General features: G+C 45.1%; 3 protein-coding genes, 1 long non-coding RNA gene and 4 other non-coding genes across 14 annotated transcripts; 4 read left to right on the top strand and 4 right to left on the bottom strand.

The window, feature by feature from the left end:
- Positions 1-18,940: 18,940 nt before the first annotated feature.
- LOC120027373 (CTP synthase 1) lies at positions 18,941-36,140 on the top strand. Of its 2 annotated transcripts, XM_038972288.1 has the most exons (17): positions 18,941-19,133; positions 21,464-21,652; positions 25,495-25,665; positions 26,001-26,101; positions 26,270-26,470; positions 26,610-26,690; positions 26,938-27,089; positions 30,984-31,116; positions 31,580-31,668; positions 31,970-32,064; positions 33,356-33,462; positions 33,551-33,647; positions 33,733-33,788; positions 33,886-33,982; positions 34,127-34,271; positions 34,532-34,627; positions 34,866-36,140. In XM_038972288.1, the coding sequence occupies exons 2-16, from the start codon at positions 21,487-21,489 to the stop codon at positions 34,605-34,607; spliced, it is 1,767 nt and encodes a 588-aa protein (XP_038828216.1). In that variant the 5' UTR covers positions 18,941-19,133; positions 21,464-21,486; the 3' UTR covers positions 34,608-34,627; positions 34,866-36,140. The 2 variants fall into 2 exon arrangements, with proteins under 2 accessions (XP_038828216.1, XP_038828217.1); XM_038972289.1 differs by lacking the exons at positions 18,941-19,133; positions 21,464-21,652; positions 25,495-25,665 and adding an exon at positions 25,774-25,800.
- A 1,576-nt stretch (positions 36,141-37,716) lies between these two features.
- LOC120027011 lies at positions 37,717-40,437 on the bottom strand. Of its 3 annotated transcripts, none has more exons than XR_005473263.1 (9): positions 40,385-40,437; positions 39,723-39,779; positions 39,406-39,453; positions 39,133-39,203; positions 38,878-38,935; positions 38,627-38,680; positions 38,380-38,440; positions 38,136-38,216; positions 37,717-37,927 (listed from the first exon to the last, which is right to left on the bottom strand). It is a non-coding gene; the product is annotated as an uncharacterized LOC120027011 (long non-coding RNA). The 3 variants fall into 3 exon arrangements; XR_005473264.1 differs by having other exon boundaries at positions 40,335-40,407; XR_005473265.1 differs by lacking the exon at positions 39,723-39,779 and having other exon boundaries at positions 40,385-40,414.
- On the bottom strand, positions 38,000-38,072 carry LOC120027556. The gene has a single exon (XR_005473317.1). It is a non-coding gene; the product is annotated as a small nucleolar RNA SNORD99 (small nucleolar RNA).
- LOC120027560 lies at positions 39,284-39,361 on the bottom strand. The gene has a single exon (XR_005473321.1). It is a non-coding gene; the product is annotated as a small nucleolar RNA SNORD103/SNORD85 (small nucleolar RNA).
- On the bottom strand, positions 39,545-39,680 carry LOC120027561. The gene has a single exon (XR_005473322.1). It is a non-coding gene; the product is annotated as a small nucleolar RNA SNORA16B/SNORA16A family (small nucleolar RNA).
- Positions 40,438-41,668: 1,231 nt separating the features above from the next.
- LOC120027423 (ras-related protein Rab-39B-like) lies at positions 41,669-43,648 on the top strand. Its single transcript, XM_038972355.1, has 2 exons — positions 41,669-41,953; positions 43,024-43,648. The coding sequence occupies exons 1-2, from the start codon at positions 41,739-41,741 to the stop codon at positions 43,457-43,459; spliced, it is 651 nt and encodes a 216-aa protein (XP_038828283.1). The 5' UTR covers positions 41,669-41,738; the 3' UTR covers positions 43,460-43,648.
- An 11,241-nt stretch (positions 43,649-54,889) lies between these two features.
- On the top strand, positions 54,890-55,025 carry LOC120027553. Its single transcript, XR_005473314.1, has one exon. It is a non-coding gene; the product is annotated as a U11 spliceosomal RNA (small nuclear RNA).
- Positions 55,026-55,179: 154 nt separating this feature from the next.
- LOC120027231 (glucocorticoid modulatory element-binding protein 1-like) lies at positions 55,180-62,516 on the top strand. Of its 4 annotated transcripts, none has more exons than XM_038972130.1 (10): positions 55,180-55,351; positions 56,427-56,583; positions 56,800-56,855; positions 56,947-57,065; positions 57,395-57,498; positions 57,783-57,931; positions 58,287-58,427; positions 58,823-58,960; positions 59,386-59,523; positions 59,872-62,516. In XM_038972130.1, exons 2-10 carry the CDS (start codon positions 56,453-56,455, stop codon positions 60,837-60,839), a joined length of 1,944 nt encoding a protein of 647 aa, XP_038828058.1. In that variant the 5' UTR covers positions 55,180-55,351; positions 56,427-56,452; the 3' UTR covers positions 60,840-62,516. The 4 variants fall into 4 exon arrangements, with proteins under 4 accessions (XP_038828058.1, XP_038828059.1, XP_038828060.1 ...); XM_038972131.1 differs by lacking the exon at positions 55,180-55,351 and adding an exon at positions 55,362-55,620 and having other exon boundaries at positions 56,430-56,583; XM_038972132.1 differs by lacking the exon at positions 55,180-55,351 and adding an exon at positions 55,362-55,620 and having other exon boundaries at positions 59,401-59,523.
- The last annotated feature ends 8,291 nt before the right edge of the window (positions 62,517-70,807 follow it).

Here is a 70,807-nt window from a genome sequence, read left to right as displayed (position 1 = left end):
GGGAAGAGAGGGGGAGAGGGGTGAGAGAGGGAAGAGGGGTGAGAGAGAAGAGAGGGGAGAGGGGTGAGAGAGGGAAGAGAGGTGAGAGAGAAGAGAGGGGTGAGAGAGGGAAGAGAGGGAAGAGAGGTGAGAGAGAAGAGAGGGGTGAGAGAGGGAAGAGAGGTGAGGGGGTAAGAGAGGGGGAGAGGGGTGAGGGGGAAGAGAAGTGAGAGGGAGGAGAGAGGGGTGAGAGGGGAAGAGAGGGGGAGAGGGGTGAAAGAGAGAAGAGAGGTGAGATGGGGAGAGAGGGGGAAGAGAGGGGTAGAGGGGTGAGGGGGAAGAGAGGTGAGAGGGGGAAGAGAGGGGGAAGAGAGGGGTAGAGGGGTGAGGGGGAAGAGAGGTGAGAGGGGGAAGAGAGGGGTAGAGGGGTGAGGGGGAAGAGAGGTGAGAGGGGGAAGAGGGGGGGAAGAGAGGGGTAAAGGGGTGAGGGGGAAGAGAGGTGAGAGGGTGAAGAGAGGCGGAGAGGGGATGGCGTGAGGGGGAGAGGTGAGTGGGGGAGAGGGGTGAGAGGGGGAGAGGAAAGAGAGGGGGAAAAGAGGGGTGAGAGGCGTGAGAGGGGGAAGAGACGTGGAGATGGGAGAGAGAGGGGGAAAGAGGGGTGAGAGGCGTGAGAGGGGGAAGAGACGTGGAGATGGGAGAGAGAGGGGTGAGAGGGGGACGAGAGGCGTGAGATGAAAACAGAGTGAAGCAAGAAGACAGAGTGTAAATGATCTGAATGACAACAGGAAACAGAAGAAAGAAAAGGAGCAAATAAGAAGCTGCTTGTTGAAATACTCTGTGGGTAGTCTTCAGTCAATACCTACCACTCAGCCTCTCTCTCTCTGTCTTTCCCCCTCTGTCTCGCTCTCTCTTTATGTTTCTCTCTCCTTCACCCACCCACACACACACACACACACACACACACACACACACACACACACACACACACACACACACAGACACAGACACAGACACAGACACAGACACAGACACAGACACAGACACAGACACAGACACACACACACACACACACACAGACACAGACACAGACACACACACACAGACACACGCACGCACGCACGCACGCACGCACGCACGCACACACATACACACACACACACACACACACACAGAGATCATCGCCCTGTGCCTGCACATCCTCACAGTAACGCAACCCTCACAGAAGCACGTGTGGCACACTCTCAATGATTCATTAACCATCTGCTGGCTAGGAGGAACAAGGGAGGGGAGGGGAGGAGAGAGAGACAGGGAGAGAGAAGAGAGTAAAGAGAACAAAGTCTTCCTTTTGTTTGGCCTGTCTTTGACTCAAAACAAAGGGTATGTTTAGCTGCCTGCAGGAGGACAGCACAGGGTGGCTGGGAGGGGAGGGATGGAGGGACGGAGAAGGGGGAGAGAGGTAAAAAACAGCCTGCAGTCACTGAGGGCCCCAGCCACTGAAGACAGGGGGAGACACAGCCTGCAGTCACTGAGGGACCCAGCCACTGAAGACAGGGGGAGACACAGCCTGCAGTCACTGAGGGACCCAGCCACTGAAGACAGGGGGAGAGACAGCCTGCAGTCACTGAGGGCCCCAGCCACTGAAGACAGGGGGAGAGACAGCCTGCAGTCACTGAGGGCCCCAGCCACTGAAGACAGGGGGAGACACAGCCTGCAGTCACTGAGGGACCCAGCCACTGAAGACAGGGGGAGAGACAGCCTGCAGTCACTGAGGGACCCAGCCACTGAAGAGGGGGAGAGACAGCCTGCAGTCACTGAGGGACCTAGCCCCTGAAGAGGGGGAGAGACAGCCTGCAGTCACTGAGGGACCCAGCCACTGAAGAGGGGGAGAGACAGCCTGCAGTCACTGAGGGACCCAGCCACTGAAGACAGGGGGAGAGACAGCCTGCAGTCACTGAGGGACCCAGCCACTGAAGAGGGGGAGAGACAGCCTGCAGTCACTGAGGGACCTAGCCCCTGAAGAGGGGGAGAGACAGCCTGCTGCAGTCACTGAGGGACCCAGCCACTGAAGAGGGGGAGAGACAGCCTGCAGTCACTGAGGGACCCAGCCACTAAAGATGGGGAGAGACAGCCTGCTGCAGTCACTGAGGGACCTAGCCACTGAAGAGAGAGGGAGAGACAGCAAGGTAAAAGGAGGTGTATACCACTAGCAGTGCAGCCCGACAGTAAGCCCTCGTTGGCCTGGCCAATCGGTCCTTGCTATCTGGGATCCTTGGGACGCCCAACTCTGATGTCACCCCATTTGAGATGACATTTAAAATGGTTAAGGTAAGGGTTAAGGTTAGGGTAAGGGTAGGGGTTACAGTTAGGGATTAGGGTAGAGATGTCCCAAGGATTCTGGATAGCACTAACCCTGGCCACTGCCCACTGACCATCACAATCTCCGAAACCGCTGTTTCAATTAACCTACCGGGTTAGTCAGCACAACCAGCACACACACACAAACACACACAAACACACACACACACACACACACACACACACACACACACACACACACACACACACACACACACACACACACACACACACACACACACACACACACACACACACACACACACACACACAATCAGGCTGGCTGGTGGTCAAACCCAGCTTCAGGTATTCATATTGAGTCCTGACTGCCTAAACTGATCTCCAGCATAGTTCACAGGCAGGTTGTATTCTGGTCAATTTGGTTGGCTAAAACTGAGAGTGGGGTTTTACCCCTTAAACAATTATTCTCTGTATGTGTACTGGTGTTATTTTACCCTTGAATATTATCTAAGGATTTATCTTTATCCTGAGGAGTCCACTGCGAGTTCATGGCAATGTGTTACAATGTGTCATTGTGAACCCCCGAATAAAGCTTTGAGCTGAGTGTGTGGGGCAGCGTGAGGCAGTGTGGCAGTGTGTTTAGTGGCGGGGGGTAGAGGCCGGTGCATAGCTGCAAGCTGTCAAACTCCTCCTGGCTTAAAGAGGCAGCCTGCTGACTCCATCCAACAGCACAGAGTGGCACACACACACACACACACACACACACACACACACACACACACACACACACACACACACACACACACACACACACACACACACACACACACACACACACACACACACACACACACACACACACACACACACACACACACACACACACACACACACACACACACACACACACACACGGCTGAAGGAGCCCATTGTTGCAGCAGGCAGCCAGTCTGGATGGAAGGAAAAGCACATACACACACACAGACACACACACACCCATCCTCCAATGGAGTCCATTGTTGAGGGAAGAGAGACAAAGGCAACAAAAGAAGACTGAGACAAAGAGAGGAGCGCAGAGGGCCGCTGAGGAAGCAGGAGAGAAAGAGAATGGAGAGAATTAGAAAGCGAGAAAGGAGAAATAGAACAGAGGGGGTGTTGTGATGGACAGGTGGAAGGATGCAGGGAGGTAGAGGATGAAGCAGTCTGTGTACTGGTATATTGAATGAATGTCTGGCTGTGTCTTTCTTTGCTTTATAAGTGGAGAGGGCTTTCATAAACTACATGACCAAAAGTATGTGGACACCAGATCATCAAACGTCCCCATTTTGCTGCTATAACAGCCTACACTCTTCTGGGAATGGATTCCATTAGATGTTGGAACATTGCTGCGGGAACTTGCTTCCATTCAGCCACAAAAGCATTAGTGAGGCCAGGCACTGATGTTGGGCGATTAGGCCTGGCTCGCAGTCAGCGTTCCAATTCATCCCAAAGGTGTTCGATGGGGTCGAAGTCAGGGCTCTGTGCAGGCCAGTCATTTCTTCCACACCGATCTTGACAAACCATTTCTGTATGAACTTTGCTTTGTGCACAGGGGCATTGTCTAGCTGAAACAGGAAAGGGCTTTCCCAAACCTGTTTCCACAATGTTGGAAGCACAGAATCGTCAAGATTGTGCGCTGTAGAATTAAGATTTCCCTTCACTGGAACAAAGGGGCCTAGCCCGAACCATGAAAAATAGCCCCAGACTTATTCCTCCTCCACCAAACTTTACAGTTGGCACTATGTATTCGGGCAGGTAGCGTTCTCCTGGCATCCGCCAAACCCAGATTCATCCATTGGACTGTCAGATGGTGAAGCGTGATTCATTACTCCAGAGAATGCATTTCCACTGCTCAACAGCTTTACACCACTCCTGCCAACACTTGGTATTGCGCGTGGTGATCTTAGGCTTGAGTGAGGCTGCTCGGCCATGGAAACCCACTTCATGAAGCTCCTGGCGAACATTTCTTCCTGATGTTGCTTCCAGAGGCAGTTTGGAACTTGGTAGTGAGTGTTTCAACCGAGGACAGATGATTTTTACACACTTCAGCACTCGGCTGTCACATTCTGTGAGCTTGTGTGGCCTACCACTTCGCGGCTGAGCCGTTGTTGCTCTGAGACGTTTCCATTTCACAATAACAGCCCTTATAGTTGACCGGGGCAGCTCTAGCAGGGCAGAAATTTGACGAACTGACTTGTTAGAAAGGTGGCATTCTACGACGGTTTCACGTTGAATGTCACTGAGCTCTTCAGTAAGGCCATTCTACTGCCAATGTTTGTCTATTGAGATTGCATGGCTGTGTGCTCGATTTTATACACTTGTGAGCAACGGGTGTGCCTGAAATAGCTGAATACACTAATTTGTATATATAGTGTATGTTGTCATTTAGGATTTATAAAAGGAACCACTAATCCTTACTAATGTGATGTACAGTGGAAGTCGGAAGTTTACATACACTTATGTTGGAGTCATTAAAACTCGTTTTTCAACCACTTCACAAATTTCTTCTTAACAAACTATAGTTTTGGCAAGTCGGTTAGGACATGTACTTTGTGGATGACACAAGTAATTATTCCAACAATTGTTTACAGAAAGATTATTTCACTTATAATTAACTGTATCACAATTCCAGTGGGTCAGAAGTGTACATACACTAAGTTGACTGTGCCTTTAAACAGCTTGGAAAAATTCCAGAAAATGATATCATGGCTTTAGAAGCTTCTGATTGGCTAACTTACATCATTTGAGTCATTTGGAGGTGTACCTGTGGATGTATTTCAAGGCCTACCTTCAAACTCAGTGCCTCTTTGCTTGACATAATGGGAAAATCAAAAGAAATCAACCAAGACAACATAATTTATTTTTTAGACCTCCACAACGTTCATCTGTAAAAACAATAGTACGCAAGTATAAACACCATGGGACCACGCAGCCGTCATACCGCTCAGGAAGGAGACACATTCTGTCTCCTAGAGATGAATGTACTCTGGTGCGAAAAGTGCAAATCAATCCCAGAACAACAGCACAGGACCTTGTGAAGATGCTAGAGGAAACAGGTACAAAAATATCTATATCCAAAGTAAAACAAGTCCTATATTGACATAACCTGAAAGGCCGCTCAGCAAGAAAGAAGCCACTGCTCCAAAACCGCCATAAAAAAGACAGACTACGGTTTGCAAATGCACATGGGGGCAAAGATTGTACTTTTTGGAGAAATGTCCTCTGGTCTGATGAAACAAAAATAGAATTGTTTGGCCATAATGCCCATCGTTATGTTTGGAGGAAAAAGGGGGATGCTTGCAAGCCGAAGAACACCATCCCAACCGTGAAGCACGGGGTTGGCAGCATCATGTTGTGGGAGTGCTTTGCTGGAGGAGGGACTGGTGCACTTCACAAAATAGATGGCATGATGAGGCAGGAAAATGATGTGGATATATTGAAGCAACATCTCAAGACATCAGTCAAGAAGTTAAAGCTTGGTCGCAAATGGGTCTTCCAAATGGACAATGACCCCAAGCATACTTCCAAAGTTGTGGCAAAATGGCTTAGGGACAACAAAGTCAAGGTATTGGAGTGGCCATCACAAAGCCCTGACCTCAATCCTATAGAACATTTGTGGGCAGAACTGAAAAAGCGTGTGCGAGCAAGGAGGCCTTCAAACCTGACTCAGTTACACCAGCTCTGTCAGGAGGAATGGGCCAAAATTCACCCAACTTATTGTGGGAAGCTTGTGGAAGGCTACACGAAACGTTTGACCCAAGTTAACCAATTTAAAGGCAATGCTAACAAATACTAATTGAGTGTATGTAAACTTCTGACCCTCTGATAATGTGATGAAAGAAATAAAAGCTGAAATAAATCATTCTCTCACCTATTATTCTGACATTTCACAGTCTTAAAATAAAGTGGTGATCCTAACTGACCTAAGACACATTTTTACTAGGATTAAACATCAGGAATTGTGAAAAACTGAGTTTAAATGTATTTGGCTAAGGTGTGTGTAAACTTCCGACTTCAACTGTATGTCTGTAGTGATACATTGACTGTCTGTCTATGAAATGACCACTTGCAGCTTATTGATAACGGATACTCCTGTCCTGAGTCATGACTTGGGTTCAGGGTCAACAAAAGGTTATACGCACTTCGTAGACACACACACGCATACCCCCCCCCCCCCCCCCCCCCCCCCCCAGTATTGGGGATGGCTAATACCTCAGCATGCACTGTTAGAGAACTAGGCTGCCCTATAGGCGCTGGTCAAAAGTACTTCAGTATAGAATAGGGTGCAGTCTGAGACGCAGCCTGACTGTAGTGATATGAAAGCAGCAGTGCAGGGCTGGCGGTAGCACAGGACTAGAGCTATTTAAAGAGCTGCACGTCTGTCTGTCTCACTCCAGGCCCAGGCACTTTATACAGCACACACTCAGGCATGCATGCATGCACGTACCCTTACACACAAAACGCAAATACACACACAAAAACCTACACACACCCACCCCCCCATTGCTGTGGTAATCACAGAAGAAGAGGTCGGTGAGTACAATAGCCCAAGACCCAGATGATTCTACTTCCAGATGTTACATAAGTGGATCTAGCTCAGAAGACCTGTCTCTCATCCTGCCTAGCCTAGCTGCAATGTGTGTGTGTGTGTGTGTGTGTGTGTGTGTTAGAGAAAGATAGAGATTGAGAATAGAAAGTGAAGGACAGAGAGTGAGAGAGTGAGAAAGAGTGAGTGAGAGAGCGCAAGAGACAGACAGAGCTTTAATTCCATAAGGGTTTCAGTCTCACAAATCACCTGTAAGCTATGATGAGGTGGAACTGTTGGACATTCTCTCACAAAATGTCCCCCCTTTCTCTCTAACTACAGGAATTCTTCTCAGCACATCTGGTTGGGGTGGGGAGGGGGGGAGGGGGAGAGGGGGAGAGAGGGGGATGGGCACTATTGACTGATGGAGGGATGACAGTCTGACGTGTGTCCTTGTATCGAGGTTAATACAAATTGTAGTTCTGACTGAAGCATGCAGAATGGAGATGTCTGTCTGTCTGTCTGTCTGTCTGTCTGTCTGTCTGTCTGTCTGTCTGTCTGTCTGTCTGTCTGTCTGTCTGTCTGTCTGTCTGTCTGTCTGTCTGTCTGTCTGTCTGTCTGTCTGTCTGTCTGTCTGTCTGTCTGTCTGTCTGTCTGTCTGTCTGTCTGCTTCTCTCTGTTTGAAGGGAACACACCGCACAACGGACATGGATTCAAATACAGTATTACAAATCTTTCAAAGAAACGTACGCTGTGCTTGATTGAGCTTGTCTGAACCAAAGGAGCCAATGGAATAGTACCAAAAGTGCAAACCCAGCTCATCGGGCTCACCAGGGCAGGTTCAAGCAAACACGTCTTCCTTTCCCTGACACCCAAGATTATGTAATTATGTAGCTTAGAGGGTTTCTCCCTTTGGGGATTCAAAACTCTTTCAATATCCTTTGAAAAGGACTTCACTTGCAGAATGAGAAGCAGGCTGTGTGCATGTCTCTCCATCTTTCAGTTTCTCTCTGTTACATCTGAGCTGGGGTTTGACTGTTTGACAGGTTTGATCTTTGAAAAGGGTCATGGCCTAGCCTTACTGTGTTTTAATGCTGCCTTCCTGCCTGCAGCCTCACACTGCTACGGCTTCAGACCATCACCAGTGAGACTCCTGCTGTATTTCTACAGCAGGCAGCTTTCCTGTTGGGGCCATTGAGCAGCCTAAAGCTGGAGATCTGCTGGTAGGAAAATAGCCTTGCAGAAAGCAGCGAGTGTGAGGTACTGTTCAATGTGTGCCTTCCTGTCCTGTCTCTCTTTCTCTTGTGCAACAAGGCTAGCAGTAATTTCCTCCCTCCAATACCACAGAGCCTGGGGCTGAGACAGAGAATTTTGCTAAACATTTTGCTCTATTTTTTTCTTCTTCAATATTTGCTTGCCCTACTGAACACAACCATGCTCTATTTGGTAGCAAGACTGAGGTAGAGCACCTTCAGCCTGACCCAGGGCTGAGGCTCATCAGTAATGACCTCCCTCCCTTCCTCAGCCTGGCCAAGGCCTGGCCCTGGAGCCTGGGGGAAGGGAGCTGGGAGCTGACTGAGGCAATCTGTTGCTTGTTTGTGCCTGTGACATCTGCTCCCATGGGGACCAGGATTAGTGTTCTCTCCCCGAGAGAGAGAGAGACAGAGAGAGAGACAGAGAGAGAGAGAGAGAGAGAGAGAGAGAGAGAGAGAGACAGAGAGAGAGAGAGAGAGAGAGAGACAGAGAGACAGAGAGAGAGACAGAGACAGAGAGAGAGAAAGAGACAGAGAGAGAGAGAGCGACAGAGAGAGAAAGAGAGAGACAGAAAGAGACACAGAGAGAGAGAGACACAGAGAGAGAGAGAGAGAGAGAGAGAGAGAGAGAGAGAGAGAGAGAGAGAGAGAGAGAGAGAGAGAGAGAGAGAGAGAGAGAGAGAGAGCATAAACAGGAATACGGACACACAGGCACTCACATACTCACACTGGCATATGGATGCGTATGTGTTCATTTGGGAGGTTGATATTTTTATGGCCTCTGTAAAGGTCTTGTGGAGACCTGATCATTTATAACAAGGCACAACACCACACAGGGACAGTGCAGTGTGCCATGTATAGCAGCTCTGAGAGAGAGGAGTAGAGAGAAGTAGAGAGAGAGAAGGAGAAAGGGAAAGAATGAGAAGAGGAGAAGAGTGAGTTCCACAGGCAGGGGAAGATGCCATTTCCTGAGTGAAAAAAAGATAGCGTGCATATTGGTTTTTCAGTATTCATCACACGTCGACACAGCAGTTCTATGGCCTTAATCACGACTTACACACAGTCAGCTAACACACTCACGACTACCCATCCATAGAGAGAGAGGCGGAGAAAGGGGGGTAGAGAGAGACAGACAGAGGGAGAAAGAGAGGAGGAAAGATGGGGGGGGTTTGAGAGAGTAAGAGGAGGGAGGGAAAGAGGGAGAGAGAAAGAGATGGCTGGAGAGAGGAAAAGAGAAACAACATTGAGTCACTGAGGATTAAAACCAATTGTCTTATTCTCACCTAAGCAATGAAGACAAAATTAGAGGAAAAGAGAGAGGGAGAGAGAAAATTATAGAAATGAAAAAACAAGACAATGAGAGGGGTAGCCTATCCATTTTTAATATTTAATCGTTTTTTTGAAGTGTCATGTTATCATAGGAAGACTGCTGGTCATGAGGTGACCGAACCGTTGCATTACTTTCCATTGATGTGACACACATCAGCTCTCCAAACACACTGGCCAGTTCTGGAGCTCTCCAGTGTCCTGTGGCCTGCATGCTGAGTCCCAGCCTGCTGGGTGCATGCTATGCTGCTCAGAACAGCTCTGACAACAAAGAGATACAGGATTGTGTTATGGTGGTGAGAGGGAGTTGAGTAAGGAGCATGAGTAACTAATGTCTCTCTCATGCGCGCACATACACACACACCCACACATACACACACACATACACATACACACACACCCACACATACACACACCCACACATACACACACACATACACATACACACACACCCACACATACACATACACACACCCACACATACACATACACATAAAGGACGTCACGCTGCTTGCTTAGCAAATACAACTTCCTTCTGGTTCAGCTCACACCGAGGCTCAAACCCAGGACCCCTGCTAGCACACGTGACAGCCATCTTACCAGTTGCACCATGAGAAAAGCTAGCTAGTCGCTGGCGCTAGTGGGGACACTTCAGGCTGAGGAGTAAGTTGCACACATCCCCCATATGCAATACACACACACTTATCTCTCTCTCTCACTCGTTCTTGGAACGGAAACAAACAGACTTAGGACATAGATATCGTTGTTCTCCCTTCTTCATCTCCTCCTCCCCTCCTCTCATTCTGTTTTCTCTTGCAGTGAGCTCTGAGAAAAACAGAACATTCTCAACATTCCAAACGTTCTGATTGTACAGTGTGGATGTAGCTGGCTGCCCTTGAGTTGAGGTCACTGCCTTGGCCCTGGGACTCATTCACAACTATCACCACCTTCATCTTCATCGCAAGTATCATGATCATTTCCTGGACAGGACACCCTGAACTCAAAACACATGACTCAACTGAACACACCCTACTAACCGTAACGGGTCTGGAACTATAAACAATAACAGGTTGTTGTGTGTCTCAATGTCCTTAATAACCTTCACTGACCAGTTCTTTTATTTGGAATATGTATACGTATTTGGAATATGTATATGTATTTGGAATATGTATATGTATTTGGAATATGTATATGTATTTGGAATTCGGAAAAAAGAGACTGCTAGGTGACAAAAAAAGTGAGTCACTGAATCTTTATTCCATGTACACAAAGGTCTACAGGTTGACTTTTTTGTTGTTGTCACAAACGAGATACAAGTTAGGCAACATGGCATACCCGTGAAGTGCATAGCCTACATACTTACTAGGTACTACACCCCTGTCCCACACCGTCAACCGATTACTGTAGAAAGGCATGTGGGTTGTGAACTGCAACTAGCTTAGACCGTATGCAAGTACAAAGCATTAAATGAAATGTTTTGTGTTGTTACACATGTACTAAGGCGTAAAGTGTTAAAGAATTTGTCAGATAGCTAATGTTTCATGGGGCTTCTAAGGATTCATGTCACTTGTCCTTCAGTACAGTCGTGACTCATATTGTTACCATTGTGCCTACGCAAACATCCCTCCCTGTCTCTCCTGCCCACTCTCCCTAACACACACACACACACACACAGTGAAGCTAGAACACTCCCACCGCTGTGCGCCACCAATCCCCACTGCTGCCCTAGAACACTCCCACCGCTGTGTGCCACCAATCCCCACTGCTGCCCTAGAACACTCCCACCGCCGTGTGCCACCAATCCCCACTGCTGCCCTAGAACACTCCCACCGCCGTGTGGCACCAATCCCCACTGCTGCCCTAGAACACTCCCACCGCCGTGTGCCACCAATCCCCACTGCTGCCCTAGAACACTCCCACCGCCGTGTGCCACCAATCCCCACTGCTGCCCTAGAACACTCCCACCTCCGTGTGCCACCAATCCCCACTGCTGCCCTAGAACACTCCCACCGCCGTGTGCCACCAATCCCCACTGCTGCCCTAGAACACTCCCACCGCCGTGTGCCACCAATCCCCACTGCTGCCATCGTATTAAACATATTTCCTGCTTAATTCACTGTTACATAAGAGACAATTATACAACAAATTCACTGGGCTCCTCAGACTGCGCCTGCCTGGCGTCACAAGGGCACTTCAAACAGATAGAAGGGAAAGGAAGGGGGCAGGGGTGAGAGAGTGAGAGGAGGAGGAAGAGAGAGAGAGACAGGGAGGGCAGGAGAGAGAGAGAAAAAGAGAGAGAGAGAGCGAGAGCAAGAGAGAGAGCGAGAGCAAGAGAGAGCGAGAGCAAGAGAGAGAGAACGAGAGAGAGAGCAAGAGAGAGAGAACAAGAGAGAGAGCAAGAGAGAGAGCAAGAGAGAGAGAGAGAGCAAGAGAGAGAGCAAGAGAGAGAGAGAGTGTGGGGTATAGCTACATTGAGAAAAAAGATGGAGGGGGAAAGGTGGTGATTAAATCCAGTAAAGAAGACGGATAGAGCTTTTCCCTCACAGAGCAATGGGAATGAGGGAGGACAGAGAGAAGGGGGGAGAAGAAGGAGAGATTGGGTGCTCGACTAGTCACCATTAACCGTTAGAGTCTGTGGAAGACCTTCTCTATTTACCTCACTGTTCCATTCCCTCTCCTGCCCCTCCAGATAATAGTGTGGACATAGTGTGTTAAAACATGGCCAGCGATGCTGTGCCTAAAAGCCATTTGCTTCCTCTTTGCAATTCTGTACACTGATGACTGTGTGTCCGGCCTTTTCACACCATCCTAACATTCCAGTAAACATGTGACTGATCCTCCTCTCCATAGTACCCTCTTACACCAGACCACGTGACTTCAAGCCTCAACTAGCCATCGACAAAGTTGATAAGGAAGTGGATGTAAGCAAGTTGGGACAATGCCAAAGGTATTATAATGAATCATCACTATCACCCCCCCCCCCCCCACCCCCCCACACACACCATCTCCCAGGTGGACAGACATATTAATTTGCATCTCTCTACCACTAAAGACAGCGAATCAAACACCTGTTGAAGACAGCAGTGACTTCAATCATCTGGCCTGGCCATCATGTCTAGGAAGGTCACTAATACAGCTGTTGGAATTGACCCACACATACATCTGCCTCTCAGAGAAATAATAGTCCTGTGTGGGTCAATTGGTGAAAGCGTGGCACATGGTTTCCATGTGTTTGATTCCATTCCAGCCATTATTATGAGCCAGTATGTCCAAGAGTGAATGATATAAAGGACACCTTGGGATAATACAATACGTGAAACCTGCAGCTTGTGAATGAACCATGATGCTGTACTGCCAAGGTCGTAGAGGCACACATAGGTTAGGAAGACCCCACACAATGTAATGTCCCAGAAGATTTCATGGGATTTGTTTATCAGCATAAATATGTTTTGTCCCTCTCTCTTTTTCCTTCCCCCTCACCAGCTACATCATGTTGTTCTGTTGGGCCAGGAAGACACCCAACCAGCTACATCATGTTGTTCTGTTGGGCCAGGAAGACACCCAACCAGCTACATCATGTTGTTCTGTTGGGCCAGGAAGACACCCAACCAGCTACATCATGTTGTTCTGTTGGGCCAGGAAGACACCCAACCAGCTGCATCATGTTGTTCTGTTGGGCCAGGAAGACACCCAACCAGCTACATCATGTTGTTCTGTTGGGCCAGGAAGACACCCAACCAGCTACATCATGTTGTTCTGTTGGGCCAGGAAGACACCCAACCAGCTGCATCATGTTGTTCTGTTGGGCCAGGAAGACACCCAACCAGCTACATCATGTTGTTCTGTTGGGACAGGAAGACACCCAACCAGCTGCATCATGTTGTTCTGTTGGGCCAGGAAGACACCCAACCAGCTGCATCATGTTGTTCTGTTGGGCCAGGAAGACACCCAACCAGCTACATCATGTTGTTCTGTTGGGCCAGGAAGACACCCAACCAGCTGCATCACGTTGTTCTGTTGGGCCAGGAAGACACCCAACCAGCTGCATCATGTTGTTCTGTTGGGCCAGGAAGACACCCAACCAGCTGCATCATGTTGTTCTGTTGGGCCAGGAAGACACCCAACCAGCTGCATCATGTTGTTCTGTTGGGCCAGGAAGACACCCAACCAGCTGCATCATGTTGTTCTGTTGGGCCAGGAAGACACCCAACCAGCTACATCATGTTGTTCTGTTGGGCCAGGAAGACACCCAACCAGCTACATCATGTTGTTCTGTTGGGCCAGGAAGACACCCAACCAGCTACATCATGTTGTTCTGTTGGGCCAGGAAGACACCCAACCAGCTACATCATGTTGTTCTGTTGGGCCAGGAAGACACCCAACCAGCTACATCATGTTGTTCTGTTGGGCCAGGAAGACACCCAACCAGCTGCATCATGTTGTTCTGTTGGGCCAGGAAGACACCCAACCAGCTGCATCATGTTGTTCTGTTGGGCCAGGAAGACACCCAACCAGCTACATCATGTTGTTCTGTTGGGCCAGGAAGACACCCAACCAGCTGCATCATGTTGTTCTGTTGGACCAGGAAAATTAAACCGTCATATGCTGGCCTTTCTCTCTCCCTCTCTTCAGCCTGTGATATAGATATGAATGAGATCTGTGGGGGGGGGGGGCTTTATATGCTATCACTGTGTCCTTGTCCCCCGCCTCTCTATCCTTGGCAGCAGCAGTAGTTTGATTCATGGTTCGTGGTATCTGTTCTCCAGGAACCACCAAGCCCAGCTGTTCCAACAGTCACTGTGGAGCAGGGGGCTAAATGTAATTAGCCGATGGATGGGAAAGTGGGAAACGGGGGTTTGGCTGTGTGTTTGTTTGTGTGTCTGTCGTGTGTGTGTATGTGTGTGTTTGTGTGTGTGATGCTCCAATATGACAGTGTGATATCTCACCATGTACAAACCCCCTGGTTGAATGTCATCCTCTCAGAATAATGAAATTAAAGTGGGTGGAGGACAGCCCCACACACACACACACGCACGCACGCACGTCACACACACACATGTGTGTGGATACATGTGGCCGTCCTCTGACTTGGGACCCTAGGGAGATAGCTTTGGATTAGAAAGTGAAAGAGAGACGGAAAGAGAGAGAGCACCCAGTCCTCACTACCCATCCAGCATCACAGACATACTCATCCCATCAGCCTGGTCAGTGGTAGGCTCAGAGAATAGCATGTCAAGGTAATCCATACCACCATTAAAGGACCTCCGTTAGGTCTGACCCAAAGTTATTACTCTCTGTTCCCATCCCCTATGTTATTACCTACACCTCCCAGCCTCCAGTCTCACAGATCAGGAAGGTTTTCATGTAAAAGATTGAGAAAGGGCTGAAACCCTGTTCTTTTCTTGAATCACACAAGGCCTAGTGCACCATGTGCTTCATCAGCTGCTCTGATACCTTTCCATTTCTAACCAGAGGAAATGGCTTGTGGAGGAGGCTGGCAGCCAATCAGGCAGTCCTACTGTGGGAGTTTAATGAGATCATCGCCATGGTCAGATATGAATTAAAATGGACTCATTAAGCGTTACGTCCCTAAGACAGCGGCCTGATGATAATATTCACTAGCGTGGTATGACTGTTTCCGGACTAAATCAATCAGTTAGCCCTAGGAAGTGCTGTGGTTGTCATCCCCTCTGGTCCAGCTGTCAGTCAGTGACTCCAATCTCCAATACTCAATTACCAGGGTCTTGTTTATTCCACAAAAACGTTCTGAAACGGGAAGGTATTACCTGAACACATCTTTTCATTGTCTGTTGCTAAATTGTTTCCTACTGTGTGCACTATGGAATATTGAACATAACCCTGCTCACCTGTATAACAGCCTACTACCGTTCTCACATCACACAAAACGGGATACAGAACATAAACAATGTCTGACGCACACGCACACATACACGCACACACACACACACACACACACACACGGGGCCAGTGTGTTGGAGTGGAGAACATCATGTGAGTGTTGTGCTCCTATGAATTACCATACGTCAGAAGGAGCTGATGCAACACACACACCCCCCTCTGTCCTGCCCACTAACATTCACACACACACACACACACCCCTCTGTCCTGCACACTAACATTCACACACACACACACACACACACACACACACACACACACACACACACACACACACACACACACACACACACACACACACACACACACACACACACACACACACACATACACCCATCTGTTCTGCACACTAACATTCACACACACCCCTCTGTCCTGCCCACTAACATTCACACACACACACACACACACCCCTCTGTCCTGCACACTAACATTCACACACACACACACACACACACACACACACACACACACACACACACACACACACACACCCTTCTGTCCAGCACACTAACATTCACACACACACCCCTCTGTCCTGCACACTAACATTCTCTCTCTCTCTCTCACACACACACACACACACACACACACACACACACACACACACACACACACACACACACACACACACACACACACACACACACACACACACACACACACACACACACACACACACACACACACACACACACACACACACACCCCTCTGTCCTGCCTACATAAGAGGGTGGCTTTACTACACTGAACTGAAACTCACCCTAAAACATGTGCTTTTTGTGTGTGTGTGTGTGTGTGTGTGTGTGTGTGTGTGTGTGTGTGTGTGTGTGTGTGTGTGTGTGTGTGTGTGTGTGTGTGTGTGTGTGTGTGTGTGTGTGTGTGTGTGTGTGTGTGTGTGTGTGTGTGTGTGTGTGTGTTTACGTAAGCGGGTGTGACAGCCCCACAGAGAAAAACTGGTTTCTACATCCGACCTCCCTCTAACTTTGTGTTGCAAAACAAACACACACACTGTGTTTACTGCACATGCCAATGATAGTGGCCAACTCGTGAACAAGGAAGTAAGCGTTACTGTACTGTTTGTGCTGTACCCTGATAAACTGCCTGCATGCTTGGAAGCACAGGGCACATGTCAACATCAACATGACAGCTAACATACCCCCCCAGACAGAACAGATGAGTTTGAAGGTGGATGTGATATTGTGTTTTTATGTAAACAGAATTATTAAGGCCTAGGTGCCAGGGGAAAAGGCCTAGGTGCCAGGGGGAAAAGGCCTAGGTGCCAGGGGGAAAAGGCCTAGGTGCCAGGGGGAAAAGGCCTAGGTGCCAGGGGAAAAGGCCTAGGTGCCAGAGGGAAAAGGCCTAGGTGCCAGGGAAAAAGGCCTAGGTGCCAGGGGGGAAAGGCCTAGGTGCCAGGGGAAAGGCCTAGGTGCCAGGGAAAAAGGCCTAGGTGCCAGGGGAAAAGGCCTAGGTGCCAGGGGAAAAGGCCTAGGTGCCAGGAGAAAGGCCTAGGTGCCAGGGGGAAAGGCCTAGGTGCCAGGGGGAAAAGGCCTAGGTGCCAGGGGGAAAAGGCCTAGGTGCCAGGGAAAAAGGCCTAGGTGCCAGGGGAAAAGGCCTAGATGCCAGGGGGAAAAGGCCTAGGTGCCAGGGGAAAAGTGAAGAGGCATTGCACCGCTATTGTACCCCCTCCACTGCAAAATATATAATATGCTTTTCCAAATATGTATATGGATTAAATACAAAGTTTATTGTTTCCTAATTTATTTATTTCATTTTGCTGACATGTACAGCCTGTCAAAGCAGCTAGCACGAATTTTAGATGGAGCAATACTGCCACCTACTGGTTGCCCAACTCATCATCAGCTGAAGACACAACCATTATGTGGACTGGTCGGCATATGCTAGTTTGTCTTGGAAATCCTTTGTCTATTTCACTAACTATCATGCAATTATTTTAGAAATTATAGACATAACAAAAAAATGGCAATAGCAATTGACATATTGATAGAGCTTTCGCTCTGAAAAAGACAAATGGATACAATATTTACATTGTCCACCGTTGACGGGAGTGGAGGGAAGTGTCGGTGGAGGAAATGCGATGACTCTAAAGCGTATGAATGGTGGTGGTAAGATCAGAGATTTGTCTCCTGAGTATACACCTTTGTTCGAGGTGTACATACGTACATCTCCTGATTACAAACCAACTAATATGACTTATAGGTCTTCATGCTCTCTTGAGAAATAGTCAGACGGCAGTGGTGAGCGCTCTGAGGTTGAGCCAGTCCAGGATGAAGTGGGCCTACCTGTGGTGACAGGTGTAGTGGAGACATCCAATATGTGCCCTGAGAACCCTACCAGAGATGATTTAGGACTGGTAGGAGTGAGATTTTTGGAAATAGTGGATTACAGATTTTTGGCCTACCCATACTTTGTGTCGGGCTTGGTAAAGAACATTTTGTTACCGCCTCCCAGACGAAGCTGGCTCTTCAAGTCAAGTGGCTTGGGGCTCAATCTGTGGTATGCTTTGCTCTCCTGAGCAGGGTGCTGGTAAAAGGGGTGATCAGTGGGGTAGCATTGAGTGTAGACTTGTATCAAATGAAAAGGAATATTCCTAGTGTTTGTGACGCCCGCCGTTTGCTGAGACGTAGAACCGGTGGCAATGGCAAGACTGAGAATACCCTGTCTGTCTTGTTGATCTTTGACACAGAGTTTCTTCCTGATAAGGTCAGGTTAGGTTATATTTGCTACTATTCTGTGACAGCCTATGTTCCGAACCCATTTCGGTGCTTTAGGTGCCAAGGATTCCGACACAGCAGTGTGTAAAAGGGAGATCCCACAATGTGAGAAGTGTCCAGGAGGGCATAGTCAGAGGGAGTGCACAGCCGGTATAGAGAAAGCACTGTGTGCCAACTGTGAGGGGCCCATGCATCTCGAGATCCAAAGTGCCCTGTGAGAGAGATCGGTTGAGCCAGTGTTTGTGGGGCAGAAAGTTTCCTATGCTGAGGCAGTGAAGAGAGTAGAGGATAGCCCAAGGGTGAGTCGACTGGGAGGCTCCCATTGACTAGGCCTGAAGAGAGAAGGCCAGAGAAGATGAATTAGTAAGGTTGGATTTCTTCCATTTATAGCCATGGTGATCAACTGCACTGTATTGATAGAGCGGAAATCACAGAAGATAGACGTGGTAGTTGCAGCAGCAGAGAAATATTTGGTTGGGAGAGATTTTAGTGCAGAAGATCTACAGAAAGTTTTGAGAGAAGGGGTTCCATTCCCCCCAGGCAGACAGCCTGGTTTAGGATTATTTAGGGCCAAAGTAATGGGGTAGGGGTGGTGGGTTTGGGGGATAGAGCTTAGGTGCAGGGTTCGATGGTGGTGGAATTTAAGATGTTCCCATTCCTCTTTTCCCTTTTTGGGGGGTGACCAAAATGGGCAATCCGCACTCCGACCTGCGAAAGGCAGCAATACGCAACACAGTGTCTAGTCTGCCACGTGCAGAAGAAGAATATTTACGTTTCCAGCGTGGTGCATGCGCAGATCCTACGCAATCTTGGTGTCCTCGACCACCCCTTACGGGTTTGTCTTTTCTGTACGGCTCTGGTAGTAGTATTAGATTGGCCAATCAACACGTGTTGGAGTGGATGGATGGTAGCTAGCTACATTCTAAATCAATTACTTTTTTTATTAGAGATTTGAAGGAAAACATCAATGTTCTATACATTGACAATTTAAAATCAAGTTCGAAGACTTGCCGTTTGACCGCAGTGCACCATTTATTTTTGGTGAGTTGAAAAACATGCTTTGTGAACATAACTGCAGCCCTGATGTAGCCTACTGTTACCTTGCTAGCTCAGTTGACGTGTGATGCAGTCCTCGGTTTAGGTGTCCTTGGAGTAAGCATTGTATATATTTCTCGCACTGTAATCGGACGTAGGTTTGGGCGCGTGGTACATCGATTCGTGCACTGGACTATGATTCAGTTTAGATCGCTGGCCAGCTAGTGTGGCTCACAGCCATTGCTAATGGGATAGGATAGCTAGATAACTAGCTATTAAAGCTAACTGCCCAGTAACTAGCTATCGTGACTTTATATGTTGCAAGACTTCTAGGTAACTCGTGTTACAACTGGTGTGATGTTTTTCAACGACCAAAACAGTTATAACGTTACGTTGTTGCATTTACTGAAAGTAGCTAGATTAATCAAATAATAATAAGTGAGCGAAAAAGTAACGTGATTCCTCAGATGCGCGCGCCTTCTCTACCCGGTACCGGAGTTTCTCATACTATGTGGTCTTTGCATGTTCTGTACCTCCGCGCGCATGGTCAGTGATAACGTGGACAGGAATCAGGAATTCTCCAGTTGCTAGCGCACCTCCAACTTCTAGGCTACCTGGCGCCTCAAGTATATACTATAATCAATCAACTACAGTTGATCAACAATCAGTATTATTGCCTCCTACCTAGGGCTGTTTGAGGTGACCTTATTACCGCCTCACCCACAGTCATGACCGCAGTAAAATTATATTGTGACCATTGAGTCCAGTTAATCTCCTTTTATGTACTCTGGACATACGTTAGTAGTACCCTCGCTAACGATCATCAGGTCGCTAATGGCCTGGCACTCCACTCAGGGCTCTGTTGTCCCTCTAACCAATCTGACACCAATGCAAATGGGATCGAAAATCACACTTTTATACGTTTAAAACTCACCTCACTGTGATTGATCAATTTGAAGACAGAAGTTTAACAACCAGTTGAAATTGAGTGTAAAACATGGTCTTTGTGGATGTTGTTTCAAACATAATGAAATGGACATCCTTTCCCAGGTGATGATTCATTCAAAACACACATGTGTATATTAGCTTATGCATAGGCCTATATATGAGCTGAATCCTGAAAGAAAACCTGAAGTAAAATAACGATTTAATAAAGCTGATTTAATCTCTTTGATACATAATTGGTAACCTACATTAAACAAATTCGGCGTTGGCCTACAATTATAGTGCATTTGGTTTTGAATAGCCTGGTAATTGGGCATGTTTTATATTTTCATAATTAATAGGCTGACATTACCTTTAGCTACAGAATATCTCACCACCATGTGTTTCCATCTCCTCCCCTCTCTCCTTCATTCCTTTCTTAAGAGCGCAGAAAGGGGGGGGGGTGTCAACAGTTTAATGAAATAGCTGTGTGCTCCTCAAACAGTGGGATGGAGTGAAATAACGGGTAGCCTACCCAGCATGATTGAGAAACAAGCAGGAGGGAAAGCGGTCTCATTCACTATTCCAGTGCATACGGATGACATGTCTTTTCCCCCCTGCTCCAGTTCCTTCACATGTAATAATAGACCATTCTAAATCAAAACTAATTTTACATATTAGTAGAGACTAGATTCAATTGAGAATAGTCTGATGGGTGAAAATATGATCACTTGAAGAGAGAACAGCGTGTGCAGCCTGAGGAACAAAGCGCAAGCTTTTTTAGCGACTTTCTCAAGTCATCAATAGTCTCTAGTCGCATCATGCAGCCCATATATCTTTTGATTTCTAAGGCATTCGTTTGTATCATTCACAACTAAAGTAGCGAAATAACTCTAAATCTTATAGGACCTGTTTCAAATGATCACTTTTACACTCAACATAGACACTTCATATGCATACTTGCTCTGGAATGTGAAAAATGTCCTTTCTATTTCATTCAGCAAAGTTCAATTATATTCTTCTTACTATAAAATCATATAAAATAATGGCTCAGGACTTATAAACATATATTGTCTGCTAACTGAACAAGCCTACAGTCTATGGCACATAGCCAGATAACATACAGTAAACCAACTCATATTCTGTTCTTCTGAAATACATTTTCTTCATATCATAATGTTTCTTTAGACCTGAATAAAATAAATCATGGATTTATTGTGATGGTGTATATTCAATTGATTTATTAGACTTTTTTTTAAATGTAGATGTTCCAAAGATGCTCATCAGTGGTTTGTATTCATGGAGGCCTGGAGATTCTAAACATGTTTATGTTAATTAATGGTCAGTTACTGTGAAACCGGCAGTCTTTTGCGTGACAATAACCAGCTGATAAAATTTCATGACCGCCACAGCCCTACTCCTACCCAGTGCCACAATGAAGTACATCCTGGTCACTGGTGGCGTCATCTCTGGCATCGGGAAGGGGATCATCGCCTCCAGCGTGGGAACCATCCTCAAGTCATGTGGTCTGCGCGTCACTGCCATCAAGATCGACCCCTACATCAACATAGACGCTGGGACCTTCTCTCCGTACGAGCACGGTGAGTCCAGGAAATGTTCTGTATCATAGAAATAGAGTGAATTCTATGACAATGTCATTCTATTTCTGTGTTCTGTATCCCATCAGTTTATGACATCTGTGTTGTGTAACTTTGTTCACAAAATAGTTTGATCTAATACATGATCTACACCAGTGCTTCTCAACAGTCCAGGATCATGAAACATAAGAAAATGCTAACTAACTGAAATAGGTTGAAAACTACACTGTAAATGTATTATGTGCCATGAGACCTCCCAAGTGCTATTCTTAGTTTGTTATGGAATGACTCTGCTCAAGCACAGTAGTCAGAATCCTATAACGTTATTGCCATGCAATAAATGTTACTAGGAATTCATCTTGGTGTTGTGTGTGTGCAGAAGTGTACAGCAACAGCAATAATCTAAACTCAGCAAAAAAAGAAACATCCTCTCACTGTCAACTACGTTTATTTTCAGCAAACTTAACATGTGTAAATATTTGTATGAACATAACAAGATTCAACAACTGAGACAAACTGAACACGTTCCACAGACATGTGACTAACAGAAATTGAATAATGTGTCCCTGAACAAAGGAGGGGTCAAAATCAAAAGTAACAGTCAGTATCTGGTGTGGCCACCAGTTGCATTAAGTACTGCAGTGCATCTCCTCCTCATGGACTGAACCAGATTTGCCAGTTCTTGCTGTGAGATGTTACCCCACTCTTCCACCAAGGCACCTGCAAGTTCCCAGACATTTCTGGGGGGAATGTCCCTAGCCCTCACCCTCCTATCCAACAGGTCCCAGACGTGCTCAATGGGATTGAGATCCGGGCTCTTCGCTGGCCATGGCAGAAGACTGACATTCCTGTGTTGCAGGAAATCACGCACAGAACGAGCAGTATGGCTGGTGGCATTGTCATGCTGGAGGGTCATGTCAGGATGAGCCTGCAGGAAGGGTACCACATGATGGAGGAGGATGTCTTCCCTGTAACACACAGCGTTGAGATTGCCTGCAATGACAACAAGCTCAGTCCGATGATGCTGTGACACACCGCCCCAGCCCATGATGGACCCTCCACCTCCAAATCGATCCCGCTCCAGAGTACAGGCCTCGGTGTAACGCTCATTCCTTCGACGATAAATGCGACTCCGACCATCACCCCCGATGAGACAAAACTGCGACTTGTCAGTGAAGAGCACTTTTTGCCAGTCCTGTCTGGTCCAGCGACGGTGGGTTTGTGCCCATAGGTGACGTTGTTGCCGGTGATGTCTGGTGAGGGTCTGCCTTATAACAGGCCTACAAGCCCTCAGTCCAGCCTCTCTCAGCCTATTGCGGACAGTCTGAGTGCTGATGGAGGGATTGTGCGTTCCTGGTGTAACTCGGGCAGTTGTTGTTGCCATCCTGTACCTGTCCCGCAGGTGTGATGTTCGGATGTACCGATCCTGTGCAGGTGTTGTTACACGTGGTCTGCCACTGCGAGGGTGATCAGCTGTCCGTCCTGTCTCCCTGTAGCGCTGTCATAGGCGTCTCACAGTACGGACATTGCCATTTATTGTCCTGGCCACATCTGCAGTCCTCATGCCTCCTTGCAGCATTCCTAAGGCATGTTCACGCAGATGAGCAGGGACCCTGGGCATCTTTCTTTTTGTGTTTTTCCAGAGTCAGTAGAAAGGCCTCTTTAGTGTCCTAAGTTTTCATAACTGTGACCTTAATTGCCTACCGTCTGTAAGCTGTTAGTGTCTTAACGACCGTTCCTAAGGTGCATGTTCATTAATTGTTTATGGTTCATTGAACAAGCATGGGAAACAGTGTTTAAACGCTTTACAATGAAGATCTGTGAAGTTATTTGGATTTTTACGAATTATCTTTGAAAGACAGGGTCCTGAAAAAGGGACGTTTCTTTTTTTGCTGAGTTTAGATCAACATCCACACAGATGGAGGCATGAAAATCAAATACAATTTGCAGAATCAGCTGTTTGTGTGTTGGGTTTTAACCATGCCACTCTACTTCTTTCAGGTGAGGGGTTTTTAACCCCGTTCCTCTGGTCTCTACAGGTGAGGGGTTTTTAACCCCGTTCCTCTGGTCTCTCTACAGGTGAGGGGTTGTAACCCTGTTCCTCTGGTCTCTCTACAGGTGCGGGGTTGTAACCCTGTTCCTCTGGTCTCTCTACAGGTGAGGGGTTTTAACCCCGTTCCTCTGGTCTCTCTACAGGTGAGGGGTTGTAACCCTGTTCCTCTGGTCTCTCTACAGGTGAGGGGTTTTAACCCCGTTCCTCTGGTCTCTCTACAGGTGCGGGGTTGTAACCCTGTTCCTCTGGTCTCTCTACAGGTGAGGGGTTTTAACCCCGTTCCTCTGGTCTCTCTACAGGTGAGGGGTTGTAACCCTGTTCCTCTGGTCTCTCTACAGGTGCGGGGTTGTAACCCTGTTCCTCTGGTCTCTACAGGTGAGGGGTTTTAACCCCGTTCCTCTGGTCTCTCTACAGGTGAGGGGTTTTAACCCTGTTCCTCTGGTCTCTACAGGTGAGGGGTTTTAACCCCGTTCCTCTGGTCTCTCTACAGGTGAGGGGTTGTAACCCTGTTCCTCTGGTCTCTCTACAGGTGAGGGGTTTTAACCCCGTTCCTCTGGTCTCTCTACAGGTGAGGGGTTGTAACCCTGTTCCTCTGGTCTCTACAGGTGAGGGGTTGTAACCCTGTTCCTCTGGTCTCTCTACAGGTGAGGGGTTTTAACCCCGTTCCTCTGGTCTCTCTACAGGTGAGGGGTTTTAACCCCGTTCCTCTGGTCTCTCTACAGGTGAGGGGTTTTAACCCTGTTCCTCTAGTCTCTCTACAGGTGAGGGGTTTTAACCCCGTTCCTCTGGTCTCTACAGGTGAGGTGTTGCAACCCCGTTCCTCTAGTCTCTCTACAGGTGAGGGGTTGTAATCCCGTTCCTCTGGTCTCTCTACAGGTGAGGGGTTTTAACCCCGTTCCTCTAGTCTCTCTACAGGTGAGGGATTGTAACCCCGTTCCTCTAGTCTCTCTACAGGTGAGGGATTGCAACCCCGTTCCTCTAGTCTCTCTACAGGTGAGGGGTTGTTACCCCGTTCCTCTGGTCTCTCTACAGGTGAGGGGTTTTAACCCTGTTCCTCTAGTCTCTCTACAGGTGAGGGGTTTTAACCCTGTTCCTCTAGTCTCTCTACAGGTAAAGGGTTGCAACCCTGTTCCTCTAGTCTCTCTACAGGTGAGGGGTTGTAACCCTGTTCCTCTGGTCTCTACAGGTGAGGGGTTTTAACCCTGTTCCTCTAGTCTCTCTACAGGTGAGGGGTTGTAACCCTGTTCCTCTGGTCTCTACAGGTGAGGGGTTTTAACCCTGTTCCTCTGGTCTCTACAGGTGAGGGGTTTAAACCCTGTTCCTCTGGTCTCTACAGGTGAGGGGTTTTAACCCTGTTCCTCTAGTCTCTACAGGTGAGGGGTTTTAACCCTGTTCCTCTAGTCTCTCTACAGGTGAGGGGTTTTAACCCTGTTCCTCTGGTCTCTACAGGTGAGGAGTTGTAACCCTGTTCCTCTGGTCTCTACAGGTGAGGGGTTTTAACCCTGTTCCTCTAGTCTCTCTACAGGTGAGGGGTTTTAACCCTGTTCCTCTGGTCTCTACAGGTGAGGGGTTTTAACCCTGTTCCTCTGGTCTCTACAAGTGAGGAGTTTTAACCCTGTTCCTCTAGTCTCTCTACAGGTGAGGGGTTTTAACCCTGTTCCTCTAGTCTCTCTACAGGTGAGGGGTTTTAACCCTGTTCCTCTGGTCTCTACAGGTGAGGGGTTTTAACCCTGTTCCTCTGGTCTCTCTACAGGTGAGGGGTTTTAACCCTGTTCCTCTGGTCTCTCTACAGGTGAGGTGTTCGTGCTGGACGATGGGGGTGAGGTGGATCTGGACCTGGGGAACTACGAGAGGTTCCTGGACATCAGACTGACCAAAGACAACAACCTGACCACCGGCAAGATCTACCAGTCTGTCATCAACAAGGAGAGGAGAGGAGACTACCTGGGAAAGACTGTACAGGGTAAGACTACCTATAAGACGGTGTGGAATAAGCCTGGGATGACTGGGGGAGAAACAGTATAACCAGGTGTTAGAGGAAGATCTACCAGTCTGTCATAAACAAGGAGAGGAGACTACCTGGGAAAGACTGTACAGGGTAAAACCAAGTCATAATGGGAGAGAGACTGGTTGAATAGTTGAGGTGAATTTGATTTAGATTTTCTGGCATGGCAGTACTGACCTCCGTCCCATATCCTACGAAAAACCAAAGAGGAAGGACATGATATATCAAGTTCTCTTGTGTAATTTTCTATGCGTCTCCAGACTAACTGTGCCTTTTTGGTGTGTCCTTTGCAGTGGTGCCCCACATCACTGATGCCATTCAGGAGTGGGTGATGCGTCAGGCCAGAGTACCTGTTGACGATGACGGTGTGGAGCCTCAGATCTGTGTCATCGAGGTAAAATATTATGATTATGGTAAACGGTTAGATCAATGACTTCCTGATACCCTTTCTTGGTTTGATATTAGTGTGGCATATGTACTTGAGGAGTCATTTCAGGCTGGGTTGTTACTAGTTGTATTCCTGTGTAATTGTGTATCCCGGTATGTCTGTTTCTGTGTGCAGCTAGGTGGCACCGTGGGAGACATCGAGAGCATGCCTTTCATCGAAGCCTTCAGGCAGTTCCAGTTTAAGGTGAAGAGGGAGAACTTCTGTAACATCCACGTCAGCCTGGTCCCACAGCCCAGTGCCACAGGAGAGCAGAAGACCAAGCCCACTCAGAACAGTGTGAGAGAGCTCAGGGGACTGGGCCTGTCTCCTGATCTGGTGAGTTTAAATTTGACCAAGTTTCTACCATCTCTTAAATGTGGCAAGGTATGACAGTCATAACCACTTTTCTGTCCATTTTATAGATTTAGTGTTTAAGGATTGCCTGTTAGCTAATTGTGTTGTCAATTCCCTCCAGATCATGTGTCGCTGCTCCACTCCCCTGGAGAACTCTGTCAAAGAGAAGATCTCCATGTTCTGTCACGTAGAACCTGAACAGGTAAGACCTGATCCTACAGCCACACACTAGGATGAAACGCGACACTGGCACAATAAGTCTTCCCAGCGATGCCTCACATCCTATCTCCTCGCCTCCTTCCCAACCGTATTGGGGGAAAATATCCAAGGTTCCTCCCCATTGACTTTTCCATCTGTGTTTTTGAGAAGGATGCGAGGAGAGATGAATGGAGGAAGATCCAGTGAAACATCTAGTTGTGCCTAAGCTCTTTTCTCCTCTCCTCCCCCAGGTGATCTGCGTGGCAGACGTGTCGTCCATCTACAGAGTGCCTTTGCTCCTGGAGGACCAGGGGGTGGTAGGCTACTTCTGTCAGAGACTAGACCTTCCTATAGAGACACGCCCCAGGAAGATGCTTACCAAGTGGAAGGAGATGTCTGACAGGTGGGTGGGTGTGTCTCACAGGTGTGCGGGCAGGCAATCTCTGGGACTGGTAGCACTCAATTATTTAGACCCATTGAGCTCAATGGTTCTAATGATGAACTTGGCCTTAAGATGCTTTTGGGAAACCGGGCCCAGGGCTGTTCAATGTTGGTCCTTCGAATAAGGGACTAATTCAGAGCTGGGACACCAGGTGAGGGTAATTAACTACCAGGTAGAAACAAAAAACAGATGTTTCGACCCTCCAGGACCGGAATTGAACAGCCCTGATTTAGACCCACCACATTTGAGTTTGAACCAGATGGCGCCGACAGAGATGGTCACCTCGCTTCGAGTCCTTAAAAAACTGCAGTATTTCGTTTTTTTTAATGTATTATTTCTTAAATTGTTACCCCAGGAAATCTTAAGTATTATTACATACAGCCCGGAAGAACTATTGGATATAAGAGCGATTTCAACTTACTAACATTACAACCAGAAATACGACTTTCCCGAAGCGGATCCTCTGTTTGGACCACCACCCAGGTCAATGGACCTAATCCCAGAAGCCAACTCAAAACAACGGTGCCGCAGAAGGGCAGACGGGTCAGCCTCCTGGTCAGGCTCCGTAGACGTGCACATCACCCACCGCCCCCGGGTATACTACTCGCCAATGTCCAGTCTCTCAACAAGGTAGATAGAATTCGAGCAAGAGTTGCCTTCCAGAGAGACATCAGAGATTGTAACATTCTCAGTTTCACGGAAACATGGCTTTCTCAGGATATGTTGTCGGAATCGGTTCAGCCACCGGGCTTCTCCATGCATCTCGCCGACAGAGATAAACTCCTCTCTGGGAAGAGGAAGGGCGGGGCTGTATGCTTCATGATTAACGACTCATGGTGTAATCATAACAACATACAGGAACTCAAGTCCTTCTGCTCACCCAACCTAGAATTCCTTACAATCAAATGCCGGCCATATTAGAATTCTCCCAAGAGAATTCTCATCAGTTATCGCCACAGCTGTGTACATTCCCCCTCAAGCAGACACCAAGACGGCCCTAAAGGAACTTCGCTAGACTCTATGTAAACTGGAAACCATATATCCTGAGGCTGCATTTATTGTAGCTGTGGATTTTAACAAAGCAAATTTGAGAACAAGGCTACCTAAATTATATCAGCATATTGATTGCACTACGCACGGGTGTAATACACTCAACCACTGCTACTCTAACTTCCGCAATGCATACAAATACCTCCCCCGCCCTCCCTTCGGAAAATCCGACCACGACGCCATCTTGCTCCTACCGTCTTATAGGCAGAAACTCAAACAGGATGTACCAGTGACTAGCACCATTCAACGCTGGTCTAACCACTCGGAATATGTTCCAGTCAGCCTCAGATAACCACATCGATCTATACGCTGACTCGGTGAGTGAGTTTATAAAGAAGTGCATTGGAGATGTTGGACCCACTGACTATTAAAACCTACCCTAACCAGAAACCGTGGATGGATTGTGGCATTCGCGCAAAACTGAAAGCGCGAACCACCGCATTTAACCACTGAAAGAGGTCTGGGAATATGACTGAATATAAACAGTGTAGTTATTCCCTCCGCAAGGCAATCAAACAAGCGAAATGTCGGTACAGAGACAAAGTGTAGTCACAATTCAATGGCACAGACATGAGACATATGTGGCGGGGTCTACAGGAAATCGGACTACAAAAAGAAAACCAGCCACGTCACGGACACCGGCGTCACGCTACCAGACAAACTAAACACCTTCTTTGCCCGCTTTGAGGCTAATACAGTGCCACCGTCGCGCCCCACTAACAAGGACTGCGTACGCCCCCTCTCCCCCTCCGTGGCCAACGTGAGTAAAACATTTAAACGTGTTGAACCTCGCAAGGCTGCTGGCCCAGACGGCATACCTAGGCGCGTCCTCAGAGCATGCGCTGGTTTGTTTACGGACATATTCAATCACTCCCTATCCCAGTCTGCTGTCCCCACATGCTTCAAGATGGCCACCATTGTTCCTGTACCCAAGAAGGCAAAGATAACTGAACTAAATGACTACTGTCCGGTATCACTCACTTCTGTCATCATGAAGTAGTTTGAGAGACTAGTCAAGGATCATATCACCTCCACCTTACCTGCCACCCTAGACCCACTTCAGTTTGCATACCGCCCCAACAGGTCCACAGACGACGCAATCGCCATCACACTGGCACACTGCCCTATCCCATCTGGACAAGAGGAATACCTAATGTAAGAATGCTGTTCGTTGACTACAGCTCAGCATTCAACACCATAGTACCCTCCAAGCTCATCAAGCTGGAAGCCCTGGGTCTCAACCCTGCCCTGTGCAATTGGGCCCTGGACTTTCTGACGGGCCGCCCCCAGGTGGTGAAGGTAGGAAACAACATCTCCACTTCGCTGACCCTCAACACTGGGGCCCCACAAGGGTGTGTGCTCAGCCCCCTCCTGTTCACCCACTACTGCGTGGCCATGCACGCCCCCAACTCAATCATCAAGTTTGCAGATAACACAACAGTAGATTACCAACAACGACGAGACAGCCTACAAGGGAGGAGGTGAGGGCACTCGGAGTGTGGTGTCAGGAAAACAACCTCTCACTTAACGTCAACAAAAAAAAGAGATCGTGGACTTCAGGAAACAGCAGAGGGAGCACCCCCCCTATCCACATTGAAGGGACAGCAGTGGAAAAGGTGGAACGTGTTAAGTTCCTCAGTGCACACATCACAGACAAACTGAGATGGTCCACCCACACAGACTGTGGTGAAGGCGCAACAGCGCCCCTTCAACCTCAGGAGGTGAAGAAATTTGGCTTGTCACCTAAAACTCTGAAAAACTTTACACATGCACAATCGAGAGCATCCTGTCGGGCTGTATCACAGCCTGATATGGCAACTGCACCGCCCTCAACCGCACCGCCCTCATCCGCAAGACTCTCCAGAAGGTGATGCAGTCTGCACAACGCATCACCGGGGCTAAACTACCTGCCCTCTGACACCTACAGCACCCGATGTCACAGGAAGGCCAAAAAGATCATCAAGGACAACAACCACCCGAGCCACTGCCTGTTCACACTGCTACCATCCAGAAGGCGAGGTCAGTACAGGTGCATCAAGCTGGGCCCGAGACTGGAAAAACAGCTTCTATCTTAAGGCCATCAGACTGCTAAACAGCAATCACTAACTCATTGAGATCCAATCACTGGCCACTTTTAATAAATGGATCACTAGTCACTTTAAACAATGCCACTTTAAATAATGTTTACATATCTTACATTACTCATATGTATATACTGTATTTTATACCATCTATTGCACCTTGCCTATGCCGCTCGGCCATTGCTCATCCATATATTTATATGTACATATTCTCATTCACCCCTTTTAGATTTGTGTATTTGGTAGTTGTTGGGAAATTGTTAGATTACTTGTTAGATATTACTGCACTGTCAGAACTAGAAGCACAAGCGTTTCGCTACACTTGCATTAACATCTGCTAACCATGTGTATGTGACCAATAAAATTTGATTTGAACCCTTGATAAAGAACATGCCTGGGTGAGAAATACAGAGATACTGTGCCTATTCACCTGTTCTATTGCAGCACCACCATGGAGTGACCTGTATTCAGATTATTGGTGCTTTCAAGACAACTGGGAACTCGAAGAAAGAAACGAGGTCAAATCATGACATCAGTGATCTTCAGGTCGGAGCCCTAGAAAGATGTCAGTTTCCGACTTGGAATTACGAGTTGGATGACCGTTCAAAACAATTTTCCCTGAGTTCCCTGTTGTCTTGAGTGCACTGAAGTCGGAGATTTCTGAGTTCCCAGTTGCTTTGAACGCGGCATATAACCTTGCCTATGGTGTGTGTTTGAATCACAGGTCAGACAGGCTCCTAGAGCAGTGTTCTATAGCCCTGGTGGGGAAATACACCAAGTTCACAGACTCCTACGCGTCAGTCATCAAAGCTCTGGAACACTCGGCCCTAGCCATCAGCCACAAACTGGAGATCAAGGTAAACACGCACAAACTACACACTTGTACAAACTACACACTTGGAAGGCACTACAGGCCAGTTTCCTGGACATATAATAAGACTAGTCCTGGACTAAGAAACATCTTCAAAGTAGAATGTGCATTCTAGTCCAAGAATACGCTTAATCTGTGTCTGGGGAAACCAGCCGTAGAACCACAAGCACCTTGAAGATGCACTGCCGTGCACAGGTTTTCTATTTTGTTTCTTATACAGCAAGGCTAAATTATACTGTTCCTCTGGCTTGGATGACCTCAGGAATAGGTTTTATTTTGGAGATAGAAGATTGCTGCTATACAGTGTGAATGCATGTTGAAGTCTATTTGTTTGTGCAGTCATGTCATAACTAGGATAAGATACGTCCTATCATGTGTCTTGAGACGCCTAAAATAGCAACTCCTTGTCGCTTCTCCCCCTTCTCTCTCTCCCCACATTTCTCTCTCAGTATATTGACTCAGCAGACCTGGAGCCAAACACACTGACGGAGGAGCCTGTGAAGTACCACGAGGCGTGGCAAAAACTCTGCAGTGCTGAGTGAGTATGGTAGAGTCCAGGCACCTGCTATGGCATTGTTTTCCAATCCGCTTCTTGTACCCCCAGCCAGTTCTACTTATTTTACCTACGGTAGTCCAGTACCAGCACACCTGATTTATCCAGTTGAATCAGGTATGCTTGAATTTAAATACATCAAGTAAGTAGAAGTGGCTGGGTACAAGAAGAGTTTTGTGAAACACTGAGTTATGGCATCACAGGGAATCAGTTGGACTCTGTTGTACTAGTAGTAAAGGGGGTCAGTATAGTGAGTCTATGTTCATTATGGTGTTTCTCTCCACAGTGGCATCCTGGTACCTGGAGGGTTTGGAGTCAGAGGGACTGAAGGGAAGATTCAGGCTATCAACTGGGCACGCAAACAGAAGAAACCCTTCCTAGGTACCGAATGGGCTGTATCAGTGGCAGGCAGTCATGATGATGCAATAATCTTTACAGCAAGGAAAACATTAAAGCTTTCTATTCCTATAATCCTTCATGTACAATACATGGCCAAAAGTATGTGGACAAGGGGTCGTCAAACATCTCATTCCAAAATCATGGGCATTATTATGGAGTTGGTCCCCCCTTTGCTGTTATAACAGCCTCCACTCTTCTGGGAAGGCTTTCCACTAGATGTTGGAACATTGCTGCGGGGACTTTCTTCCATTCAGCCACAAGAGCAATAGTGAGGTCTGGCACTGATGTTGGGTGATTAGGTCTGGCTCGAAGTTGGCGTTCCAATTCATCTCAAAGGTGTTCGATGGGGTTGAGGTCAGGGCACTGTACAGGCCAGTCAAGTTATTCCAAACCATTTCTGTATGGACCTCGCACGGGGGCATTGTCATGCTGAAACAGGAAAGGACCTTCCCCAAACTGTTGCCACAAAGTTGGAAGCACAGAATTGTCTAGAATGTCATTGTAGGATGTAGCGTTAAGATTTCCCTTCACTGGAACTAAGGGGCCTATCCCGAACCATGAAAAACAGCCCCAGGCCATTATTTATCATCCACCAAACTTTACAGTTGGCACTATGCATTGGGGCAGATAGCGTTCTCCTGGCTTCCGCCAAACTGGATTCGTCTGTCGGACTGCCAGATGGTGAAGCGTTATTCATCACTCCAGAGAACGCATTTCCACTGCTCCAGAGTCCAATGGCGGCAAGCTTTACACCACTCCAGCCGACACTTGGGATTGCGCATGGTGATCTTAGGCTTGTGTGCGGCTGCTCGGCCATGGAAACCCATTTCATGAAGCTCCCAACGAACAGTTATTGTGCTGACGTTGCTTCCAGAGGCAGTTTGGAACTCGGTAGGGAGTGTTGCAACCTAGGACAGACGATTTTTACGCGCTTCAGCACTCGGCTGTCCCATTCTGTGAGCTTGTGTGTCCTACCACTTCGCGGCTGAGCCGTTGTTGCTCCTAGACGTTTCCACTTCACAATAACAGCACTTACAGTTGATTGGGGCAGCTCTAACAGGGCCGAAATTTGCTGAACTGACTGAAAAGGTGGCATCCTATGACGGTTTCACGTTGAAAGTCACTGAGCTCTTAAGTAAGGCCATTCTACTATTCTATTTTATACACCTGTCAGCAACGGGTGTGGCTGAAATAGCCAAATCCACAAATTTTAATGAGTGTCCACATACTTTAGTGTGTGCGCCGTGTTAACCTGACTGGTATGTGTTTGCAGGTGTGTGTCTAGGGATGCAGCTGGCTGTGTGTGAGTTTGCCAGGAACATGCTAGGATGGGAAGACGCCAACTCAACAGAGTTTGATCCCGAATCAAAGCATCCTGTGGTAGGTTCCCCTTTCATAAGATCTCTCTTCCCCTTTACTGGTTGTAAAGGCCAACAAACAAATATATTCCTTTATTGCTTCGTTCTAGGTGATTGACATGCCAGAACACAATCCTGGGCAAATGGGCGGGACCATGAGGCTGGGAAAGAGACGGACCATTTTCAAGACCACCAACAGTATTCTAAGTAAGAGACCGAACTTTGAGAGTAAAGTCACCGTCATAATCACACCATATATACCTGCTCTGTGCTTATAGTTGTTTCATTGCAGGACGACTTTACGGAGATGTTGAGTATGTGGATGAGAGACACAGACATCGCTTTGAGGTTTGTCAGAGGTTCACTTTCTCTCTCTGTATATCCCCTCTCTACATGTCAATAGTGGGTGTGGTTCAGTGTGCTTAACTTGTGTTTCCTGTTTCAGGTGAACCCAGAGTTGAAGGAGCACTTTGAGGGGAAAGGCTTTCACTTTGTGGGTCAAGACGTAGAAGGAGAGCGAATGGAAGTCATCGAGCTAGACGGTAAGAGCGAGAGAGAGTCAGGGATCATGTGTATGGGTGGACAAAAGATTAGCTCTACGTGGTTGTTGGTCGGGTTTGCTCGTGCCTTTGTACCCAGACCTCACATGAACTACAGCACCGTCTCCTTTTCTGCTGGATTTCCAGATCATCCCTATTTCGTAGGGGTGCAGTATCATCCTGAGTTCACCTCTCGCCCCATCAAACCATCGCCTCCCTACTTTGGCCTCCTGCTGGCATCAGCCGGGAAACTACAGAGCTACCTGCACAAGGGGTGCCGTCTGTCTCCACGGTAACCACCGAACATTCCCTTAGAATCAGTATGATTCCATACAAGTATCAATGAGTCGTAAGCCTGTGTTAAATGTAGCAGTAGGGCTGTAGAAAGACTGCAGCCATGCTGGCAATGAATGGACAGCCATAGTTACAAGAACTGCCTCAATTTAATATTGTGCCGTGGAACTTAGACATTTTATAGCAACAGTATGTCGTTCTAATACAAAATATTGTGTTGAAGAGGTTGGTGTAAGTATATGAATCCCATTACCGTAGGGACACGTACAGTGATCGGAGCGGTAGCAGCACCCCAGACTCCGAAATAGCGGAGTGCTCCATCTCACAGGAATGAATGTGACTGCGGAACACAAGGTAGGCCACATCACTACAAACACCCTGCAATCACTCATCAGGCACCATTTTATTCTTTGACATGTTTTTTTTCTAGCCTCGAATCCAAACTGATTGTGAAATGGAGGATATCAGTACGGTTTCCAGGCTACTTAACTTAACCAAGGCTATATTTGGCTGTAACCTAACCATGTAGCTAATTACTACCATATTTGTTGGAACCATTTATCTGCCCACACAAACGTTTCCTTTCTTGCAGGGGGAAAGAAACAATGAAGAGGATCATCACAAGTAAAGGGATGGAATGGCTTTTTTTTGTTGAAGACATTTTTCCTGACCTCCCTGAACTGATGAACTGAAAGGGATTGTTTAGTATTTTTCTATATGCTCGTGACAACGATCATGAAATTGAACTCTTTGTACTGTTTGACAATCATAGTACATGGAGTACGTACGTGACTGTACAATACATGGTTATTTTGTGACTTTCATTTATATGCAGTCTTGAATATGTATAATTATCTTGGTGTGAGAAGGAAGTGACTGCTGTTTCTTCAACCTTTTATTTATCCAGAATAAAATCCCTTGATAACCTCAAGGTAGAATTGTATGCATTTTAGTGACAAGCATACAGGACTGGACTGTAAGAAAGACGACCAAACCAATGGATTGGGCAGGATGTATCAAATCTCTGGAATTGCATTATGCATACTTGTGTAATAGCAGTATTCAGGGGGACTGGGTCTTTTGGTTCCATTGAATTAAGAACTTGCAACCTGTTTATATTGATGTGATAGTGTTATACTCAGCCACTGAATTTGCTTTGTGAAATGATATTAATGTACAATTAATATTACTGGTAGTACAATGGATGTTGAACCCTTTTGTCAGTGAAGATTGCATGTGATGTTGCCTCAGTCCAATCCAGATAGGTTTCTAGATATCTAGGATTACTGAAATGAAGAGCAGGATGATCCTCCTTTACAGGCTTTGCTCATTAGGCATTTGATCAGGATTTTGTATAAATTGGATTGAATTCGTGAATAGGAACGACCCTGTTCCAGGCAAACTAGGTACTTAATTAAACTCAAATTACATTTAGCAGTGGTGTCCTCAGGTTTGTGGACTGGCACTAGTCAGCTATAGCAGGTAATTAAAGCTAGGCTGTGTTACAATCAACCCCTATAAAGGGAGACACTAAGCTAGTTAAGTGACAAATTGTTCCAGGTAAGCTACGGGGAAAATATTGGTGAGCAATGTTTGGAACATCGAATTGCAATACATCAGCACCAAAGTCTTGCGAAGTATTTGCAAGGTCACTGGTTAAAAAAAGTTACCTGTCTGTCAGAATTTTACACGTCAATTGGGTCTGTATTGATTTAACATAACTTGGTATAATTGGGAGAGTAAAAACAAGCTGTGAGCTTTCAAAGAGCCATGAAATAGGATTCACTGAAAAGGGTTTGACTTGACCTACTCTGAAAAGGCCATGCAATTTCCTACTAAACTATTCAAATAAAGCATGAACTCCAGACTAAGGATACGTGTGATCTTTATTTGGGCATGCTCAGGTTGCAGTGGCGATTTTAGCATGTATATCTTGGTGGGCCCCCAAAAAATGTGAAATGCATGCCAGCTAAGCCACTACACAACACTAAATACATGAATTGCACTATAACTGTACCAACATCTTACCAGTGCTACACCTGGCTATCAACAGAGACGTGTCTGGCAGCGAAACAGTTAATTCAGCCTCATTTACTGCCTTTGCAAAAAAACATAGCTAACTTGCTTAAACATGTGGTTTGCCGCTGACAATTGAGATGTACAAACTATGGCATAAGAGGCAATCCGTAATTTCGATTAAGACAGGCGTAGTCAACTATTTGGTCAGCACTTCTGAAATATACAACAGAATTCAGATCATGGGCCATTCTTAGTGTTCTCCCCGTACACTAAGTCAGAACCGTAGGATAAAGGGGGCATAAGCAATGAAAGCCTTTAAAATATTTGATTACATTTCTCAAAACAGGTTGTAGGCTAAATTTAAGAGCCGTAATGAACCAATTAGGGTTAGGCACACAGCCTACAACACATGCTTCGTATTACTTTCATAGCAAGTGTATACAAATCTCCCTGGCATATTACACCACTTACGCAGCAGCATACAAGACAACCCACCTTGTGCTGTGCTCACTTAGAAAGGTGGAGCAGCAGTCCTTTGTAGGCAAATTGTCTGGATTTATGGTCCTTTCAATACCACTGCGACCTGTTGAATATTAAATCATGCCGTGAATTGTCCTAAGGTCGCAACTCCAGAAAGAGGCCCGAGGTTCAATTCAGAGTTGGATGAAAGCTTAAAATGTATTTCTGCCGTTGAAGCTTATGCCCTCACCCCCAGTTGTCTTGAACTCAGATTTTGCAGTGCCGAGGTTAGTTAAGCATGGCCAATGTGGAGTTTATTTTTAAACTACATTGCTTGGTTAGCCACTGTTTCCTTCCAAACCACTCAATTTCCAACAGCCTATTAAATATATATTCTCTTCAAATGGCAAGGATCAAAAAGGATTTGCCAGTAGCTTGTCAACTTGAGTCAGGACTGCTAGCTAAGCTTTTTAATTGTGACATCAGTCCAGTCAAAGCTACTGTACATGTAACATCACTGTGGCCAATGACCTCTAACATTTCTAATGTAACCCCATGGCAGCAACTAAGGGGCTAGAATTTGAGCACCACCCTTAGACTTGGCAATCACATTACAGCATTCTGTATTTTCTGCTGGCCTGCCCCACCAAGCTAGGCTGAAACACCTGCATTTCCTTACTCAAGAACAAAGACAACATTTGTAGCTTTATTTACATGGTTTGAAAACCGATGACGTATATTAATGGCAAAATATTTCACTGAATGTGTGGGGCTCTGCCAGGAATGACAGATCACTGTTAAGTTCACCTTCAAGGAGTCACCCAGATTTGCCAGTCCAAAAACTTGCATGAGCACCTCAAGTTTGACAGAGTGACCATATATATTTCAGTATAATATGGCCATTACTTGTAATTTTTCAACCGTCCTCTTGGTCCCAAGTTAAGCAGGAATCAAATAAATTTGACTCAATGTGATAATTATATTTATTGATGAAATGCAGGACATTTGTTGCAGGTTTAGACAACGTCCCACACAATTGAACAACCAATGATTTCACACATTCTGTAACAGGTCTCCTAACAATGTCCTGATGCAAACAATAGGCAATAAGCGACAAGCCAGAGAAACACTTGTGTACAGAAGGGGCCTCATCCACCTTGGTTGGTGTACCAAGACCTGAGAATGAAAAAAAAGTATTGTTTTAGTGGCTGAAACAATGTATCATATATATAGACGTTGAAGGTGATATTCTGATCTCAGTCCCATATCCGCATGTTTCATCCAACAGTCACATTTTAAAAGGTATCAATCATTGATCAGAACACACCATGGCCCACAAAGAGTCAGTGATAAGCACAAGAGGCAAAGCATAATTTAGACATACCTTAAAACCCTGGAATTGGACCACACCATGGAAGGAATTGATCAGTGCCGATCACATCACCCAGAGAGCCAGTTGCAAGAACTGCAAATTAAAGTTTGATAAATATATTACTTCCAAGGACTGGCTTTGATCCAAGTCTGATATCCACACAAGTCATAAGAGGTATCATTGATCAAAACACCATGCCCTCCAAAGAATATCCAGAATACTACAATATTCAGTATATAACCATAGACAGCCATACCCATCAGAACCTGGATTGGGGCATTTCAATGCAGTGTTGAGGCACACCTGTACCGCCATACCTGCAGAAAGACAAGAAAAACTCAGCAGTGCACAAGTTTCAGTAGCCACCGAGCAGGGACACCAGGACAGTCAGACTCCCCATTTATCTGGCATACACTTGGAGAACCAAAGGCTACAGACAAAGCCCGGGTCCTTAGGATAGCATGCTGCCATGGGGACCAGACAACATTGAACACAAGGCTTACCAGCCATTCAATCCCAAGATGATGGGGTCATCGCACCTCCAATAGGCACAAGAACTGATGAGAAACAAAGTGATGTTAGAGTGACATTCAAGCTTTGCTCAAGTCAGTGCCAAAGCGCTGCGGATGTTTATAGCAAAACACATCATGGTCAATATACATTGGCTCACAAGTTTAGTACTAAGGTGTTGTCGTTAGAGGCACTCAGTGAGAGCAAGTGTCAGCCAGAATGAAAGCGGAACATTTTGAATTACCTTTAAAATGTCCAGTGGTTAATTCTCAATCCCACTGGTCTGTTCAGAGGTTGTACACCTGTAGAGCATTGGGAAATAATCAGGTAAGGTAAAAAGCTAAACATTTTCTGCATTGTCATATTACATCAAGAGACATACAAATCAAAGTCTTGGCTCAGACAAGTACTATAAGCCCTCATCATCGAGGTACTCTTAAGTGAGGGCAAGAGTCACACCAAAAAGACAAGGGGACATTTTGAACGTCTTCTGATTTACCTCCAATCAGAACGTCCACTAGTTCATTCTCATTCCAGCCTATGAAGCCCCTGCAGACTGACATTTCAAACCTGTTGAGAGCATTAGAAAATGACAATCAGGTAATGGTTTAGTCTAAATCCTACATCATTTACATTAATTTGACACCAAAGCTGGGCTCAGACGAGTACTAAGTTCTCAGCATAGAGGCAATCCTCTAAGTGAGGGCAAGTGTGTCATCACAGCCAGAATGAGGGTCGATGGGTGAATATTGAAATCGTTCTGAGAATGTACCTTCTGTATATCCATTTGTTCATCATCCACGTCTAGAACATAATTGACCTGTAGAGCACAGGGAAGCAATCTAGTTAGAAGTCTCATCTTAATCCATTCTGACCAACACACTAACATTTTCTAGGAACAATTGTACATGGAATGTCCTTCCCCTTAATGTTGCGGTGTCAGTTATTGTCGAACTGCACAGCGACCGTCGGTGAAAGTAATGTTTTTGGCATCCTGTTGACCGAGTCTGCTACAAAGGAGCAGGAACGGCTTCGATAGGTGCCTGTGTATAGAATGGTTTCAGATTCCAGCTCTGTGATAAAGCTTACCTGAGCTGCATTAGCCATATTGGTTGGGTAGGGATGATCGTATGATCTGAGGTCTACCTAAAAAAAATGTTTTAACTGTTAGGTATGCTCAGTAACGTTAAGCCTACCGTTAGCCAGCGGTGTAGGCTTACGTTGTACAAAACGGAACATTACAGCCAGCATAACTAACATAAAGTATATATTCCAACTAAAAAAAGTTACTGATAATGTACAACTTAGAGGCCGTCGGTCAAATATTTGCCTCTGTTGAAAGATTCATCCGGAAAAGTGAAGAATCTGCATCGTTAAGGGCCGCGAGCAGTGCCACGTGGAAACTGGAATAGTCAGCTAACAATAAAACGTCTCGCACGAGTAGGTAAGCATTTAATTGAAAAAGCACAACTTTACGATTAACATTAGCTTTACCACAAGATTGACAAAGACAGTTTCCAACTTAACCAGCTAGTTATATAACCAACTAGGTCACAAGAAAGTACAGGTCCCGCCGGAAGTTAACTAGTTAGCCTAGCTAACGTTAGGTACCGGTAGCAAAATAACAAACTGTTTTCTAACATTCACGTAGCTACGTGCTTCTCTCTGAACATGTGATATTAGCAAATTAAACAACCTTACTTAAATATAAACAGACACGCCGAATGATGATTCGTTCGAGTGTGGCTTACCATTGCTGCCACTTAGCTTGAATTGAAGAGATTGAGAATACGCTGTCGGTCGCTTTATATAGTGTGGGACAATCTGGCGATTGGTCCACATGTGTCACATGGACGAGATGTATGATGGGATAAGAGGTTCCCTCTCAACGATAGACCGCTATCTAAGCTATTTAATGTGGCATAAATTAGATAGCCAATACATGCATTAGCTACTGATAAAAAGTTTGAACAAATAATGAACAAATAATACAACGAAAATAGACGGGTTAAAAAAATAGAAAAGCCAACCAGAAATGTGAGGTTTGAAGAGAGGCAAACAAAAACCTTTTCACTTGAAACTTTTGCTAATTTATTGCGCCTGGCCAATGCAGTTCTGACCAAGACAAGATAGGTTTATTGTAGAGTGAATGTAGGCCTCATAGAGCAACATGGATTGCTGGCAGTGTCAACACTTGTGATCTTTGGATTAGGGCACTTGAGGTTGATTGTATTATTTTAGGTCAGTGGGATAGACGTCTCTTTTTCAAGGATTTGCAAATAGATATGTAGGCCTGTGGGCCATATATGCAATCGAGCTGTATATTTTTTTGGTAGGCGAATAGTGTTGAAAGTAGTTGCTTTAATCAATGCTGTAAGGAAAGCCTAAGTGAGAACTAGATTTCAACTGAGCAAAGTCAACAACACAACAAGCTGATGTGCCAACGGCAAAAAACGGTCTCAGCATTTCAGCACCATGGACAGTTCCATGACTGCTGCGACCACTGTTTAATTGAAAAGCCAGGAATGAATAGCCTTTGACCGAACATATACAACACATGCAAGAGTCTACCATGTAATGCATATCACAATTCGTGCACAGCCCATGAAATGGTTTAGCCTACAGCTCATGCTATGCCGTCATGGCCATGTCGAGTCAATAAGCAATTTATAGATGGACCAGGCATAGGCTCCATGGCATTTCACACCTGTTTGAGAGTCGGATAACAGTGTGCCTTATCATGTGCTATCTAACTATATTTTTACGCTTTATAGGCCTCATCATGCACGTACAATTCATATTTTCTTTATCGAAATGACGCTTTGTAGCATTGGCCCATAGGCTAGACTAAATTAAAATAAAGCAAAATAATTGTCATAACATAAAATGAAGTTGTTTTCTTTTTATGGTGGTGTTCTGAAGCAATAGGCCCTATAATAAATCCCGAGCCTATCACATGACTGCAGCACTATCGCCCTTTGCTCGCTGGCACTCTCATCTCTGTCTGACCAGAAGGCAGTAGGCAGCAGCAGCTTTGTAAACACAACGTGCTGCGCTGCTTTGTTTCGGAACCACCACCATTCTGGGTCTATCTCTAGCCATGCCATGGATATTTTGTGGCAATATCAATTCAGGATAATTTTGCTAGGAGACTCGACAGTAGGGAAATCATCTTTACTGAAGCGGTTTACAGATGGAATTTACAGCGATGTAGCGGATCCAACGGTCGGTGTTGATTTTTATGCCCGTTCGCTAGACATCGAGCCAGGGATTAAAATCAAGCTTCAGCTGTGGGACACGGCTGGACAGGAGCGATTTAGGTGAGATGTAGACAATTCATGTTATACCAGGCATATATATATATCTGTTATCAATAATCTGTTGACAAGATCAGCTGATTCATTATTTCCATCAGTATAAATTAGCCTATGTGGATCAAATAACTAAATTCACAATATCTATTGTGGTCGGTTTACCATTTTGGCGAATAACAGTTGAGAAAAATAATCGTTTTTTTACCCACAGAGAAACGAGGTCAGTCATCGTCAGTCATTTTTTACCCTACGACTGCAATAACGGAGGCCGTTACTCCTGGCTCCATCATAAAAACAGTCATTAAATTGTGTCGCATCATCAGTTGGATTCATTCACTGATGATGGGCAACAACCTCGCCTTGATACCGTTTTGTGTAATACACAAATATCTTTTTTTTAATGCAATGTTAAGAAGGTTTTGATGTCTGTCTTTGGATGGATGACAGTCAAATCCGGTTATTCTGAAAGTGTGGTTTGTTACTGCTGAGATGGCCTGTGAATCAGCGAGGCATGGCTCTCTCTGTTACATACATGTAGTAATGTGCCTTTATGTAGCCTAGTCCGCAATGCCTAGGCACACACAGTATCCATCCAGGAGGCAGTGTAGCTTGTAGTTGAACAAATATGTTAACAACATAATTCATTCCCCAGTTTCAGATACAATTCCTCTAAGAGCATTAGAACTGTGTTTGTAGACTCTGCTCTCAGACCTCCTTTTCCTCTTGACGCTGAACCTGGATGTCTCTGACAGAATATTATGGAAGAAAGACTGTTTTCCCATAGGAGGTTCACAGTACACACATAAAAGAGATTTTCAGTGGCATGAAAGAACTGTCTCTACAGGTCTGTACAGTTATCATTCCTTAGTTTGTAAGCAACAATGGATGTTTTCCCTGGACCTGCAAGGAGTCGCGGATCTTGTTATGCTGTTTTGCCAACTACTATATGTTTGTTGTCATGCCATGAATGTAGTTTGGTTCAGGGTTACACTGAGATTCGGGTCAGCATTGTTTAAATTCACATTTTACTATGGATCAGAACTGAATTGTAACATCTCTTATTCTCCATCTCACAGGTCCATCACCACTTCCTACTATCGTAACTCAGTGGGCGGGCTCCTCGTGTTCGACCTGACCAATCACAACACCTTCGACCACGTGAGGGAGTGGCACAAGGAAGTGAGCGAGCACATCCTGCCGCACAACATGGTCTACATCCTGATTGGCCACAAAAGCGACCTAAACAAGGACCGGAAGGTGACGCGGGACGAGGCTGAGCAGCTGGCGGCGGAGATGGGGATACGCTATGTGGAGACGTCGGCTAAGTACAACAGCAACGTGGACCGGGCCTTCCAGCTGCTCAGCAGGGACATCTATGAGCTGATGAAGATGGGGCAGATCACCACGAGGGACGGATGGGATGGGGTGAAGAGTGGCCTCACTGCCAGGGTCCTGTACCCGGGTGATGAGGACATTGAGGTGGAGCCGAGGGAGAAGAGTTGCAACTGCTGAGAGACTGACCCTCGATCCCTGACCTCTGACCTCATCAATGGTAATGTTCATTACGCACCAAATGGAAGAAAACGGATTGGAACAGAGAGGGACTACCTGGAATTGTCCAATAAGAAACGCAAATGTATCTTTTCCGTTGCGAATCGTTCTAGAACGTGTTCCGATGCGTTCCCTAATAAACACGACTCATGTCTCCACTGTTGTTCCCCCTCTCTTATCTCCACAAGTAACTCACATCATCTCACAGTTTAGTCTGTTTCCCATTGAAACTAAGCCATGGTCTAAAGTAAGGCCCTTGTCCTGTAACATCACATGTGCACGTGTCACCATATGCCTAGTGTAGCTAGCCTGCCTTTCCTCTCTGTATCAATTCCTCCAGAGGTCAGGATGGGGCTGTTTTCTGATGGGATTACGTGATACACATCCTGTAGTACACATCTTGTGTACATCCTACATCCTGTAGTACACAAAAGTCTGATTCTTTAGGCCAAACACCAGTGTAAATCCTTGCAGTGGAATAGCATCATACATGTACATGCTAAACCTACACAGTTTAACATCACCTGGGTAGCTTTGGGCCCAGTTAGGTAAGGCAGACAGAGGCTGCATTTACAGAGGCAGCCCAATCCTGATATTTTGCCCAATTATTGTTCTTTTGACCATTGAGAAGAGGCCTTTTGACAATAATTGGGCAACATATCAGATTTGGGCTGCTTGTATAAACGCAGCCAGAGACACCTGTGTGACAGCGATCAGGCCTTGGGGTATTCCAGTATGTATTCTATTCCTTCCTGGCAGCATCCTTTTCCTTCCTGGATGCCCTCTGCTGCTGCAGGAGATATTGGATTCTTAAGCAGGCAAGGTCTTGACTGGTGGACAAGGCATTATTGTGGTCTGGCATCACTCCCATTACGTTGTTGTGGGTTGACTCCTGTCTGGCTAAAGGGGTATGTGTATGTGTGTGCGTGTGTGTGTTTGTGTGCGTGTGTGTGTGTGTTTGCATGTGTGTGCCGTTGCTCTGCCTGCAGTCCCCTGAGACTGTACATCATGTCCGGTATGGTCAGTGGTGTAAAAAGTACCCAATCATCATACTTGAGTAAAAGTAAAAATATCTTAATAGAAAATGACTCAAGTAAAAGTGAAAGTCACCCTGTAAAATACTACTTGAGTAAAAGTCTAAAAGTATTTTGTTTTAAATATACTTAAGTATCGAAAGTAAATGTAATTGCAAAAATATACTTAAATATCAAAAGTAAAAGTAAAACTATTCATAATTTCAAATGGCTTATATTAAGCAAACCAGGTGGCACACGACAGCACGCAGACATAATTTACAAACAAAGAATTTATGTTTAGTGAGTTTAGTGACCAGGGATGTTCTCTTAATAAGTGCGTGAATTGGACAATTTTCCTGTACTGCTAAGCATTCAAAATGTAACCAGTACTTTTGGGTGTCAGGGAAAATGTATGAACTAAAAAAGTACATTATTTTCTTTAGGAATGTAGTAAAGTAAAAGTAGTCAAAAATATAAATAGTAAAGTACAGATCCCCCCCAAAAAACGACTTAAGTAGTACTTTAAAGTATTTTTACTTCAGTACTTTACATTACACCACTGGGTATGGTTAACTCTGGCGTTAAAAGGTCACTGATAATAGGCAGGGAGAATAAACTGTATTCTATATGTGTCACCACCACCACCCCTCCCCTTATAATATGGTCCTGCAGACTGCTAATCTATGTAATTGCACACAAACCAAATCTTGATCATGTTGTGGACTTCCTACATCAGAGCAAATGAGCAATGTTTTCTATTTCAATTTTTTACATATCTATCATTTGTAGAACATCGCTGAAGCCACAAACCCTTTTAATGGTAGCCACTCTTTGCATTTGTATATGGCATATTAAAAAACAAAAACAAACCTTCCAAGGTGGGCCTTCAAGGGGGAAAACCACCCCAAACAACATTACTTTAACTGGAAAGAGGTACTGGCTGATGCCGATTCTTTAAGACTTTAAGACTGCTCAAATGGATTAAATGTGGAGCTTTTGTGACCATAATACTAATTTAAGGGTTTATTGGCTTCTTACAGTGTTTCCCAAACTCGGTCCTCGGACCCCAAAAGGTGCATATTTTGGTTTTTACCCTAACAATACACAGCTGATTAAAATGATCAAAGCTTGATGATTAGTTGATTATTTGAATCAGCTGTGTAGTTCTAGGGTAAAAACCAAAGCGTGCAACCATTGGGGTCGCGAGGACCAAGTTTGGGAAACTCTGTGTTATTACATTGTCTGGTTGAAGACATGACATTTCGGACCCTAATGGCTTCCATGCTCCATCAGAATGGTTCCAATATCAAGACAGCCAGAATCTTGCCATGCCTATAGGCCCTTTCGGTCTGCAGAGATGCACAGGAAGATAACTCTCTAGTTTCCCTAGACTACTACCTCTATACTGCAAACCTCCGTGCAGATAACAGTTGACCTGAGACTTGGCTGTAGACTGGTGTTACCATGGCTCAGGGTCTAGATAACAGCTCACTTTGCCTGGTCCCTCCTCCCTTCCTTTCCCTCAGCTCACCTTGTCCACCTCCACATCCTGCACACACTGTAGATGGCAGGAGAGACATTGTGCATTCAGCAAATGTGACTTTCTGTGATATTGTGTTCTATGTTGGTTTTGTGTCCAGTGGTTATTGTTGCAAGGCACAGGAGCATATGGGCAGTATCATGGTCATGCGACTTGACTTGTTGAAAGGAATGTCTAGCTAACTAATCTTTTGGGAGCTGTTCCATACATACTGGTAAACACCTTACAAAGCCTCAGCATACAATTTCTTGACAAAAATTATGTCTTGCCTCTTTGCTTTACAATGTCTGATGCAAACGTAGTTTAGTTGTTCCCGTTGTTCCCACACTCATCAATGTTTACCCTGTTTATAGTTATGTCGTGGTCAATTTTTAAGCTCTACTGACCATTCACAGACTGATTAAACCTCTGTTATCACAGGTCATAGCCCCGTTACAACATGTCTCATTTCTTTCAAAGTTAAATCAGTTGGCTAACCAATATGTATGACAATCAGATGTCTGTATTGATCCATGTTCTTGTTACGGTAAGAAAGGACACATCCACAAAGAGAAGGCAATACCGATGCCTAGGGATGGGAGACATACCCTTTAAATTAACTAAAACAGTCTTGCCTGGGAATGTATAGAAATGGAGAATGATCTTTTTCAGACATGGTTTCAATGGGATGATAATGTAGAGCGCTGTCTGTTTGGTCATCACAATGCAACTCCTTTTGAAAAGCAGCAAATATTTTCAATCTAAGCCACAAAGGGAGTTAGAGACAAACCATGTTCCTTACAGTATGTACTGCTTCCTTTTTTCAGCTTCCTGTGTCATTTCTAACAGGGTTTATTTTGTACAGCTGTATTTTTTATGCTTATAATAATGATAAAATGTGCTGTGATATAGCTGCTTGTCATTGAATGCAACCTATTCCTGAGCACTGACTTTGATAAGGATTCTTATTGACTGTATTGTTACTTCAGATAGGAAGAAAACAGGAATTAGGAAGCTGTGGTGCTGATGATGCCCGATGATGGTCTATGAACAAGGTGTATCTAGAGAAAGGAGCACCAGCTATATTCAACAGCCTATTCAGGCTAAATTGACATGAAAGAAGAGATTGAGCTTGGATCTTGACACGTTGCCAGTAGAACTAGAAAAGTTTAGATTTTAGAATAGAAAAATTGAAAATAATTTATGCTTTAGAAAGTGTTCTGTTGATTATAAATGGTAAGTGGCCATTTTCATTGTGATTATAGTTATATCATAATAGTGTAATCTGAATACCAATCGACAAAACAATCTAATTAAATCTGTAGTATCCAACAGGTCCTTGATAGTACAACAACATATGACAAATCACTAATACATTTTACTTGCAAATTCTGTTTTTGGGCAGTCCTACAACTGGACATAGCAGCACAGGTGATACTTCTATTTAGCCTCTGACCGAGTCCAATCACAGATCACAGCTTGACAAAATAAATGTTATTTATTTTCTATTCTAAATGTTCTGTGCAAGGTACTCTACTGTTAAAGGGTATTCAATCAATAAACAATATTATGTCCATGGTGCCATATTGATTGACCATCTCCATGCTAGGGTTGTGGCGCCCTCTTTGGGTAACAACAGAACTGCATACCTGACCCACTTATCTGAATCACAGTGCAAATAAAATACTAAACTTCCTGAATCACAGTGCAAATAAAATACTAAACTTCAACTAATAAACATACAACTGTGTATGGTAATAATATTGGTGTGCTTTCATTTTCATAAGCCTCTGTTGAAAATCACTACTCTTAGTTGGCATAACTGATCAATAACTAATCAATAACAGATTAATATCACTTGTGAAAATGAAGCTGTTCACTGATATTGTTTTCACTTGTACCCTCCGCTCCTGTCCAAGCTCACCTGTAGAAACCATATATAGACTTATGGTAGAAACATCTGTGGTCCTTAACGACTCATCTGGAGGGAAGAAATGCAGATACACACACGCTAAATGTGCAAATTCATTGAAATGATTGTGCTTATTTTATATGAAAAAGAAAATAAATGTTAAATTAAATGAAAGAAAGACTTGATGGATTTATATGATCAGATCTTTTTAAAGATCTTTAATGAAAGTGACAGTGAAGGTACATTTTGTAAGGGAGTGTACACAATTGTTACCAGGAGGAAAATGTGCAAGGATCATGCTTTTACAATTTCAGTCAGGGGAGGGTTTAGTATTTTGTAATCAATTAAATGTCATATTGCTCACTGTTTGAGAATGAGTTGCTTATTATATATTGATGTGTGCTTGATGCTGCCCCTCATTGTCACGTTCCTGACCTTGTTTTCCTTTTGTATAGTTGTGTTTAGTGGGTCAGGACGTGAGCTGGGTGGGCAGTCTGTGTTGTTTGTTCTATGTTAAGTGTCAGGTTTAATTGACCTTGTATGGCTCTCAATCAGAGGCAGGTGTTTTACGTTTTCCTCTGATTGAGAACCATATATAGGTAGGTTGTTTCACATTGTTTGTTGTGGGTGGTTGTCTTCCGTGTCTGTATGTCTACCACACGGGACTGTTTCGTTTTGTCGTTCGTGTATGTAGTCTGTTCCTGTTCGTGCGTTCTTCGTATATTGTAAGTTCTCAAGTCCAGGTCTGTCTACATCGTTTATTTGTTTTGTAGTTTGTTGAAGTGTTTTCGTGTTTCGTCCTTACTTTAATAAACTTCATTATGTCATGTAACAACGCTGCGCTTTGGTCCAATCCCTACTCCTCCTCTTCGGACGAAGAGGAGGAGAACGATCGTTACACTCATCCCTGATTCTCTGCTGGGCGTGCAATATCAAGTGCGCCTAGTATGGTCTCAATCAAATGATTCATAGCCTACCGTGCCTTTAGAAAGTATTCATACCCCTCGAATTATTCCACATTTTGTTGTGTTACAGCCTGATTTCAAAATGGATAAAAAAATATATATCTCACCCATCTATACACAATACCCCATAATAACAAACTGGAAACATTTTTTTAGAAATTTTAGCAAATTTATTGGATAGAAAATACAGAAATATTTCATTTAAATAAGTATTCACACCCCTGGGTCAACTTTGTAGAAGCACCTTTGGCAGCAATTACGGCTGTGAGTATTTGTGGGTAAGTCTCTAAGAGCTTTCCACACCTGCCCATTATTCTTTAAAAAAATATTCAAGCTCTGTCAAATTGGTTTTTGATCATTGCTAGACAACCATATTCAGTTATTGTCACACCCTGGCCTTAGTTATCTTTGTTCTCATTATTATTTTAGTTAGGTCAGGGTGTGACATGGGGAAGTATGTGTTTTTGTATTGTCTAGGGTGTTGTATGGTTTAGAGGGTTAAGGAGAGTAGATGGTTTAGTGTTGTGTGTAGGTGTCTAGGAAAGTCTATGGTTGCCTGAATGGGTTCTCAATTAGAGACAGCTGGTTATTGTTGTCTCTGATTGGGAGCCATATTTAAGGCAGCCATAGGCTTTAGCTGTTGTGGGTAATTGTCTATGTCAGTGTGTAATGGTCAGTGTCAGCACCATTTTGTTTATATAGCTTCACGGTCGTCAGTTTGTTATTTTGTTAGTTTGTGTATAGTTGTTCGTTTCGTGTTTCTTTTCTCTCTTCTAATAAAAGAAGATGTATTTTGCACACGCTGCGCCTTGGTCCAATCTCTCACAAGAAGACGATCGTGACAGTTATGCCATAGAATTTCAAGTAGATTTAAGTCAAAACAGTAAATTGTCCACTCAGCAACTCCAGTGTAGATTTGGCCATGTGTTTTAGGTTATTGTCCTGCCGAAATGTGAATTAATCTCCCAGTGTCTGGTGGAAAGCAGACAAAGCAAGTTTTCCTCTAGAATTTTGCCTGTGCTTAGCTCCATTACGTTTCTTTTTATCCTGAAAAACTCCCCAGTCCTTAACGATTACAAGCATACCCATAACATGATGCAGCCACCACTATGCTTGAAAATATGGAGAGTAGTACTCAGTAATGTATTGGATTTGCCCCAAACATAACACTTTGTATTCAGGACAAAAAGTGAATTGCTTTGCCAATTTTTTTGCAGTTGTAAACTATAGAAAGCAGGTGCAGAAGGTGAGTTTAATGATAAGAAAGGCAGATAAACAAAACAGGAGACCTGTACTGAATGTGACCAAAACCAATACTCCTGATGACTAAGGCTACTGAGGGCTAAATAAAGGGAGATTAATCAAGGCGATGATGAGGTCCAGGTGTGCGTATTGATGGTTGCCAGGACCAGTGGTCAGTATACCGGCGACGTCAAGCGCTAGAGTGGGGGAGTGGGAGTAGGCGTGACAGCAGTATTGCTTAAGTGCCTTGTCACAAACAGGATGCATGTTTCGGAATATTTTTTATTCTGAACAGGCTTCCTTCTTTTCACTCTGTCAATTAAGTTAGTATTGTGGAGTAACTACAATGTTGTTGATCCATCCTCAGTTCTCCTATCACAGCCATTAAACTCTGTAACGGTTTTAAAGTCACCATTGACCTCATGATGAAATCCCTGAGTGGTCTCTTTCCTCTCTGGCAACTGAGTTAGGAAGGACGTCTGTATATTTGCAGTGACTGGGCGTGTTGAGACACCATCCAAAGTTTAATTAATAACTTCACCATGCTCAAAGGGATATTGTCTGGGTTTTTTTTTTTTTTTACACATCTACCAATCAGTGCCCTTCTTTGCGAGACATTGGAACACCTCCCTGGTCTTTGTTGTTGAATCTGTTTGAAATTCACTGCTCGACTGAGGGATCTTACAGATAATTGTATGTGTGGGGTACAGAGATGAGGTAGTCATTCAAAAATCATGTTAAACACAATTATTGCACACAGAGTGAGTCCATGCGACTTATTATGTGAATTGTTAAGCACATTTTTACTCCTGAACTTATTTAGGCTTACCTTAACAAAGGGGTTGAATACTTATTGACTCAAGACATTTTTTTTTCTTTCTTGTTTTTCTTAAAATGTTACCCCCTTTTCTCCCCAATTTTCGTGGTATCCAATCGCTAGTAATTACTATCTTGTCTCATCGCTACAACTCCCGTACGGGCTCGGGAGAGACGAAGGTCGAAAGCCATGCGTCCTCCGAAGCACAACCCAACCAAGCCGCACTGCTTCTTAACACAGCGCGCCTCCAACCCGGAAGCCAGCCGCACCAATGTGTCGGAGAAAACACCGTGTACCTGGCCCCCTTGGTTAGCGCGCACTGCGCCCGGCCCGCCACAGGAGTCGCTGGAGCGCGATGAGACAAGGATATCCCTACCGGCCAAACCCTCCCTAACCCGGACGACGCTATGCCAATTGTGCGTCGCCCCACGGACCTCCCGGTCGCGGCCGGCTGCGACAGAGCCTGGGCGCGAACCCAGAGACTCTGGTGGCTCAGCTAGCACTGGACTCAAGACATTTCAAATGTCCTTTTTAATTAATTTATAAAAATTCCAAAAACATAATTTTACTTTGACATTATGGGGTATTGTGTGTAGGCCAGTGACAAAAAATATATATAATTTTAATCCATTTTAAATAAATTGTGTATATAAACCTAGGCTACACTGCATTACACACTGTAATGGATAGGCTTTCCCAATCATGAGGCCTGACCTGCTCTGCTCTTGCTGATGTAAACCCTTTTGTGCTGCCTAACCAATGGATGTGCTGTGTACGGTGGCACTTCAGTAGGCGAGTCAAAGGCTTCTTCTGAAAATATGTTTTTTATATGTCAAAAAATGCAATATCTGTGTAAGCGGACTAGGCCTACTGATGTCCTGTTCAGTTTGAGAGAGAGAGCGCAAAGATGAGAACGAGGACCAGAGGTAAGCTTGCTACTGCTATAATTGATTTGAGTAAAAAAAATATTTATTTGCCCATAACGAAGCTATTTATCACAGTTATTGACCTCACAATAAGCCATATAACTTAATTTATATACTTCGAAGTGGCAGCCGTGAAAATGGACAGCACATGGCTGCTGAAAGTAGACTAATTGGAGAAGGTCTAATTCGGATAAACTGTCTTCCTTTAATTTGACTTTAGGCTACCTAAAGCAAGAGGGCTTTCTTTGTCTTGGAGCCTATTTCTTCCTATTCAAGAAATAAGAGGTAGGCCTACCTGTTTGACAGATTAAATGATAGTCTGCTATCCATAGATTTCATCAGCCAATTCCTTCCATCACCATGCACTCCTTAAATATCTCAGTGTCAGTGAAGGGCTTGGTGTGTTAAGTTAAAACTAGGGCTCAAATTAAGGGAGTATGTGAGGGTGTGAGAGTATTGTGGCTCTCAAAAATGGACATGATTATATGAAGCAATCTATAATGACGCTTTAGTCTGCAATGCTTTGTGCTAGAAACAAGCTGTAACATGCCGGGAAAGACTCTGATGCATATGGGATTTATTTCTTCTCTTTTTGACATTCATAGGCTGCAGTACAACCTACTATAGCCGAGGAGACAAAAAATGTGTTACACCCTGATCTGGTTCACCTGTCCTTATGATTGTCTCCACCCCCTCCAGGTGTTGCTTATTATCCCCGGTGTATATATCCCTGTGTTTCTTGTCTCTCTGTGCCAGTTTGTCTTGTTTGCCAAGTCAACCAGTGGTTTTCCTTGTGCCTATTTTTCCCCAGTCTGTTTGTTTCTAGTCCCCCTGGTTTCGACCCTTGCCTGTTCTGACTCCGAACGCGCCTGCCTGACCACTCTGCCTGTTCTGACTCCAAACGCGCCTGCCTGACCACTCTGCCTGTTCTGACTACCAGCCTGCCTATCCCCTTGTACTGTTTTGTACTCGGATCTCGAGACTGCCTATCATCTGGTACTGTTTGGACTCTCACTTGGTTTATGTACTCGTTATAATAAATATTGGAGCTCTACCATCTGCCTCCTGTGTCTGCATTTGGGTCTCGCCTTGTGCCCTTATAAAATGTACTTTGCTTAGGAAGTAATGTGTGATTCTGTCACTTTCATTTAAGGTTAAACATTTCAGCAGGCTATTAAACTACATACTGAGCAAGCCAGGTAGCCTAAGAAGAAACAAAAATGAATTATTTGGGCTATATTATTATTATTTGAAGGCTATAGCATACCATTTAAGAAACAAATTGTGACTTATTTGTGACATGCTACAGGCTGGCAGGAGCAATCAGCATTTCAAAAACACATCAACAATAGCACTTCAACAACAGAATATGCCTTATTAAGCTACAGTCATTCTACAGTGCATTGGAATTCACTTTCAGAAACACGAGTTTGGCCAGTCTTTGGTTTGAGGATCATGCGGTAAACTATGCATGCCTAGATTGTTAATTTAGCCTAGCATATGCTCTTATATTCCCATGCCCTAATCACAGTAAACACATCTATTCTGTAACAACAATATCATTGAATAAAATAGAATATATTTGAAAATGATCATTTCCCCAAAAACATTTTTTATAAGTGCATATACACAAAGTACTGAGTAAAGTGTCTGAATAATTATATTATTATGATATTATGATTATTTTGATATTTCCGTTAATTTTTAACAAATTAGCAAAAATTAGCAACTGTTTTTGCTTTGTCATTATGGAGTATTGTGTATAGATTGATGAGGGAAAAAACGATTTAATCAATTTTAAAATAAGGCTGGAACGTAACAAAATGTGGGAAAAGTCAAGGGGTCTGAATACTTTCCGTATGCACAGTAGGACTACCTGATGATATGCGGCTGCTGTGTTAAAAAACAATTGTATTTTTCTCGAATTCTTTGATGATCTGATACTTCTGTTGCACTCAATGTGTATAGACAACTTTAGCTCTGTTCCAAACAAAGTACTGTCCTATTCTTTAACAATAGCCTGTATAGAAATCACAACCTCTCAGGGGCTACAGCATGCTGGTTGTTGGTTGTCAGGCTGTTGTCGTATAAAAACATATTCTGCTTTTCTCCAGTCATGTAAAAATGACGTAGAAGTGCATGAATTGCGTATATAAAAAGCAATTTTTTTTATCGGACGCAAATAAGATGATAGATGTATGCAGTGCTTTTATTATAATGGGGATCTTATCACCCCTACCCCTGTCCGTGGTGATATGCGAATCCACAACCTTCTGCCTACTTTGTCATGTAACTACAAAACGCTTTGTTGGAATTATTGTTTTTGGTATAGTGGAGGGACACTTTTTTTCTCCAGGTTTTAGGGGGTCGGGTAAACATATTTTTACTGAAGGGAGGGCCATTCATTATTTCAGAGAGGTACGATTGTTAGCAGAATTTACGCAGCAGGTTAGGATAATTAGGTTACGTTTAGGAAAAGGGTTGGCTAAAATACACGAAAAACAACAGCTTTTGATGTTAATTTGACAAATTCTGGATACCTTTTAGCGATTATCCTAGCGTTACGTCCCAATAATCTCAAACTTCTCCTGAAGTGTGCACTTGCTCCCTTCATTCGAAACGCTAGTACACAATCCAATATTGTTTGATTTGCAGGGAATAATGAACGTGCACACACTTCAGGACTGAGACGCAATCGGGGAAGAGGTCGATTTGGAATACATATACAAGGCGCTATCGTGGGGACCAATCAGAATCTAAAATGCTCAACCTATCTATCCCATGATGCTTTGCGTTATGGCAAATTACGGATAAATGCATCTAATTCTATTTAATTCATCAATATTATTCGTTGTTTTGTCAACTAAAATATGATTTAAGTATTTCATACAACGGAAAATCACTAACAAAATAAAATACATGTCATGTTTTTCCCTACCCTGACTGAAGTCCCTGTGTCCAAAGAACAGATGGTAAAAACTGTAATATGTAGGTAAAAAGGGCTTCTGCTATGTTTAGCACAGGGAGGGTGGGGATTCACCACTCTTCTTGCGGAATCGATATCAAGAGATTTCGGAAGCATAATTTTTACTGCCCGGAGCTGCGAATGATCGTGAATCTTTGCGCTCCAAAATGTTGTATAAAAATAATAACCTTTTAACAAAACAAGTTTTGATGCATTCTAGTGCGGCGCCCATATATAGAGACTTGTGCGACTGGTCCACAAAACACGCATTAGCAAAAGCAGGTCACAATCCAACTGTCCTAATGCTGTAAAATAAGTGATGATTGCCGTCATAAAACATTTAACACCTGTTGTCAACAGGCTTGTTTTTATTTTTGACCTATTTTTGAGGATGCTGCATGACTGGAGAGCCGCGCTATATGAGGAAGTGTGACTGTTCGAAGTGCGCATGCCCAGCAGCTTGTAGGGATGTGTTCGAGTTCATAAAAACGGTAAGGAAAATCTAAACGATGGCTTTGTACTGTTAGGTGTATTCGGTTCATAAAGGTTAACTGATTTATATGCGAGGTAATGTCTATCTCTACGTAGATTTGGTAATTTTAAAGGGGTAACACCCCGTGCTCGCTCCGAATGGCGGGGCAACGCCGTCGCCGCGTTGTTGTTTGGTGTACGTGCTGCCGCACAGGGACGTAATTTTGAAGGGGAGCGGAGAAAAGAAAAAGTAGAACGAACGGACGCACGCTATCGTCTGAAACAAGCGGTACGTAACCGCCGCCACGCTGTAAATCTCAAGGTGGCTAGTAACATCCCGGCCACAGGTTGCGTGAGCGCCAAACCTCTGCCCAAAGTCCATTACTTTAGTTAGCTTAGCCATCTTGCTAGCAAGATAGCCGGACTAGTACAATGCATGGGCGTAGGCCGTTCAGCTATACAGATCAGTGGGAAAGGCTATTTAGGAAAATGGCGCTTTAGCAGCTAGTTAGCTATGTACCACTTGATCTCCTGATTGTAACTAGTTACACTGCACTGCCCATACCCACAGAAACGTTGCGAGGAGAAAAACTGAGTGCAAACTTGCTGTATATTACTTTTAACTAGTACGTTAGTTAGCTAGCTAACGCAGCGTTTCTGTGGATATGGGCAATGTAGTGCACTAGTTACAGCCAGGAGACCAGGTGTAACGATAGCTAGCTACTAGTTAAAAGTTATGCAAAGCAAGTTTTCAGTCAGGTTTTTCTCCTCGCCTTTTAAATGTGTAGGGACCAAGTAGGAAAGATAGCTAGTTAGTAACCGTGGGTTTCAATGAGCCCCATGCAGTGCCCCCCTTTCTAACTATGACAGAATAACACGTTGGAGGTTTAAATTAAACCATACAGCCATTGGCTGAAACTGAGAGGCAACTGAACTGAATCTGTTTATAGGCATGGTCTGCCCTGAGAGCATCTTATCCATATTCTACCTTGTCCTATCTGTCCTCCTGTATGTGAGTAGTCTTTCACACACACATTCTTCTAATCTTGCCTATTTGTCACCATTGTGCTCTTCATCCCTATCTGGGGTTTTCAGTAGGTTACACTGGGAGAGGAGTCAGGATGGCACAAACCGAGGTGACGACAGTCTCCATGGGGGACTTGATGGTGATGAGGGCTGCTGAGGAAGATGATGGTGATGACAATGAAAGCAAGACACAGGTCATCCTCCAGCTACAACCAATCACAGCAAGGTAGGTACACACTGATGTTTACTTGAGCCTGATGGGGGGGAAAAGAGGACAAGACTAGTGTAACAGAGTTGGTTCGGTGAACCACGCTCACATGATGGCTCCCCAAGCTGATTGCCTAGGTTTTAGGTTAGTGAGCTAACAGTCTTGTGGCAAGCAGACCCTGCTTTGTTTTTTAGCCAAAGATTTCATTTGTTTTGTATTCACTTTCCCTTGCAGTATGGATGAGTCGGGAGAGGCAGACACAGCTGTTGTGGCTGTGGAGTCACACCCAGGTAAGTAACACACACACAGACACACACACAGTCCCACACAAACAAAGCATATCATAAAACATGTGCACGTGTGTGTGTGTTCCTTGAGAAGAAACAACAGTTGACGGGGAGGACGTAGAGTTGGGCTATCCCATCACATGTGGAGAGTGTAAAGCTGTGCTACTGGTCAAGAAGTTTGTCTGTCCTGGAATAAACGTAAAATGTGTCAAGGTTAGTATTGTCATGGTCACTATTCTCTACAGAAATCATAAAGCTTTTCAAATGCTAGTGTGCAGAGAAGGAACAGCTCAGACTGCCAGCTTTGGTATACTTTTTAAGAGTTTTAGTCCTGTTTGTACATTGTCAACAGATGAGATTGTGAGAATGTCACATACCGTTTGCCTCAATAATGCCTTAGACATCAGTTGAAGGTTTCTCATTGGCCAGTTGTTTCTTTGCTGTCTCCTTTATGATAAGGTGGTATAGGTATCTGTTTTGTAATCGCAGTGAACAGATGGTTCCTTTCTAAACTCTCTACCTATAATGTCTGCACCATACAGTATGAAGACCAGCTGATCAGTCCCAAGCAGTTTGTCCACATGTCTGGGAAGGCTACACTGAAAGACTGGAAGAGAGCTATCCGGATGAGCGGGGTCATGCTCAGGTCAGGAGTAGAGTCGACCGGTCCCAAATCAACCCCTAGCCTCTAGCCCCTACCCCCTATGCACTTGTGGAGAGATCTGGGATCATTAGATAGGCAAAATGCCTATCTCTTAGGCTTCAGAGGTAGTCAAGAAGTTAGAGAGGTGGGCCAGAAACTGGAGGGTTGCAAGTTAGAATCCCAGGTCTGAGGGGGAAATCAACCCGAGGTGATTGATGCACATCGTGTGTCCCTTCCCGCTCTCATTCCTCACTCTTAACCTTTATCTAATAAACTCTCTCCTTCAGGAAGATGATGGACTCGGGGCAGCTAGACTTCTATGAACACAGCACTCTGTGCACCAACACGTGTCGAAGCACCAAGTTTGACCTGCTGATCAACAACACGCGCTTCCCCCCTGACGGCAGCGGCCTCACCACACCCACCTCCTCACAAGGTGAGACCAGACACGCCCCTCCCTGGGGCTGTTAAGATCTGATTGTCTGTGGCAAAACAATTTAAAAGTTTGTCTGGCAGTTATTATTTTGTCTGGCAGTTATTTTTGGTAAAGAACCTTTTAATCCAATTTTCTCCCATTTACCTCATTTTGAATTTGTGATATTCTAAGGCATGTCAATTAACTTTACATTTTCATTGGTATATATATATATATATATAACACACACACACACACATTTGGAATACGTTATCAGTCAATAAGCATGCAGGACCGGAACCATCCGTTTTATGTTGTATATTGAATATTGTAAGTAGTGTAGCTAACCATGTCTCTCCCCTTTTTGGACCTGTAGCCCAGGTGGTGATTGGTAATGGTGGCCAGGTTGCCATGACAACAGAGGAGAGGTCAGAGGTTCTGACCGGAACAGTGGATTGGAGTTCTGGGGCCGTAGCAGTGGAGACAACAGAGAAGAAGGAAACCAGTGAGATATCAGGTGAGTTCTTCACCTAAACAGTTCCCACTCGTGACTATATTTATACTCTCAACTCTGAAGTCAAATAGTTGTCTGGGCATTAGTCTTGTATTAATCTTAGTGCATTTGACCCAGGTATGAAGCTATGTCAAGTACTTGCTGTTGGGTGCGATTTATTTAGCTCGCCCGGTAAAAGGAAACCAATAAAATAATCCCCAAAGTGCAAACTCCACCGACCCTACATGCTGGTCAAGCTAAACCAACCACATCTCAAGTATGTAACACATATTTGACTTTAGGTCTGCTTGGTATGCGACTGGATAAATTCTTCCTCACCTCTCTCACATAACTGTGACTCAAATTGCATATACCCTACTTTGAATTTGATCTCTGCTGTGTCCTTTATGTTCCCCCAGAGGAGACGTTGAACTTCTGGAGAGGCATAGCTGATGTAGGCCTGATGGGGGAGGTGGTGGACAACATCAGGACAGAGCTGCTGGAGATGCTGAGAGGAGTGCAGTTACGCAGCGAACAGGCTGCCATGCAGGACGCAGGTGGGTACTGGTAGCTAGGCCAAGGACACAGGAGATCGGGTACAGGGTACAGGTCATGGATCCTGAGAAGAGTGCAGCTACACAGCAAGCAGGCTGCCATGCAAGACACAGGTGTGGGTACTGGTACCTAGGCCTAGGACAGAGGGGATAGGGTACAGGTCAATTCTAAGGGTATATGCATGGTGCCACACAGGTGCAACGTTGGTTTCTGTTGATCAAGTCCGGGGATGAAATAAAATGAGAAGTAACGTTGACTTCTCAGGAGTAACATAAAGAAAAGACTAGATTATGGGGGCAACCAAAAAACAAGGTACACATATGTCTTGTTGAAACACATTTAATGTCTTTGATTAATTCATTGATTGACTGACTGATGGATGTGTTATTACTGACCATGTGATTGATTACCCACTGATGGACCTCAGATTCCTGTCTGGTAGAGGTGGCAGTGTTGAGTAACCTGGCCCAGGTGTTCGGCCTGCTGGACTCGGTCAAACACATCCTGAGCGTAAGGAGAGAACAGACTGACCCTGGAGAGGAGCAGGTCATTAGCACACTGACCAGTGAGTAATGATCAATTCAGTTTTCAATTCAGTAACTTCAGGCAGAGGAAGGGAGATTGAGATATGTAGCCTATGATGTTCTGGAGAATTTCAATTTTAGTCATATAATTTAATGTGAATGGTCGGGAACAAAACATTTAATTGAAATGGAAAGGATACCTAGTCAGTTGTACAACTGAATGCATTCAACTGAAACGTGTATTCCGCATTGAAGTCTACATTTAATTGTAAAGATCGACCTGTATTGGATATTGCCTCAAACAAAAAGTATTCACTTGCTAATTGATACGGTTGATTACTGTAGAGCACCATCTGAGTCATTTCTAACCTCTGACCTGATCTCTGCAGACCTGGAGATGCAGCTGGAGGAACAGAGACGACAGCAGCACGTCAGAGCTCAGCTCTGCCACCCTCAGCCCCTCAACAACATCAGCCACATCCCAGGAGGCAAACCCACCAAGCCCAAGGCCAAACGCCCCCGTCTGCAGCGGCCAGCCTCCACCACCACCCTCCTCACCTCCTCCCTCTCCCAGCCCCAGACAGCCACCCTGCAGCCCCAGCAGTTCACTATCCTCTCCCCCATTTCATTCTCCTCCATGGGCCAGCCCTTCTCCCTGTCAGGCCTCCCAATGGCCACGCTGGGTCAACAGAACAACACGGTAACCCTTCACACTCTGCCCGCCGGCGCTCAGACCTTCACCCGATACATCACCACCATGGTGGGGGCCGACGGCAAGACGGAGACCCTGACGCTGCACCCTTCCCAGGGGCTGACGCTAGTGGGCACCACCCTCCAGGACCCCAGTCAGCTGGGAGGAACCATGATGAGTCCCATGGAGCTGGTCCAACTCACCCAGGGAGGGGTGACCGACGGTGGGGAGATGATGGTGGAGCAGCCCATGGGCCAGGTTGTGGAGATGGGGATGGTACAGGAGGGATTGGTAGAGGGGGTTGAGGACAAGAGCCAGGCACACACCACCGTGATTGAGATCGACCCCACGCCGGGCGACCATGACCAGACCATGGGGGCGGTGATGGAGCTACAGCTGGCCCAAGAAGGAGAGGCCGAGGCTGGGGAGGAGGGCTCTGCCGTAGTGGTCCATACTGGGATGGAGGTGACCATGGTCTCGGAGGGGGTTGAGGGAGGGGAGGAGATGGTGATGCAGGGAGAGTCGGAAGATGCCCAGGGGGATGTGCTTGAGGCTGGGCAGCAGAGCCAGGTAGAGGGTGTACAGCTGGATGCTAATGGGCAGATCTCAGGCCTAAGGATAATGGTGATCGAGGAGGAGACTCAGGAAGAGGACAAGGACAAATGATCCAGCTCAGCTCTGCAGACAAAGACAATACCCTATCCTCCCCCTGGAGCCATGTGAGACAGTAGGGATGGACTAGCCTGGTCCCAGATCTGTTTGTGCTGTCTTGCCATCTTGCTGTGACAATTATCGTAGGAGCTGGCAAGATGGCACAAACAGATCTGAGACCAGGGATATGAACTCATGGACAGAACATAAAAGAGAATACGCAGGCAGACTTGTGGTGTGATCAAGTGTGTGGAGTGTACACCGAACGCTGCCAAAGACCTAGCCTTTTTAGTGTAGCTGTGGTCCTTAGCAGCTAGGCCAAGGTGTCCCTTATTTTCATTGTTGTTTCGTTAGTTTTTATTAAAACAAAATTACAACATAGCCAGGCACCGTATCTTATATTGTTTGTTTTTGTAACGCATTTGTATGACTTCAACTTGAAGAAGACACCCAAATATAATTTTCAGAAGACGTCCCAGGATATTGGCTTGAGATTGGTATGAATAACAGTCTGGTGTTGTATTCAAGGTGTGTTACCCTTTTGGTGTGTGTGTGTGGAGCTAGAGGTCTACTGTGGGATGATAGCAACAGTTCTAAAACAGTCTGCTCTATGTTACACATTTCTTTCAAAAATAGAAAGCATACCACTTTCTCTTTGCAGCTTTTGGGATGAAGTCTTTTCAGCAGTTTTTGTCAAACAAAACAAAGATAGTATCTTGTAGAGCTCACCATTGTCAGATCAAAGCTTTTTGGGCTTTTTCTTTGCAAGATTTGAATTATATTTCACCCTGATTCTCTGTATGGTGACAAATGCAGTAGATGTATTGTATATCCAAGCTCCATAGAGAACAACACATTTGCATTTTTTCCCCTCTGTATGATTTTTAGCATGTGGTTATTTTAGCAACAAGGTTTTGTATAGCTAGAAATGGACCTAAAGTTAAAGTATGACAAGATGGTTATGTAAGTCAAAGAATAATGACAGGGACTCGTATGTCAAGCTGAACAAAATGCTGTAACACTTTAGGAAGGAAGTATACATATGGCATTCATAACACCTTTTATGAAACCTTTCATAACCATTCACTAGCCTACGGATATTGTTGCACTCGCTTTAACTAGGGGTCCTAGGCCTAGTTACATGGTCTGTAACCTGAATGAATGGGTGCATTTATGTGAGAAATCAGCGTTTGAGGCGGCAGGTAGCCTAGCGCTTAAGAGCGTTGGGTCAGTAACAGAAAGGACGCTGGTTCAAATCCCCAAGCCGACTAGGTGAAAAATCTGTCGATTTGCCCTTGAACAAGGCACTTAACCATAATCTGCTAAAAGACTGAAATGTAAACGTAATAGTACCTATATTAGTGTTGCAGTATCATTCATAACAACCTTCATAACACATTTATTCAACATCAGCCTCATGTACACCCCCTTCAAGCAAAGTATTACCCAAACCGTTGCCCAGCCTAGAACAAATAACAAAAGTTCTTACTCTGTTTATTTTACTCATAATAACAGACACAGAAGTGCATTGCTGAGACCAAAATGAATAAATCCATTCAGTTATTTTGGTCAATGAATGTGAACAAAGTTGCAGGGTACATTTTAAGTTATCTATAATGACCTGTTCTGTATTTCCTTAATTCATTTGTAATGTGTTTTAATATTATTAAAATAAAAGACAAATCAATTGGTGTTGGTTGGTGGTGTGGTTTGGTGGTTGGGAGTGCACTAGTCATGTTCTGTGGAGGAGATCCAAAGGAGGAGATGGAGACGGATGGATTGGCCACACCCTCTAAAAGCCCCCTTCCAACATCACCAGGCAAGCTCTATCCTGGAACCCGTTAGGTTCCTCAAACTCAACTCTGGACCTCGAAGCCAGTTCCATTGCGTTTTTTCATTGTTCCCCTCTAATCAGGGACTGATTTATACCTGGGACACAACACCTCACAAACTTCTACAGATGCACAATTGAGAGCATCCTGTCGGGCTGTATCACAGCCTGGTACGGCAAATGCACTGCCCACAACTGCAAGGCTCTCCAGAGGGTGGTGAGTTCTGCCCAACGCATCACCGATGGCAAACTACCTGCCCTCCAGGACACCTACAGCACCCGATGTCACAGGAAGGCCAAAAAGGTCATCATGGACAACAACCACCCGAGCCACTGTCTGTTCACCCCGCTAACAACCAGAGGGCGAGGTCAGTATAGGAGCATCAAAGCGGGGACCGAGGCCATCAGACTGATAAACAGCCATCACTAACACAGAGACTGCTACCTACATACAGACTTGAAATCATTGGCCACTTTAATACATGGATCACTAATCACTTTAATAATGCCACTTGAATAATGTTTACATATCTTGCATTACTCATCTCATATGTATATACTGTATTTCATACCATCTATTGCATCTTGCCTATGCCGCTCGGTCATCGCTCATCGATATATTTATATGTATTTATTCTTATTCCATCCCTTAGTTAGATTTGTGTGTATTAGGTAGTTGTGTAATTGTTAGATTACTTGTTAGATATTACTGCACTGTCTAGAAGCACAAGCATTTCGCTACACTCGCAATAACATCTGCTAACCATGTGTATGTGACCAATACAATTTGATTTGATTTGAGGTGGGTCCAATTAATTATCGGGTAGAACAGAAAACCAGGGCCTATGAGGTCCGGAGCCTGCTGGTTTTATGCTCTACCTGACAATTAATTGCACCCACCTGGTTTTCCTGGTCTAAATCAGTCCCTGATTAGGGGGAACAATGAAAAATTTGAGGGGCCTACTTTATGTCAAAGTCACTGAAGCTGGAGACATATCTCCCTCACTAACTATAAACATCAGTTGTCAGAGCAGCTTACCGATCACTGCACCTGTACACAGCCCATCTGTAAATAGCCCATCCAACTACCTCCTCCCCATATTATTTTTTTGCTCTTTTGCACCCCAGTATCTCTACTTGCACATCATCATCTGCGCATCTATCACTCCAGTGTTAATGCTAAATTGTAATTATTTCGCCACTATGGCCTATTTATTGCCTTACCTCCCTAATCTTACTACACTGCTCAAAAAAATAAAGGGAACACTTAAACAACACAATGTAACTCCAAGTCAATCACACTTCTGTGAAATCAAACTGTCCACTTAGTACGCAACCATGAGTGACAATAAATTTCACATGCTGTTGTGCAAATGGAATAGACAAAAGGTGGAAATTATAGGCAATTAGCAAGACACCCCCAATAAAGGAGTGGTTCTGCAGGTGGTGACCACAGACCACTTCTCAGTTCCTATGCTTCCTGGCTGATGTTTTGGTCACTTTTGAATGCTGGCGGTGCTTTCACTCTAGTGGTAGCATGAGACGGAGTCTACAACCCACACAAGTGGCTCAGGTAGTGCAGCTCATCCAGGATGGCACATCAATGCGAGCTGTGGCAAGAAGGTTTGCTGTGTCTGTCAGCGTAGTGTCCAGAGCATGGAGGCGCTACCAGGAGACAGGCCAGTACATCAGGAGACGTGGAGGAGGCCGTAGGAGGGCAACAACCCAGCAGCAGGACCGCTACCTCCGCCTTTGTGCAAGGAGGAGCAGGTGGAGCACTGCCAGAGCCCTGCAAAATGACCTCCAGCAGGCCACAAATGTGCATGTGTCTGCTCAAACGGTCAGAAACAGACTCCATGAGGGTGGTATGAGGGCCCGACGTCCACAGGTGGGGGTTGTGCTTACAACCCAATACCGTGCAGGACGTTTGGCATTTGCCAGAGAACACCAAGATTGGCAAATTCGCCACTGGCGCCCTGTGCTCTTCACAGATGAAAGCAGGTTCACACTGAGCACGTGATAGACGTGACAGAGTCTGGAGACGCCGTGGAGAACGTTCTGCTGCCTGCAACATCCTCCAGCATGACCGATTTGGCGGTGGGTCAGTCAAGGTGTGGGGTGGCATTTCTTTGGGGGCCGCACAGCCCTCCATGTGCTCGCTAGAGGTAGCCTGACTGCCATTAGGTACCGAGATGAGATCCTCAGACCCCTTGTGAGACCATATGCTGGTGCGGTTGGCCCTGGGTTCCTCCTAATGCAAGACAATGCTAGACCTCATGTGGCTGGAGTGTGTCAGCAGTTCCTGCAAGAGGAAGGCATTAATACTATGGACTGGCCCGCCCGTTCCCCAGACCTGAATCCAATTGAGCACATCTGGGACATCATGTCTCGCTCCATCCACCAACGCCACGTTGCACCACAGACTGTCCAGGAGTTGGCGGATGCTGTAGTCCAGGTCTGGGAGGAGATCCCTCAGGAGACCATCCGCCACCTCATCAGGAGCATGCCCAGGCGTTGTAGGGAGGTCATACAGGCACGTGGAGGCCACACACACTACTGAGCCTCATTTTGACTTGTTTTAAGGACATTACATCAAAGTTGGATCAGCCTGTAGTGTGGTTTTCCACTTTAATTTTGGGTGTGACTCCAAATCCAGACCTCCATGGGTTGATAAATTTGATTTCCATTGATAATTTTTGTGTGATTTTGTTGTAAGCACATGCAACTATGTAAAGAAAAAAGTATTTAATAAGAATATTTAATTCATTCAGATCTAGGATGTGTTATTTTAGTGTTCCCTTTATTTTTTTGAGCAGTGTATATAGATTTTCCTATTGTGTTATTGACTGTACGTTTGTTTATCCCATGTGTAACTCTGTGTTGTTGTTTTTGTCGCACTGCTTTGCTTTATCTTGGCCAGGTCACAGCTGTAAATGAAAACTTGTTCTCAACTAGCATACCTCGTTAAATAAAGGTGAAATAAAAAAATATTAGAATAAAAATGCTCCTAAACAAAGAAAGTAAATCATGTCATTATTTTACCACCAGAGAGCAGTAAAGTTCTTTTTAATTTCAGGTTGCAGCGCTTGATTCAAGAAGGATTGCTTCTGCCTTGTCCAGCATTAAAACCTCTTAGATGCAAAGTCCCCTGTTTTGGGGACCTGCGTGGTTCTGGTACCGGTTCCTGGCCGACACCACTTGAAGCTGTCCCTCCTACCACTTAATTCGCTCTTCCGACTGTCCATCAACTACTGGGATAACCCTACATCACAGTCACTAACAACATATGCGTGGAATCCTTACATCATAGTGCAGCAGGAGAGAGTGGCTTTGTCACTAGCAAGATCAGAGATCGATTTATAATTAAAATGATGAATAGATTTTAAACAAAAAACCCTTTCTGTTTGTCATAGAGGGACAAGATTAATATGAGATGAAAGTTGAGTTGCTAACGAGTCCAGGAAGCCATGCTAGAGCTCCGTTAGACAACTAGAGCTCCGTGAGAAGTTCACAGTGATGGGGGCTGACGTTTTGATCAAGAGAGACCTTTAGAAAATATGCACATTTTCTCTAACACTAAACATACAAATATGTATTTTACAGTTATAAGGAGTGTGAAATCTTAAACTTAGTCATTTTGTAATTGGATTATACTATATTTAGAAAGCCTACGTCATTTCAAGCCAATTTCATACAGTTTTGTTGAATAGGAAATACATAATATCAAATATTTCATGTTTTTATCATATTTGTACTGTGGACTTGAGCTTGTGTCGTCAAAAGTGTCTACACCTCAGCAATGTATAACAATTTTTTTTAAACCAGAAATGTGCGATTTTAGCCTTTCTTGGAGTATGCAGCATTACTAGTTATTGTTTATGGCCCTTTCATGATAAATAATTACTTTTGAGGTTTACGTAGATTACATGTAGTTACATTTAACTGGTTTTAATATAGACAGCACGAATAGAGTGTCTGGACTCTGCCATGGCACACAGACACACACACCCCGTTAATCTCCATGTCTCTGTCACCCCCACTCTTCTGTGTGGTTTAATCCCCCCTGTCATGGAATGTATCCCTGAAGGGTGTGGGGCTTGTCGCTGTGCATTGCTGACATGGCACCTGGGTCCCGCTGGTTATTATATGTGATGTCTTCCTTGCTCTGAACTGCCAGAGTGTCTGAGGGGTGGGCAAGGGAGAGGATCTGGTGTCATGTAGGCAAGGAATAGTAGTGGTGCACTGGTCAGCTGTTTGTTCACCCGCACTTGCCTGCAATTGCTAACAATCCATTCGTAACCACCTGTCTATGCGATGAACTGAAAATCTGAGTCCGCACCTGATTCTAACCCACTAATATAGAAAATGCGCTGTAGGATACAGTCAGAGACTGTTTTTTTGACAGGGTGTCCAGAGTTTTTGTTGTTGCCTGATTTAGATATGTTTCTGCTTATAATTTTATGCTATTTGTTTGTCAACTTGTCTATAATAAGATACATGCAGCTTTTCTTCTGTCATATGTTGCCCTAGAAGACTATTAAATAAACTTTGCTCACCAGAATAATGACAGGGGAGAAAAAACAATAACCATTTAAAAAAAACGGCAACGATTTTCTGTATAAAAATTCCAAATGACATCAGTTTGACCGGTTATAAGGAAATAGAAAGCTGTGAACATGTTTCTGATAAGATTTCAGTTCGGCTTGGATGTATATTTTATGTGGTTTAATTTAAATACTATTACTGGCAGAATGCTGGCCAAACCTCCCGTTTTGCGTACGCGAGCGTTGCAAAAATAAATGGACACATACATGTTATTCAATCTTATCAACCAAACTGCTCGTGCGCGTCAACGGCATCTGCATCGCCAGGCACAAAAAATGTTTGACGCGTGATGCGTTGCAAGTCCCGCCTCTCCCATTTACTCATTGTTTTTTATGAGCATATACCCACGTAGGTGATTTGAAAGAAGAAAGAGGTCCACACTCCAGTCCAGTTGGTGGCGGTAATGCAACTTAAAGTTGGTTTCCAATCGCCATATAAAATCTACAGATGATGAAGAATAAGAAATATGTTAGAGAAGAGATTAATCAGAGAAAACTAACTGCGGGTTATGAGTCAACCTGCACATCACTAAAGAGGAGCCAGACCTGTTTGTGCCTTCTAGCTATAGGAGTTATAGGGGAGAGTGGGGTAAGTTGAGCGTTTTTTGACATTCAGCATCACTCCGTCAGGGGGAATACAGTATTCTTTCTAACAAGGATATCTACATATATTTCAGGATGTTTCGTATCCCTGGAAATGATCAGAATTCATGTAAAAATTACTGTTTTGAAAACATAGCTTGTTCAAAAAAAGCGGTGTCTTGGCACAACTTACCTCACATTTCCGTACTGAATGAAATATTACCACTACCTTTTCCCCCAAACAAAATTCAACACAACACTTTTTTTGTCTTTTAATCATTTGAATAATCTTTTGACATAGGCTTAACATCTAATAAACTCTGCACTTTTTTTTTACACAACAATAGACCAGTCCCTGTTGTTACCTCATATCCCAACGATAATGCATTGCATTACGCCTGGTAACAAAACACTTCAATTTGCTCAACTTTCCAGTGGCTCAACCATTGGCTCAACCTACGCCATGGTGATTGGCTCAACTTACCCCAAGGCGAATATTTTGACTATATTAGACCACACAGATACAAGGATGCACTTTCATACTAGGTTTCAGACCTCATGTTGAAGCTTTTCGAGACCACACTATCACCCTTGTGCCCAAGACAGGGAAAGTAACTGAACTAAATGACTACATACCCATAGCACTAGCTTCCGTCATCATGAAGTGCTTCGAAAGTCTAGTCAAAGACCACTTCACCTCCTCCCTCCCCGACACACTCAACCCTCTCCAATTTGCCTACCACCCTGACAGATCCACCTGGACAAAAGTAGTGCATATGTGAGGATGCTGTTCATCGACTATAGCTCTGCCTTCAATACCATAGTGCCATCTAAGATCACCTCAAAGCTCAGGGCCCTGGGACTGAACTTCTCCCTGTGCAACTGAGTCCTGGACTTTCTTACGGGTAGGCAACATTACCTCTTCCACACTGATTTTAAATACAGGGGCCCCACATGTGTGAGTCCTCAGTCCCTTCCTGTACTCCCTGTATACCCATGACTGCGTGGCCTTACACAGTTCCAACTCCATCATCACTGACGACACGACGAGCAACTCCATCATCACTGACGACACGACGAGACAGCCTACAGGGAGGAGATAGGCACTCTGACGGCATAGTGCTAGGTAAACAAACTCACCCTCAATGTAAAAAAAACAAAGGAGCTGATTGTGGACTTCAGGAGGAACCAGGCTGGGCACGCCCCCATCCTCATCAATAAAGGGTACTGGAGCTGAAATGGTCAAACCACACAGACACCATGGTGAAGAAGGCAGTGACTCTTCAACCTCAGGATGCTGAAGAAATTCGGCCTCGGGCCCCGAGGCCCCTCACAGTGTTCTACAGGAGCACCACCGAGAGCATACTGTCGGGTTGCAGCACAGCCTGTTATGGCAACTCAACCACCACGGACCCCAAGGTGCTACAAAGGGTGAACGCACCATTGGGTGCACACTGCCTGCTCTAAAGGACACCAAGTGTCGCAGGAAGGCCAAGAAGATCACCAGGGACCCCAGCCATCCGAGCCATGGCCTGTTCTCCCTGTATCCATCACTCAGATGCGGGCAGTATAGGAGCATCATGGCAAAAACTGTGAGACTGGCCAGTAGCTTCTAATCCCAGACCATCTGGCTGCTGAATAGCCACCACTAGTCAGCTACCCCCCCCCCCCCCCCCCCCCCCCCCCCCCACTCCATTGAAGTGGCGAAGCAGGTGGGACTGGTGTGAACCAATCACAGAGGATCCTGTCATGAGATGTCCGGCGACAACGGCACCTGAGGGGACGTGATGTGTCCGTCTCACCTGTGTCAGGTGAGTTACAGAGGTGTGTGTGTTAACTCTCCATTGTCTAGCGTGTCAGCAGGAGGATGATGCTAATGCTAAACTAGCGACGATGCGATCATTTGGAAAGCACACACACACATACACACACGCACACGCACACGCACACGCACACACCTGTGTCAAGGTGATAAGCTGTGGACAGGTATATTACAGAGGTGTTTAATTGGTGTCTGGAGAGTGTTACCTTTCCACGCAAGATCAAAAAGAGAAGAAAGACCTGTAATTGTAGTGTCCTTTTCCAGCTTGGATGGAAGGTGAGTCTTTTAGTGTTGTGGCTATTCAGAGGGTTCTGACATCACGGTTGACACTTTGTGAGTAATATAGATGGGTACATGTAAACTCTTCACGTATGCAGTGGCTGGCTGCTCGCACCCCCCTCTCTCATCCCTTTCTCTCTCTCTCTCTCTCTCTCTCTCTCTCTCTCTCTCTCTCTCTCTCTCTCTCTCTCTCTCTCTCTGTCTCTGTCTCTGTCTCTCTCTCTCTCTCTCTCTCTCTCTCTCTCTCTCTCTCTCTCTCTCTCTCTCTCTCTCTCTCTCTGTCTCTGTCTCTGTCTCTGTCTCTGTCTCTGTCTCTGTCTCTCTCTCTGTCTCTCTCTCTGTCTCTCTCTCTCTCTCTCTCTGCATGCTGGGAGTGTTTGGTGCATGCTGGGAAGTGTGTGATCGAGGGAGTGCGTGTGTTGTGTAGAGTTGGATATTCAGAACTTTCTTTCGGTTTTTTCTTTCTTGGTGGCATTCTTTGGTTTCTTCTGTGCATGATTAAGATTATTATATATTTTTTTTGTGTGGTAGAATTAAGTATTTGGGTTTTTTCGTATCGAAATTACCTTGATTTTGGCGGGGATGGCTTCCAGAATTGGAATGCCGTCCCTGTCACTTCGGCACGGCTTTAGGTGTGTTACTGAAGCTACTGTCACGGTGGAGGAGTTTCTGGTCGCCGTAGGAGAGAAGGTAGGATACGATAATGTTGCTTATGCGTCACGGATGAATAAAGCGGTGGTGGTATTTCTTAAGGAAGAGCGCCTTGTTGATCGTATGGTTGAGCAGGGCGTACTTCTTAAGGGAATGTTTATTCAAGTTACCCCGCTTTTTTCTCCGTCAACAAGGGTAACGATTTCAAATGTAC

Source organism: Salvelinus namaycush, chromosome 32, assembly GCF_016432855.1.
Source record: "Salvelinus namaycush isolate Seneca chromosome 32, SaNama_1.0, whole genome shotgun sequence".
In the NCBI taxonomy this organism is placed as follows: domain Eukaryota; kingdom Metazoa; phylum Chordata; class Actinopteri; order Salmoniformes; family Salmonidae; genus Salvelinus; species Salvelinus namaycush.
Note: the sequence above shows the minus strand (reverse complement) of the source record. Positions and strands in the feature narration are given on the sequence as shown.

Excerpts from the sequence above, each read along its gene's own strand:
- LOC120027423 (XM_038972355.1), top strand. The coding sequence starts at position 41,739 with ATGGATATTTTGTGGCAATATCAATTCAGGATAATTTTGCTAGGAGAC. Across the intron at positions 41,954-43,023 it reads GCTGGACAGGAGCGATTTAG|GTCCATCACCACTTCCTACT; the intron begins GTGAGATGTAGA and ends TCCATCTCACAG.
- LOC120027231 (XM_038972130.1), top strand. The coding sequence starts at position 56,453 with ATGGCACAAACCGAGGTGACGACAGTCTCCATGGGGGACTTGATGGTG. Across the intron at positions 56,584-56,799 it reads CTACAACCAATCACAGCAAG|TATGGATGAGTCGGGAGAGG; the intron begins GTAGGTACACAC and ends TTTCCCTTGCAG. Across the intron at positions 57,499-57,782 it reads ATGAGCGGGGTCATGCTCAG|GAAGATGATGGACTCGGGGC; the intron begins GTCAGGAGTAGA and ends TCTCTCCTTCAG.
- LOC120027373 (XM_038972288.1), top strand. The coding sequence starts at position 21,487 with ATGAAGTACATCCTGGTCACTGGTGGCGTCATCTCTGGCATCGGGAAG. Across the intron at positions 33,789-33,885 it reads GACACAGACATCGCTTTGAG|GTGAACCCAGAGTTGAAGGA; the intron begins GTTTGTCAGAGG and ends TTCCTGTTTCAG. Across the intron at positions 34,272-34,531 it reads GGGTGCCGTCTGTCTCCACG|GGACACGTACAGTGATCGGA; the intron begins GTAACCACCGAA and ends CCATTACCGTAG.